The sequence below is a fragment of the Folsomia candida genome, unplaced genomic scaffold, assembly GCF_002217175.1.
Source record: "Folsomia candida strain VU population unplaced genomic scaffold, ASM221717v1 Fcan01_Sc005, whole genome shotgun sequence".
NCBI lineage: Eukaryota > Metazoa > Arthropoda > Collembola > Entomobryomorpha > Isotomidae > Folsomia > Folsomia candida.
This window is the reverse complement of record NW_019091197.1, coordinates 9797559-9869647: the sequence shown is the minus strand read 5'-3', so window position 1 is coordinate 9869647 and position 72089 is coordinate 9797559. Positions and strand designations below refer to the sequence as shown.

The window sequence follows — 72089 nt, the reverse complement described above, 5'->3', positions numbered from 1 at the left end:
AAAGTTCCAGAAACACGAAGCCCTGATCCCTTTTTCGACGAGGAGGAGGCAATGCGCCGGCGAAACGTTGGCGAGGGACACGCTCTTCCTCTACACGTCCAACATCTGCCAAAGGTTCGAGATCAAGTTTGATCCCAACGATGCCAAAGCTAATCCAGGGTTAAAGCCGTCGGCAGGATTCATCTTGACCCCGCAAGTTTTCAAGGTCGTTTTTAAGGATAGGTTAGACTAAGGACTTGTTGTTAGCTATACAGTTACCTACATAACTATCCAATGTATTTACACGCCTAATTTTTAATAGTACCAATAGTTAATTTTTCTTAGAAAATTGGAACACACCCTTTCTGAGTGAAATCTTGTCAAATTAAATTATGACAAAATCAATATTTCTACTACTTAAAATGGTAAAAATATCACCTACCTACATATAAATTATAAGGCTTAAACCCTAGCAATTTTAAGAAAGATTAAAAATATTTTGAAAATTTGAAAATTTGACTAAAAAAGTAATGCTTTTCGTCCCGCACTGATCTCATTTTAGAGTTCTTACTTCCTGAGCAAATATTGACAATCGGATTCGACCTGTTCTGCTGTCCTAACAATGCGATGGTGTGAAGTGTAACTCTCCGATTTGGTTTAAATATTGGAATTACATATCGTCGCTGTTCGTGCAAAAGTTGTCGGATCAAAAACCAGGTGGAAACAAAAGTTGTCGAATGAAAATGCGGGAAAAGTGTGATACCATGTTATACTTATGAAGTCTCACTTCCCCCAAAAATTGTTTCAAACTTGTTTTGTTGATCCGACAACTTTTGCACGAACAGCGACGATATCCAGACCAAGTGAATACATATAGCATTTGCTCAGGCAGTTTGTGCGATGGTCTAAATATTTGGGCTCAAAGTTGTCATACTAAAGTATAATATGTAATATTCACCGTAATGACGATATCCAACTACATTACCGTGTAGATTCTTTTACCTATTTGCAACCCTTCCTTTATATTTTATCATAGCTCTTTGTCTTTCACTGTATTATGCAACATAAAAGTACGGTACTTGAAGTACCAATTGTAAAAAATTACACTTAATAAACATATTCGTACAATTTCGGTTGGATTTAATTGTACACATTACACGGAACAGTTTGAACCTTTAGTCCGCATTGGAATGGCTTAAGTTTCCTGCAGTAACAACAGGCGAACCGTGTTCTTTGCGACGAAACCCAAGATAACCAGTGGAGTCGAAATTGCCATGAAATTATTCCCGAATCTGATCTTCATCATTGTACAAGACCTGATAACCCTTCTCAATTCGTGCCTTTCCATTTTGTCACACCTCCCACATTTTTTCTGAAATTTCGATATACATTTCGTCGACCAATTATTCACAAAGCCAGCAAACGTGCCAAACACAATCGTAAACACAGTCAAGAAAGTGGTGGCCAAAGGAAAGAATAGATTTCCAATGTGATCAAGTAATCTAGCGCCTGATAAAATAGTTAAACACATTCCCAAAACGTTTGCTACGACAGCTGCCACAACCAACGCGGGTTTACAGAGGTTAATTTGCGCCACCAAAATGTCCAACTGCTTGTAAATCTGTAACGCCAAGGTTAACCATGCCCCACAGAATGGGCCATCGGATCTGAAATACAGATGATTAAATTTTAGGGGCATTGTAGGTTGTAGGGGATTGTTAGATTCCTCTTGATTTGTGTCACGTAAAAAATAATGTATGAAGAACTGATAAATAGGTTGCATACATCCATTATTTACATGAGATGGAGGATTTCAATAATTACTCCCTTTCCTCTGTAGTACCTGTGCTGGTTATTGACAGTGGCAGCCATAATTGTACCTTCTCTTATAGTTATTGATCTAAGGAGGACAACCCATCACCGACAAAGTTACCGATCTTGCTGCCCTTTGGATATGTCGTAGTACTAGGTGAGTCTAGCACAAGTGTGGAAGGATTTCATTCCATGGCCCCATTTGCGCCCGCCACACCCCCTTGAAGGAGCGCCCCATGCTAAACTAGCCGCACTAAAACCTTCGCCAAAAATCCAATTTTGATAGGATTTTCAAAAAAATTACAGATTCGTGATCTCAGATAGTTACTTTATCATATCCAATATCAAACTCAACTTTTTTAATTTTTTCAATATTTTTAAAAATTTCATGGCAGAGGTATGATTTGGAAAAAATCAAAATTTCAAAAAAGTTGAGTTTGATATTGGATATGATAAAGCAACTATCTGGGATCAAGAATATGTTTTTTTTTGAAAATCCGAGCAAAATTGGATTTTTGTTGAATTTTTGAATGAACCAAAAAGGGTATTTTTCGTGTTTTCCGCACTTTTGAGTGGGTGTGGCGGGCGCAAATGGGGCCATGGAATGAAATCCTTCCACACTTGTGCTAGACTCACCTAGTACTACGACATATCCAAAGGGCATCAAGATCGGTGGCTTTGTCGTCAGATCATTTTATGCACGTAACAATTTTTTTTACTTTGATATAATCCCGTTGGCATTGACCCCTTTGCTCCCACAAAAAGGACTTCAAAATTCCTTAGCTACCATCTTAATTCAGATGCCAAATCAAAAAAATTTGAAAAAGTCAATGGAAACTCGAAAAATCCAAAATTCCACTTTTTTACATGGCGTTGGTATAGGAAAAGTTCAAATTTTTTGCAGAAAAAGTGTACAAAAATTCCACTTTTCACAATGAAGATTTCCACTTTTTGCAATGAAGATTTTCAATTATTTCCTTAGTTTCTGGTTGTTATCGAAAAATTTAAAAATACAAAAATATGTGTACTTGGTTCTTAACGGAAGCAAAAAAGTACACAAATGTGTGCCCTTGGTCCTCAACGGGTTAATTACAAAGTTACATATATACAAGTAAAACCTTTACCTCCTTAGATAACAAAGATGTTCAACAACACAATGCAGCGAGTCACAAAGGACCACGAATATGAAGTAGGCCATCGACTCTGCCAAGCAAAATATTTCCCACGTTTGCACCACAAGTATAAGCACGAGGCCAACTTTGCTTAATAAAAATGATGAATCCTTCCATCCAGATCCCAAAAACGGCTTCAGTCCCATTTCGAAGCACATGAGTAGTACTAACGCACTTGGGGCTCCTACCCGTAGAACCTGGGATAATATGTTGGACAATTTGGATATTAATTTCCACTTTGCAACTAGATTTGCCGGAGGATCTGTAAATATTTAGAAAGTATTTATCAGGTTCGAAAATTTTGGTGGTTCTTCTACCAAAATTATTAATTTATTCAGAAAGTTTCCATGGATATTTTCCAACATAAATTTTTGTCTTCCGTTCAGTAAAGATACAAAAGGATCAGGGTGGATAAGTATTGGGGAAAATATTACGAGGGATAGGGGGAAACTAAGTAAGACAAATAAAATGAAAGACGTTTAAAATATTCCCGGCTTGGTGAATAATATCGAGTAGAAACCATTTAAGCAAATTGCTCCAAGGATGGCAAAACATGTAGTGTTTTTTATCCTCCTGCAATTAGTATTGGTCTTTTTTATAAATTTATTTTGCTTGAAGTCGAAATAGATTAAGTGTAATTGTAGGTGAAAAAGGGGTTTCACTTTTTCTAGAAACTTAGACAACCTCGGACACGTTGTTAGCAGCCCGTGGTAACAAAACAGTTTGTAAAATCTATAAAAATAATAATTGACAGCTTCTTATGTCAGTCTCGGCTCAGATAAGGTGTCCAGGGGGGCCTGACTTGATGTGGGGGCGCTGGGAAGTTAATTAAAGGTGGATAGAGTCGAAATAATGGGGGGACATGGGGCCTTGTGGCGAAGGGGGCACATTGAGATCCATCGCCCAACTATTTCGACTCCTGCGACATTGAATTAATTCCCAGCACCTCCACAGCAAGTCAGGCCCCCCAGGACACCTTTTGTGAGTCGACACTGGTATTTTTATAGGTTTTATAAACTGTTTTGTTACCACCACCTGCTAACAAAACATGCCTTTGTAGCCATGGTTACGGGAGGAATCTCATTTTTTCAGAGGTTTTGACCTGGGTTGACCTTACTAACCTGAAGAGGAGGTCACCGGTTATGAAAGAGGCGACGTAGAAGTGCAGATTCTGTTCAATTGTCGTTGATTTTGATGAGATTTTGCTAAGGAAACTTTTCTTGAATTGGAATTATTTATTGTACCCACTCTTAAAACTAATATTAAGTATCCTCAGGGTTTGAGGCTCTCAATTCGAACTGGGACAAAGTAATGTCTAGAATTGGACGCTCCCAATTCCCTCGGGACGGGAGGAAGAGTTTGGCTGAGCTGGTCACCGGGAAATCCCGCATCGGAATCCAGGCTGTTGGGACAGTAGAACTCTATTTTGTTATCGATTTTGCTATGCAACAATTGTTCAATGGCGATCCTACAAGAATTATAGAGTATCTGGCACTTTATGTGAAGTCAGTGAGGAATATTTTTGCCACAAATGACGATCCAACACTCCATTCCAGGTGGTGAGTCTCTTGAACACACGTGTAAGTATTTAATTAGTTTTGCCTTCCTGAAGTTATAGATTTTAATGAAATAACATATTCTTGTTCCTAGAACACGGCGTCTCAAGGCTATATAGAACAACGCAAACTGCCCGGTGGATTAGCGATGGCCAGTGTTTCTTTTTGTGCGCACAAAATTATTTTTGTGCATGCATAGTGCATAAAATGCACAAAAATGCATAAAATGCACAAAAATGCACAAAAATGCATAAAAATAAATATCGAGGCAGAATGCCGCTAATTTCACATTTCACTTTTATATACGCTCAACAATAATTGAGCATTGTCATTTTCTAACAATCAAAATTTTATCAAGTCGGAAATTACGAAAAGTATTTTTAAATTCCAAATATTAGAAAATTGTTTTACAGTGCTAATATTGTTGAAAAACATCGTAAAATAGCTTAGCATTCGTCCATTATCTTAAATATTCAGCGTTGCTGCATGGTAATCAGCTAAATTATTTTTGTGCATTTTTGTGCATTTTGTGCACTTTTCCGGATTTTTGGTGGGTGTTATTAAACGCATAAAAACATTTTTATGCACTAATTTTGTGCAGGTGTTTTTTAACAGCAGAAACACTGGCGATGGCCGGCGTCTTGCAGGAGTTTAGTATGTAAAAAAATAAACGAGATTTCTTAAGTAGTCTTTTCTGATTTTAAGCTGTATCGTGTTCGTGCGTCGTTAGATTCAAAAATAGTGGAAACCGTTTATTAATATGCATTGAAATAATTATTGTCTAAACCGTTGTAATAATTAAATTTAGACAGGTACATCAACACCTTTCTTCCCTTTTTTCCTTGTGACGTCGTCGTTTTAATGACCGGAGAAATAACTGGGTCAACGCTTGGAAATGCGTATACTGGTTTGTGGCAATAAGGGAATTGTCAGCCAGGATCTTCACGCTAGTTTTTTCGGAGTCCGCGTTTTAGCTCATAAGCTTGGACACGTGTAAGAAAATTATTTTGTACTTATTAGTCTGACATAATTTGCTCAACATAAGTAGGTGGGCTTGTACCACACAATAAATCATGTATTGGGGTAGAGTGAGAATGCCATTGGGTAAAAGAGTAATTTCTCAGATAAGATACATCTTGTATTTACATCTCATTATTATGTAGCGCAAGCTACTTTATGCGATCGGTTAGTTAGTCTGTCCGTCCGTCCGTCCGTCTGTCTGTCTGTCTGTCTCTGTCTGTCCGTGAGCACTAAAACTCGAGAACGGTTCGTCGCAGCGACCTGAAATTTTTAACACATGTTCTTCACGGCTATAGGGTGACACCCTATTAAGGGGGTGTGGCCACTTTGTCGCCATCATTTCGAAAAACGTCGCCATGGCCTAATTTCGGCATTTTTTGGGCGATTGGCATGAAATTCGGGGAAAACATGTTTTTCGGTGTTGTCGACATGTCGCAATATGGCGATAAAGGTTTCGACTCAGCATTCTCAGCATTTTTGCGCTACTTGTGTATCGTGCTTTACCGCACTTTATTCCATGAATAAATAACTTTTATACTTGGATCCCAAGTCTATGTACATGGTTTTTATTTTCGACCACGTCAAGATGGAATTACTTACTATTGATAACATACGCAAAATAGTAGAATATCTAAAGGTAATTCTGAGATAAATTGATAGACCCTTGTCCCTTGTTCACCCTGCATACCAAGTAGCTTTTTTTAATGAATAAGTAACTATGCCTTTATTATTTGCGATTAAGTGACGTAGCAAAGTGCCTAAAAAATTTGGGACAATACAGAAAACATTTGGCGTACTTGATTCAAACAAGCTCTGAGGATTATTCTATAGCAGAGAGTAGCACAGGCATATATTATTTTCCGACATTCATAACTCAATGTAGTTATCGCTATGCCAATACTTGTTCCCCATAGAATAAAAAACGTCATCAAACTGCCTGCCAGTAAAGACTCTGTAGTCTCATTTTGTTCCAATTTGACTGCCCCTGTTACATTGCAATACATTAATGACCATTCATCTTGCACTAGTTTCCGATGAACTCCAGTTTCCACTATTGTCCTGAAAAGTAGTGGGACTTTCCTTACAGATGGTCCCTGAGCGATAAAAGTGAATCCAAATGGATAAAATTCCATTGTATCTTTTCCTTTCTCAAATTTTAGTCCAGCATAATTCCGTCGGAGAAATAAGGATTTGGCGTTTATTTGCTCAGTCTCTCCAACGTAGACTGATTTGTCGCATTTGACCAGCTGTTTTTCCACCAGCTGACCAAGTTTGGTCAAATTTTCGTGGTCGCTCGTGACATAATCCTTAGGCACATGGGAGTGAACTGGTAGAAGTAGATTAAATTTGGTATGAGTTGCTGCAGAAATATTTATCATTCGTCTATCTTCCTGAAGTTTTAAATGGAAATGTAAGTAATTGTTTATCAGCAATTCTTGAAACGCGAATTCATATTCGGTACGCGGTAGTGACAGTAGACTGAAACAATTGTTTGATGCGTATCGTTCTCCAAATTGCAATTCTTTAACGACCAATATCGAATCCAAGTATTGGTCCAGGAGCTTCAGGTTGTACCCAATCTTGTTACTAAAATTACCCCAATTTGTATGGTCCAAGATATCAGGTATTTTTTTGTCTTGAACATTATCAAGATCACGGTAATGCCCGGGACATTCTAAACTTGCAAACGTTTTTGGTATGACCTTTTTCAGTGGGGCGTTCAAATCCGAGATCATCAACGAATAATAGCAGTTTGTCAAAATTCCCGTCATCAAACACCAAAAACCGAGAACGATTCGGAAAAAGTAGGCTTTTTCAATTCTGCTCGGGGTAAACGCTGGTTCCTCGAAGAGCGTTTGCACAACAAATAACCACAGCGGGAATGATATTTCTTTATAAATACTGAACCTTTTATACAATGAAGTTATCATCGTCACCCCCACGATGAAGGGGATCAGAGAAATCCACAACTCAAGTTGGAACGGCGTAAAGTAAAATTCAAAACTAACCACCTTTTCTGACCAACAAGTCAAAAACTGGTACGACTTAAACTCTGTAAATAAATAGTAGGTTGGGTCCGAATGTAAAAACCTAGTTTCTTTATATTCAATCCGAAATCCATAATATCCAGTCACCTCGAATATCGCAGTGTCATTCAATCTTGATAAAATCTCGCTAGCCAAGTACTCCGGGACATTATATTGTGTTCCTTTAACAAATCCATTATTTATGATCTTTCCATTAGTCCCGCTAGCTTTAAGGCCATGATCTGTGGCTAGAAGCTTAGGGGCCCATTTTTGCCCAAATATCTTTTCTGATTTAAACGTCCATAAAATATTTCCCATCTGCAACCCACACTTAATGTCCCATTCATCGAATATCATCCCATATTATCTCATGCACAATTCAACCCTATCATTTATCACGGTTGCCGCCGCGGCGACAAAGTTTATCGAAAAAGTTGCCGTTAACATGGATCGTTCTAGAAAGAAGGAAAATAAATCTGGCGGGTCTACATTTACTGAGAAGAGGACATGATACAGTGGTGTCCCCCAAGAGTTAAACCTGGTTTCTTCCCTAACTCTAAAGTAGGGCTGAGTGTAGCGGATCCAAATGTCTAATTCGGAGTTTTTTTTTGGAATCCAGGTACATCGAGGTAAGAAGGAGATGAACGTAGCACGGAATGGACGCCCGGGTTTGGAAAGGATTTATTTGAAATTTGTTGTAAATAGGGTCAGCGTCATTGTAGAGTTTTTTATACGATGGCAGTGAAAACAAGGTGGTTGGCAATGGCCACAAATTAGGGATGTTGTCAGCTGTAGAGTACAATTTATCGTGAAAGATCTGAACGTCACAGATATCTGGGTGGGACATAAAATCAGACAAAAGGGCTATAACTGGAGAGACTGCGGTAGAAATTTCATGCTCAGAAGAAAGTGCGAAGAGTATAAAAATTATGATTAAGGTTGGATTGTGCATTTTAGTTTGAATATTGCTTAAATATGAAATTCCAAATAAAAATAGGGATGTGACAAGTTGTAAAAATTAACTATGTAATTTTGTACAAACTTTTCTAAAATAAAATGTTGTAAAGATATGCTGGAACCTGACAATCTAAGTCTTTCTACAATCTAGTATACAAGCATGGGGTGCTTTTTCCTTTATTTTTCTTCAACAAAATGCGTCAAGACCTTTTCACAAAATGGCTTCCTGTTTGTTTGTGTTACAATTTTGTACTCATTATGAACATCAGAACTGAAAGAAAAAGCACTTACAATGCAGGTCTTTCTCATGTAATACTCAGATCTTGGTGGGAGCAATCTTAATTTGTTCGTCACAAAAAAATAAGCGGACCCGTATTTTTGCTTTTTTTCCTAATGCTCGCATTTCGGCGCGTGGCGGGATTCTTAAATATTTTTCCAAGCGAAATCCAGAAATTGTAAATATCTGTAACTTTTTGAATTTTGACACGAATTCAAAAAAACAAAAACATGTATGCTTAGAATTACTTCCTCTACAATATAAAAATTCAATTTCACAAAATTTTGAGATTTCGAATTTTTTCGGGATTTTGTATATTTCGAAATTCAAAAACTGGTTAAAAATTCATATTTTCAAAATTTTTTGAAATTGAATTTTTATATTGTAAATGAAGTAATTCTAAGCATGTACGTTTTTGGTTTTTTGAATTCGCGCCAAAATTCAAAAAGTTAAAGGGATTTTAAATTTCGGTATTTCGGCTGGAAAAACATTTTAAAATCCTGGCACGCGCCGAAATGCGAGTATTAGGAAAAAAGCAAAAATACGGGTCCGCTTATTTTTTATGATGAACAAATTAAAATTGGTCCCATCAAGATCTGAGTATTACATGAGAAAGATCTGCATTGTTAGAATAGTTTGAATACTAGATTTTCAGCTGAATTTGCATGTCGCTATGAATTTGCATGTCGCTTGAATAAATAATACCAATATCTTAATGACTTAAAATATTTGGTGAGTTTATACATATTTAAATACGTAGATGCTTATTCCTTCGGTTAGTATGGCAAACATTATGCATAATCCATATACCTATGCGTTCTTACAAAATCTAGCACGCAATTGGAGTCGATGCCAAAAAATATTTTTCGGATGTACTTGGTAGAGCTGAAATGGATTGATCAGAATGAAAATCCGATCCAATCCGGTCCAACCCAGTAGAAAAAAATCCAATCCAACCCAATCCAATACAGTCTCAGAAATAAAAATCCAATCCAATCCAATAGAAAAAAATCCAATCCAATCCAATAGAAAAAAATCCAATCCAATCCAATAGAAAAAAATTTAATCCAATCCAATCCAATAGAGTCTCCAAAATAAAAATCCAATCCAATCCAATAGAAAAAAATCCAATCCAATAGAAAAAAATCCAATCCAATCCAATAGAAAAAATCCGATCCAATAGGGTCTCAGAAATAAAAATCCAATCCGTTTATTAATTAGTAACTTTATTTTTCCAATTTTAAACTACAAATTATTTACACCAAGTAAATTGTAAGTTTTAAAATAATTAGAAATATTTCAATAAATTGTATAATGAGAAACAGTCATATTTGTAGAATTGTGGATCAAAGAAAAGAAGAAAAATTACTCAATCCATGAAAGTTTAGCAGTAATGCATTTGGTAATTTCATCACATAAAATTTTCCATTTGATATCAAAATCAGCTTGTTTATCAGGATGGTACAAAAGCATTAGTTTTCTGAAATATTTTTTGTCGTCCAAGTCCCGTCTTCCAATTGTCCGGTCCAAGGTAATCCCTTTAGCCGGAATTTTTAGTGGATAATTTTCAAAGATGTGATGCTTAAGCTGGACTGGGTCTTGGCTAAAAACTAATATCAAATTTAAACTTAAAGATTCGGACGAAGTAAAATATAAAATAACATACAGTTTTTGAAGTATTGCTATTTTGGACTTCAGTTCCATGCGGCATCTTTCCTCAATTTCTTTTTCCGAAGTCTTTTCCTCCCTTTTTTGAGGTTTTGATTGAGGCTTAGGTCTAATTTCTAAAAGTTTTTTGCGGATCCGCAAAATCTCGGCTTTAAGGTGGTCATTGTCCGTGGTACATAATTTTGAGAGAAACATCATTTTGTCTTCGACGTCATCAAGATTTCTCTGCATGTCACTCATTATTTCTGGATCCAGAACAAAAGAATCCTGGAAGCTTTTAAAGATAAATTTATCCACGTGTGAAAGTTTGGACAATGCTTCTTGCAAATATTTCTTGAGAAGGGAAACTTCATTTACTAATTTATTTATTTTTTCCCATAAATTAGTTTTCATAATTTGCATTTGCTCCACACGGGCGTTCTCACATACAACAACCTTGTCCAGGAAGCTGTGAGGTGCTCTATTCCTCTGGGATGGGAACCCACGGTTTTCCAGGCAGAGATTATGGGTGTTATCAGGGCTTCTGAAATGTTGACCGACTATTCTCAGAACTATGGCACCGTTGACTTCTTCATTGATAGTCAGGGTGCCATTAAAGCACTCACTAGCCCATGGCCAGTTTCATCACTGACTGCTGAGGCTATTGAGATGCTAAATCATATTGGGGAGACTAAGAAGGTAACACTTCATTGGATCCAGGGTTGCAGAAATCTCATCTCACCTTCACAAATCTCATCTCAGTGAGATATAATGAGAAATAGTGAGACATAAGAAATATGTGATATAGTGAGATTTGTGAGCCATCCACTAGCGCCACCTATCGGACGGGACCATGAACTACAAGTTTAGCTCATTATTTCTCATATTTCTCACTCAGCCCCAACTGAGATGATTGATATAAATCATTAAATCTCACTAAATCTCACTAGGTGATATATACCACTTGCAACCCTGATTGGATCCCTTCTCACCATGGATTTGAAGGGAACGAAGTGGCTGATTTGTTGGCCAAGGAAGGTACTCTTACAGAGTATCTTGGCCCGCAGCCCTCTATTCCTCTATCCAGAAGCACTGTAATCTCCAGCATTGTAAACTGGGCAACAATGCAGCATACCAAATCGTGGAAAAGCAGCAAGGGTTGTTTAAGGGGAGATCCATAAATTATGTCACGCAAAAAACCCATTTTTTAGGACCCACCCTCCCCTATTGTCACGCCGTTGTCACGCTAACCGTACCCCCTCCTTGTCACGTCACGTCAAAATCTCAATTTTATCAAAAGCTAAATAGAATTAGGTAGGAATTAAAAAGAACTGCTAGTAATAGGGCGAGATACATATGGTACCATATTGAAATGATCCGAATGAAAAGCTACAGAAATTTGGAACAACTTTCTCCAAAATTGCAATTTATAGTTGTTTCAAAACTTCAAACAATTTGTGGGAAAGCACATTTAGCAAAGACGAGTACCGTACAAAGAGGTGACCAATTTTGACAAGCTGAAACTACAAGAAGCGAGCATTACGTTTCTTAGCTTTTTTGCCAAAAAAATCAGTAGTATTCTTATCTTTACCTGTACCATTTTTAGCTTGTCAAACCTAAAAATGGTGTGGGGTTTTGAAAATCTTGCAAAATATTTGCGGAAAATTATGAAAACTAGACCACGGAGACGGTCGTGCGGACCCCATGGTCAACAAAGCTTGTCTACTATTTTTCTACTCTTGCCTACTATTTTTAGCCCGAGTCCAAGCTTGTGGAATCGTCCGTTATGTGCATTTTTTAAATTTTTACAAATTTTTCGAATTATGCAATTTTTTTAATTTGTATAAATCTTGACAAAATTGCCATATGAAACGTGATGTCACAAATCAGCCACCCCCACCCCCCTATATGTCACGGTTTGTCACGGATGCTGGGAACCCCTCCCCCCATACTCACCGTGACATAATTTATGGACCACCCCTAACTTCCAAAGCTTTTCTCTTTGCCCCTTCTTCAGGGCTTAGCAGAAAGCTTTTAACCCTAAATCGGAATAATCTGCGATCAGTAATACAAACCTTAACCGGGCATTGCACTTTAAATGGGCATCTTAGAACAATGGGATTAGTTGATGAGGCCACGTGCCTATGCGGCCGTGGCCCTGAGACTGTATTTCATTTTCTTGGATCCTGTGACAAGTACTGTGCCCTTAGGTTAGAACTCTTTAGGAGGCACGATGTGCCACCAGAGCAAATAGTTACTATCCCTCTGCCCGATCTGATTCAATTCATAATCAGATCAGGGCGGTTTGTTGATCAAGTTAGATCGGTAAATTGTGAGAGTCATAACTCAGCACATTAAGCGGTGTATGCAGGGAGACTGCAATAAGCCCTAGTGCTTAAGCAGCTAACGGTCCAGTCTAACTATGGCAGGATCGTCACCCCACCAATACATGCATACATACATGGGTCACGTATACAGTATTACCACTAGTTGCTAAATTCGGATTTATATTTACAGCAGAGTTGAGTCGGGACATGGGTTTTAAAAATCCGACACGATCCGATTCGTTTTTTCGATTAAAAATAAAACCCATTTTGACCCGATTCGTTTTTTGGTTTCTAAAAAAACCGTATTTACCCGGTTTTCGGGTGAAGCCCGGTCCGTTTTGGGTACATAACAAGCCCGATTTTGTTATTATTAATTTTTGAGGGATCAAAATAATTCAAAAGCATGTGATATGATTCAACTAGATGCCAAATCTACAGATTATCACTACTATTCCAACAGCAACCTTTTCTTCTGAATATATTCAATTAAATATTATTTAATCATAGGTTCTGAATCCCTGTATAACTTGGTTTACTTTTTGTAATATGTAAATGTAGTAATTTTGAAGTTTAAAGTAAAAAGGTGTTAGCTAATAATAACTATTGACTAATACTTTTAGGTTGGATTTGTTAGATTGTAAACAATGGTAGAATTATTTATTATTCGTTGACATTTTGGGGTACATTGACGTCTCGAATTGCATACTTCACCCGATTTGGCCCGTTTATCGGGTCTTAAAACACACCCGATTTTCGGATCCAGAAAGCCCGATCCGTTTTTTGCATTATGCAAAAAGCCCGATCCTTTTAAAACGGATCGGATCGGGCCGAGAATAATCCGAAAAAACGAGAACCAGACTCAACTCTGATTTACAGCTTACCAGAGATGATGTATGCACCACGCGCCCCCATGTATAGATGTGACAATCCGGGGTATTGTGTTCGGGGGGTAGGAGGCTACAGAGATTGGGTGGAGGCGGTGTGAAATCACACAACGTGACTTACCCGGCCGCGATTTTCATAATTTTCATCCATGTGCGGAAGTTTCATCCAATTGAATTCTGAAGTTAATTGACACTTGAGCGTGCATTATTAATTAGTTTAAGGTTATTATTAATTAATTAGTTAATTATTGCCTTTGGAAAATTATTACGTTTTACCCTTCCTTCCGGAATTCGTAAATTTCACCTGGTTCGTATTCTGTTTTGGTGATTCGGTAGCAATTAGGGTGAGTAAATTTTATAAATATTTTTTGAAAAAAAATGAAAACTTATTTCCGTATTTACGAAACCTGATATAAAATATTGAGGCAATTCACGCACTCCTTGGTAACTTTTGTAAAATCCGTAAGTTTTCAAAATATTTTACAAAATTAAAAGATGCTCTTGATCTGCGTAAGCTTACAAAAGTTTGTAAGCCAATTTTCCTTGGAAATGTTTGTAAAAGTTTGTAAAATTTGTAAGTTTACGGATTTTACGCCGTTTACAATGTTACCAAGGAGTGCGTGAATTGACTCATTATTCTAATTTATTTACCGTCTATGTATGTATGTTATGTAAAAAAATATTTGAATTCGTCCTCTTAAAAAACCTCCACGCCATTTTTTTTTCAAAAGGTGCATTCATGTATCACGTTTTACATTAATTTTTAACCAACATAGGATGATATGAGAATAATTTTAAATTTTAAATCAATTATAATACATTTTGCTGTGTTTTATGCGATAGCATGTTTGTTGTACACTCTCTATAAAATTTAGTGAAAATCGCACTAACACAACTAGTGGTGTAAATTTTAGTCAACGCTGAGCGAAATTCCTACTCCGTTGACTAAAATTTACTCAACCTTGACTAAATTTTACACCAATAGTTGTGTTGGTGCGATTTTCACTCAAAGTTGAGCAAATTTTAATCAAATTTATTTAGAGTGTATGTTACTTGTCGTTGTAGTTGTTACAAATTCTGTACTAGGGTAGCAACCATGGTGTACATCGTGGAATTAATTTTAAACTTTTTTTTTACATTGACATACATTATGAAAATTTCAAATTAAAAATTGCTTGAGCCACACCCACTAGACCTAAAATAGGTGTGGTGTGGGGAAAATGAGAATATTAGTGGAATTAATGAATCTCGTGTTCAAAAAATTTATCAAGCATCAAATTACGATCGTATGAGATCAAATTAGTTAATGCGCATTATTGGTCAAGAGGTCACGAGGTCATTTTACGTGTCTTAATTATTTGAATGAAACTGCACCATGAGGGTTGTTAATCGATAGTATTTTTGATTAAGGTTGAAATAAAATAAACCGTTGCAACGAATGTAACCAAGGGGTGAAAGTAGTGTGTTATTCCTCAAACTGAACATCATGTGTTTGCGCGTTCAAAATCTTGCAAAATTAACATATCTAACGTGTTTTTAACAATTATGTATCAAATTTAACAGTTGATAACAATTTTGTGACCCTTTAGGTCAAAATGGAGGTCACCATTGAATTCAGGGTTAAATTTCCTAGTAAATGGTCATATATGCACAATTTAACCCTTACGTGACTTTTGGACACTTTTTCGTCACCTATGACGTCGTCATCGCCACAGGTGACGTCTGATCACAAAACGACACCCATTTTCGAATTCCCCGCTCAAAAACAGTTAGAAATGATGTGTCACATGTCAATTTAGGAATGTATGCAAAGTTATGATTTTCCATGAAAAAGTCTCATGCAACCAAAATTCATGAAGCGTAGACGCGCATTTTCATGCAGGAGGCAGGTTTGAGGGCGTGCTTGGGCAGAAAGTGCCCAAAATACCTACCTCCGAGTTTTTGTTACAGAGATAGGAGTGTCACATCTATTATAAAGCGTGTTGGTGCATACATCATCTCTGCAGCTGACACCTCTATTTAAGCCTCCACACCGAATTTCAACTTATTAGAGCAACTTTTAATAATAGATATTTTCCGTAGTTTATTATTATTTTAGTTGGCTAACCTGTGACACATTATGTGACACACTTTTTGTTTTATTGTAGTTGATGTGAACAAAGCTGCTTGGTTACCATTTTATAATGGTTTCATGACGTCACCACTATGGGGTGAGAATTCAATGTATGGCCATGTTACCAAATGTTCACGGCTGGCGGTCGCCACATTCATACTGCATCGTCGACACCTCCCAATTCCACACGCATAAAAATACCAAATTTTTGTAAATTTAAAAAAATCAATAGTAGCTCATCTATCTAGTAGGTATGTGTACCTGATTAGTGAGTTAAAATAAATTAATATGTAGCTAATAACATTTCTACTTCGTGTTAGATTGGAGGGTGTTCAGCGTGCAGTATAGAGGACAAAACTGATCTCGTGAATCGATTCCGTATTTATATATTTTTTTACAAATAATTTTATTTTTATCATGATTATTATTTAAATATATTTGAAAATTTATATGCAGGTTTTTAATTATTTAGACGCTTTTATTTTAATATTTAATTTTTTCACAACATTATTGCACGCCCAAAGATTGTGCACATTTTTATTTACCTATGAGGGGAAAATTACAACAAACTTTTAATCTTTGAACACGAAAATGACTTAAAATTAAAAATAATATTAAAAATAAGCAGAAATTCGGATTTGCCCTAAAAAAATTTGAGCGCGAAAAATTAATTGGATGAGGCGAGGACGCCATTGAATTACGTTGTGCCACACCCCCTCGGCGCCAGGGGATGTGGTCGCAGTGTGATCGGGACAAAATGAGATTTATAGCGCAAATTAATCTATGGATGAAATCCAGTTAAATTATGTGTATCTGAGTTGTGCCACTCCCCCTCGGGGGGTGTGGTCGCGGTGTTGTCGACATGTCACAATATGGCGATTGTCGTCAATTAAACATAATTTTTTCATCTTCAATTAATTCATTTTTGGACATTATTAAAATTTTGATTCCGTGAATTATGTGCTTTATTTTGTGGCATATTCTCAGAATTTTTGCGCTACTTAGGTATCGTGCTTTGCCGCACTTTATTTCCAATGAATTTGGCATATGTACATAATACATATTTTTTGCCACTGAACCCCTCGTAATCATTTATTTTCTCACCACCACCATCATAATGGCTGCCTACAGCCGTGTACATTGCAGTAGCTACATACTTTTCTCTATTGTTATATACAGCTCTATGCGTCACCATGATTATTTCCAAAATGGATGCAGTTTTTCATGACTCCAACATTTATAGTAGTAGAATAAGGAATGTCACAGTCACCAAACTTTCAACCAAAAATGCGGAGATATTTTTTGCACAAGATGCAGAAGTTTGCAAAAAATCATTCGTGGGCTTACAAGGAACACTATTGACATGGGTGGAGCGTCTAGGGTACCCACTATGTTTTTTAGAATCAACTAGGATCCTAGATTAAGGATCCATTCGTATTTCCGTGTAAAACTCATATTTGGCGCCGTGGCGTAGCTCCACATTCGCCAAATTTGAATGTTTTTAGGTTAGGTTAATTTTAAAACCGCCATAACTTTTGAAATCCTGGAGGGATTATCAAAATTTTTGGCCAAGATCATGACATTGAGTCGAACTTTCGAATGCTATGAAATTTTTCAAAAAAATAATTCATCGCAAAATAAAAGAATCGTTGTACATCAAAAAATTCCCTCACACAATGAATATCAAAGATGGCAAAAAAGTGAATCCGATCTGGATCCCCACCATACTTCCACTCATAAAGATTACATAATTTCCAAGGAAAATATTTATTATGATAAATCTATCAAATTATTGTAGAGTCCCCCCCCATCTTTTTGCAAATTTATGTTTTTAACCCTGATGAAGACAATGTTACATTGTTGAAAGCTTGGAACTCAAAATAAAACTGTTAAGTTTTAAAAAATATTGTCCTCAAAACCGTATCAAACATCACTACAAAAAAATAATTGTTCATTTTTTTCGAAAATTTTGAGGCATGGGATTCGTCGACAAAATATTCTAAATATCTCGAAAAAAAATTTTTTTATGTTTTAATTTTTTCTTAAAATTTTTACCCTTGTGATCATTTTAAGCCCAAAAATTTGAAAATCCCACGGAAATTGCAAAAGTTATTGAGGTTTGAAATTGTTTGAAAACGCAAATTTTTAAGTTTGGCGCCACGCCACATCGTCAAATATGAGCTTTACACGGAAATACGAATGGAACCTTCATCTTGGGTCCTAGTAGATTCTAAAAAACATAGCGGGTACCCTGGACTCTCCACCCATGTCAATAGTGTCTCTTGTTAGTGGAATATTGAAGTGTTGCTCCATTTAGAACGTGTTAAAGTTGCACCCGAAAAATATTCATACCTCTGGTTTGCGGTCTGTCACAGTCTTGATTATTTCATAAGTCGTACAAAAAGAGTATTATGATAGCATATACAAAAATCAGCGATATCGGTCCTGGGCTTCGCTATTTTTCAAGCCACCCAAGATCATGGTCTTCTCGAAACATACTAATATTCTTTGTGTGTGAAGAAAGAAAAAAGTTTGTGGAGAAGGTAATGATCGTCGGAGTTATGACCAGTTGTGGGTCAGTTGATTTGATTAAAATTCCATATAATGTAAAGATAAGTGCTATATATTGTGTGTGTAATGTTTTAGAACAAGTTTTGGAGAAAAAAAATTCAAGATGATGTCTCGGCGAGGCCCACAAAGTGTTTCATCGCGATGCGTCCTCTCACATCGCTCGGATCACTGCCCACTGGGCAGTGCCCGGTATACAGCAGCGTTACAAGAAAAACTCGGATTATCATTTATTCCTAAAGGAATATCAGAGAAGTCCATCGATGCATTGCTCGTAATTTTGTCTTACTTGGAACATTTTCAAAACCAATTAAAAAAGGTGTCAAAATTAAATTTGAGGATTTTGCAAAGTTTTTTCTTCGACCGGAAGAAAGTAACCCCTGAAATCTTCTTTATAGTTTTCGATTCTTGGAAACGACGACTACGGTCCTTATCAGAAAACGATGGGGAACACGTAGAAAAGACCAAAAATATTCATCGATGTGTCCTTCTCCCAAAAAATAGGGTAGAATAGGTTTCCACAATTGTGAATAACGCTCAGTAGTCTATGCTCCATTTTAAAGTTCGCAAAGTTATCCTATTTAAATTGTGTCTTGCGTGCTCTTTACAATTGCCGTTAAATTCTCTATTACCACATACAAAGACGCAGGGTAAATTAGTAACTTTTGTATTTTGTCTTACTTTATTATCAATATTTACAGAATATATTCTTTTCATACCTATTTCATAAAAGAATGTTCACAAATTCCCATGACTATCAACCAGTGAGAAATATATTCAAGCAAAATTAATTTTGACTTTGTAATTTTCGCAGTACTAAAATTTTACCTATTCGTATTTGCATTTGTCATTTGTCGCCAACCAATAAACAGCTTTGATTTGATTTGATTTATTCACATCAAGCTTGATTTACAAAAAATCTTGTTACGCTTGACGGCTAACACAAAAAAGTTTTACACAAATGTTTGTCACATGTATAAGAATTCGAGCGATAATAATATAATTTATAATTGTGACTTAGTCATAAAGAGCAGAATTAAAATTATATGTACATATATTTTAGGATAATAAAGTAGAGATAAATTCATAATCATAATTTAAGAACAAGGTTTTAAGATTTGTTTTAACAAGTTTGAAGTTTTGTGTTTCCTTTAATTCAGTAGGTAACCTATTCCATGCAATAGTAGTTGTGAAATGAAGACTTTTAGAACTCATGCTATTTTTTGGACAAAAATTTACTCTTAACAGATTAGATGAGCGTGTTGGATAGTTATGGAAGTCAGAATTTTTTTCGAGAAACGATTCAAAAAATGGTATAGGATTTTGTCTCGTTTGAAAGAAAAAACAGAAGGCTTTGAAATAGTAATTATCTTTAGGGAGGAGCCATCTGAGTTTTTCTTTCATCTTTTTACTGACAGAATCATACTTCTTTACATTTAGAATAAATCTGGCCGTACGACGAATTGACATTTCTAGACATTTTAAATTTACAGCGCAGCTTGATCCCCAAATAATAACCATATAGTTGAACAATGAAATTAAGCATGCTTGAAATATGAGGATCAAACTACTTTGGCTCATGACCTTTTTTAGCGGATACAGTGATGTAGCAACCATAGGAAACCGTCTTGAAATGCTATTTATATGCTTCGACCAGGAAAGCTTTGAATCAATGATGAGTCTGAGACTTTTCAGTTCATTTTGACTTTTGATAACAATACCATTCACTTCAAATTCAACCACACCGACCTTATTTAAATTTGACGTGCTACCTATCAGGATAAATTGTGTTTTGTCCAAGTTTAATGTCATTCCATTTTTGTCCATCCACTCAAGTATTGCAAGTAGGTCGGATTTGAGTTTATGAATAAGATAGGGGAGCATATGTACCGGTCCCGCGATAACTAGCTGAGTATCGTCTGCAAATATAATACACAAGCAGTTTTTTATTACGGACGGCAGGTCGTTAATGTAGATTTTGAAGCAAAAAGGTCCCATTATACTACCTTGGGGGCATCCACGTAGTGTGAATCGCACTTGAGACAGTTTGCCATTATCACCTTTCACTACTTGCATTCTGTAACTCAAGTAAGATCCAAACCACTTGGGGTCAATGCCATACCAGGACAACTTTTCAAGCAAAAACTCCCTAATTATTACATCGAATGCCTTGGACAGGTCCAAGGCAATTAGCATGCAAATATTGTTACAATTGACTTGATTCTAAATATATTCCGTCACCGCTACCATCGCCGTTTCGCAAGAATGTCCAGGTCTGAACCCAAATTGTCCTGGGTAAAGTAAGTTATTTTTAGTCAAGTAATTTACAAGTTGTTCATGGGCACATTTCTCTATAAGGAGGGATAGGATTGGTTGGACAGCAACAGGTCTATAGTGGTTGGGTGCAGAAGGCGATTTAAGTTTTGGTATGGGAGTTATCAGGCCAGTTTTTAGAGTAGTAGGAAATTCATTTTCAAATAGAGATCTGTTTATCAGAGTCGAAACAGCTTCAGCAATGGTGGGACAACCAATTGTATAGTCTAACATTATAGGTGAAATGTATGTACTGTCTGGACTCGTTCGTTTTCGAGTTTTTAGTTTTGTCCAGGATCGGAAAACCATACGCGGTGTGATTTTTTGAAATTTGAAAACTGATTTTACGTCCAGCTTGCTTGGTTTTGTCGGAAGATCTGCATTTACAATTTGGTTAGAAATATTAGCATAATGCTCATTCAACTCATCAATGTCAGTACAAAGCTTCGTTCGTGGTTGTCTAAATAATTCGTCCTTTACTTTCCAAACTCCTCTAGTTTTAATGTCATTTTCTACTTTGTGCCGACAATCCTTTGCAAATGATTTTTTGAAAGTATTGTCAACAATCTTAAGTCTTGTCATTGTCATATGGGATGGGTTTAATTTATGGCATGAGTACAGTGTGTTACGTAGTTTCTTGATATTTTTTGTAAAGTTTGACATGAATGCTGGGACGAGTTTTTGCTGAATAGATCTCATTTGAACAGGTGCATGCTTGTCAAAAAGTTCAAGATGTTTAGTAGTAAGTATTTTACAAGCTTCCGTCACGGTTTTGTTGGTCAAATCGTCGAAGTTAATTTGTTGCACATCGTTTGCTAGTGCTAATTTGTTTATGTTGTTATAGTCCCTAAAACTTATATTTTGTTTAGGTAGTCTCGATGGTCGATTTATTAGCTTACTTATAAAGGTTGCGTCATGATCGGACACCAGCGGTTGACATGTCTTTGCTGTGATGCTTATGTCGTCATTATTGGTCAAAATAAGGTCGAGTCTTGCTCCTTGCCTCGTTGGAGTTTGTACTAGCTCGCGTAGGCTATGTCTGAGAAGTAGTCGATTAAATTTTTTAACATTTGGTGAGCAAGTATTTTTTAAATGTATATTAAAGTCACCACAGATAAAGAAGTTGCATTTAAATAGTTTGAGGTCGGATATAATTGATTCAAAAAAGTCAATATCACTTAAACTCAAATTAAATTTAGGTCGGTATAAAACAGAAACAATGAATGATTTTCTCATGCCGATTTGGAATTTACACGAGCGTAGCTCATTCTTGGATTCATCATTAGTAATAGTACTCGTCTCCAACATCTTACACTTCACATACGATTTGTAGATAATTGCTACACCGCCTCCTGATCCAGTTCTGTCTCTACGGATTATTTCATAACCTGGAATATTCATTATTTTAATATTTGAGTGAACCTTTGTCTCAGTCATGCAAAAAATATCGATTTTATGTTCATGCAGGAAGTCAGAAATTAAGAATATTTTGTTTCGGATAGAATTTACATTTAGGTGTCCTATTATTAATGGTGTTTGGTGATTAAAATGTATAGATGAGTTTCCTAGTCACTGTGTGTCCATGTGACTTCCAGGGTCGGAGTTTCTGGTTCTTCGCTGCTTTTGTGTTGGAAATTGAATTCCGGACGCGTGATCATCTGCCGGTCGCTTATGTGAGCTACGAGATCTTGTTTGTACTGGAGTCCTGGAGTTTTGTTTGAGTTCTTGTTGTTTCCTTGTGAGATCTTTTTTGACAGATATTTTGTCGAATTGGACTAATCCCTTTAGATTCTTGCAATTGTCCAGAGCTAACTGTCTTTCCGTTGCGCTACTAAAGCGTAGCCTGACCGGTCGTAGAGATGATGTGGTGAGCTGTCCTATCCTTTCATCAAGTTTAAGAGAGGTGTAAGAAGTGGGGTAGATGATTTTAAGAAGGTCCGTGAGAAGTTTTTGTCCGTCATTTGTTTCAGGGATCCCCATCACCACCAAATTATTTAGTTTTCGGATTTTTCTAATCTCCTCGTCGTATTTTTCTTCAAAATTCTGGAAATCGCTTTTAACCTCGTTTTGGAACGACGTAAGGCTCTCTTGCATAGCTATCTGGTTTTCAACAAGTTTTTCTTTCTCCGCCTCCATATTATCCAGTCGTTTCATAATGTGCGATTGTGTGTCTTTGACATCCTTGAATTGTTTCAGCATGGTTTTATAGATAAGGTCGAGATCTATCTTTTTAGGCGATGAGTGGGGGGAGGTTTGGCGATCTGGGCTTGTGGTCGGCATGATTACCAGTCGATGTGGGCCTGTTTCACAATATAAATTATGTGCCAGTATCTTTTGACCAATATATTTGGAAGAGACGGGTCCTCTCAAAGGCAGGACATATACTTTAAGTAAGAGAACTTACTTTTGGTGAAGACTGTACTGGTGAGAAATGAAATTTTCCGTCCTCCTCCTTCTTTTTGTCGATTTATGTCGAATTATGATGAGTATGGCTATTAATTTTGTATTACAAATGATCAGGAAGGTTGGGGCTTTAAAACAATGTAAACGGTAATACTGTAGTTGCAGTTTAAAATTCTTAAAAATTATTTAAAACGATTTTAAAACGAGAGCTAAGATTTAATGTGTTGCTCTTTACAACCCAGCTGCTTTTCAGCTTTGTGTTGTAACTCCTACCAACTTTTATTTCTCGTGAAACGTATACCATTGAGAGAAAACAACTTGCATTGGACGAGTTTAATTACGTATAATTTTTAAGAAAACTGTTAGAAATAATTCTTTCAAGCATCCATCGTATCGTCATTACCTGAAATAAAACTATGTTCAACCCTGGAGCACCCTCACACTAGGAAGTGCCAGCAGAAGGTCTATCGTGTTTTCCAAGATTATCACCATGTACGTGCTCATAAGGGATTTCTTGACATCGAAGAAATTGTGGCCATTCAAGCCAACATAGCATTTCAGTGGTTGCATTGCTTCAAGCGTTTTCTTCCACTGTGCAGACTCTCTTGTGAATTTCTTCCACTGAAACAAGGTTTCGACAGAATTTTCGTGTATCCTAATTCCTACGGCTAGCAGAGTCACGATCAAGTTCAACACGACGAACGCACCGAACGGAAACATGATGTATATCCCCAAAGCCATGGAACTATTGACGAACCGAATGGCACAAAAGTTGAGGCAGGTAGAGATAACTAGTCCAATGGCCATCAAGAGGAAAATCCGTGTCGCTAGATTTTTTTCTATTTCTTGGTTGAGGATTTGAATTTGGTGAAAGCGGCGTATTTGTGGAGGGAGTGTTCCCGCCGCTGAACCAACAGACCTGAATTATTGAATGAGAGCTTCAGTTGGGTTAACTTTATGGATTGGTGACTTTTAACAAAATGACAATTAGGAAAGAGGCTAAACACCAATATCCCGCTTCTCGTGAGGTCACTACGTTCCTTACACTGCAAGAATAGCAAAAATGTGCAAGAAACTGTATGACATCTAGATATGCAGCCTTTATATTGTGGCGAAAGTAAGTGTAGTGAACCCAGAACAAGTTTCGTCATCTTGTAAAAAGCAAGACGGTCCCTTACCCTGATTCCATCAGGCTCTCCACAATTTTTGCATACAAACGTGCTGGTATCACCATGACGACTATTAAGAAAGCCATCATCCTGTACACCTCGGCAAATAGAACGTATACCAGCAAAATTCGAAGCAGAATTATGGGAAAACTATCCACAGAGATGGAGAAGGGTAGCATGTCTTCGAAAACAAATTTGTACACGTCCCGTCTTTCAATTCCCGTGGCCATGACAAGGGATGGAAGAGTGGCCGCGAATGGCAGAGGTGTGAGGGCGACGAAGACCGTCAGTCCTGCAACGAAAGGTTTTCACGGAAAGGTGAAGACATTTACTATATTTTATAATTAATAAACAGCACTACCATGCTTATCACTAATTGTAGCTAATCAATTCTTTCAAGTTAATTTTAAGCAGTTATTCTTTTGTAGCTAAAGACTTTCTATGGATGGGATGGGTTACGAGACAACGTAATTCGGGTTGTATATAAAATAAAAGTTGACTTGACTTGCTGAATTTAATGTGATCTAACACCCAACGCTCTAGGTCGAATAGGATTTATGAAATGTAGAAATAATTTCAACCTTACCAAACTTATCCAACCGGCCATCCTCCATAACCAAACTAGGCATCTCAATTCCAAACATGTTTTTGATTCTCGATCTCCCACCTTGTTAAGAATTGAGTTTAGGTTATACAAAGATAAGTTCTTCGACCAGGGACAGGTTAGGTAATTCACGTTTTTTCTGTCTCCACCCAATATTTGCGGTTTGTTGGTAGATGTCGTCATACAACTGGAGTATCCTGTTGAGAAATAATGCATTATATTCCGCATGACCCATTCCCACTATGATCCCCATGACCAGAGTAAATCCACACACGGGAAGTAATGTTCCAAACTGCAACGCGGTAACCAGGCTAATGTATGGTTTCGGGTGATACATTTGACCATAGATGACGTACACGACTGAACCCATGGAAATCACACCAACAACGATCCACATAACGAGGTAATACCAGAAGAAGGTTCGAATTCCGCCTGGCTTGAAGACGAAGCGGTTTCGGGTGGGGTCCCATTGGAGGGGTATCTTCCACAAGAAACTGTTCAACCGGAAGTTGAGACTTACCGCAAACCATGTGAGATCTGTCGCCATTACGAAATTTTTAGTTGTCGTTAGAAGTTTCCAGTTTTCTTGAAGCAATGAATTTTAGCCAGGCTGTAAATCCTACTGCTTAGTTTTTCTTACACAACTTCTTCTACTAAAGGCGACCCAAATTTTTTCTACGATATTACATATTACAATTCATTATCCATATCTAACTGGAACAGTTACGTTATCAAATTTCAAATCATCTTAAATTAAATAGTTTTGAACCGAAGTTAATGAGTTTTAGTCTGGATAATAATTAGCGTCTGGTTTCTGTAATTTTATTTATGACCAGAAAATAAGAATGAAGTATTTATGATCCGATTCCTCCTAACAGACCATGGATCCTATTCTTACATCAAACAATTTAATTACATATTTGACTTCAATTGAAGGAATTCAATTAAGGTTTGAAAACCAAAAATTAATCAGTACCTTGAGAATATTTTCATTTCTAACAAATTTTTGTAATTTGGTGAAATAATTTTTTTTAGATTGAATGTTGGTAAAATGGCGACGTACTTTAATTTTCTGAATTAGGAGCAAACATTCTGATTTTGACGGAGGTATTACTCAGAATTCTAGATCCTATTTATTATCAGTTCATAGGAAAATATTATCCTTATTTTACTTTTCCTAGTTCCTGATATTTTCACCAAATTTGCGACTTAAGAATTTTGAAGACTGGATTGGTAGAAGTAAAATGGTAGCTAGATTTGTACCAGTTATTAAAGAAGAATCGATAACATTAGCTCAAATTTTTTATGCAATACGTTGATTTAGATTTATATATTATGAACAAGGCACGGATATGGTCACTGTTAATAGAGGCAGGATGCCATAAATAAGTTCTGTAGATTGTTATGTATGCATTTAGAGGAGAGATGAGAGAGGAGAGATGTGTAGTTTAGGAAGGCTTTATTAATAATAATTGTGGTTGCATTATTACATTGCATTTTGCATACTATGTATGTACCTAACACTACGTATATACCTAACACTACCCTCTTGCAGGAGACTTTTTCTCCTGAAAAAGAGTAGTGACGCTAACTTAACAACGAGTGATTACGACGAATTTACTAAACTGAACAAAGCATACGAGTGACGAGTACGATCACTCGGGACAAAGGAGAGGCGGAATAACGTCCGCCATTATTCTACACAACTACACAACGAGGCAAAGGCGAGGAAAAATTCACTAAATTTTTAAATTTTGAAGAATTAACTAACAAAATTGTGTTCTAAAGTACAATCAAATTGATAAAATAAAGTGCTACATATCTGCCTCATCAAAAATTATGTCAGGAAGCGGATTCACAGCAAAGGTAAGTACTAAATACATATATATTTTTTTTGAAATTTTTGGACATTTTGGGAATTATGTCAGAAATAAATTGTGAAAATCATGAAATTGGTTAAAAATAAATGTATATCTAGTATCGACAAGCAGTAAAATGACTATAAAACTAATTTTTATGTTGATAAATTGCAGATTCCGGGTTTGATAACATCTAAGGGTACCCCTTGGGGGGAGAGCCCTTAAGGCTGGGGGGAAGGGGGGATTTAAGGGCCCTCCTTAGAGGTCAAAGGTCACCGGGGGTGTGGCTGTGGGTGGGGTGGGTGGTCTCGGGAACTTGGAAAAATTACTGGAAACTTGGAAATTGCTGGGTGACGTCATCCACCGACTGCCTCACTCCCGGTAAGCAGAACTACAAATATTGAAGCAAAATTATTACTCAAATGAATAAATCGTGATACAGAAATATTGTTTGATATTAATAATAAGAAATCGATGGTTTTTTGTGAATTAATAATAATGAATGAACTTAGTTATAATTTCCGAAGGCATCGAACTGGTGGACCGTAGTTTGGGGCGGAGCACTGGGCAAGGTTGACATCTCGTGGGCGTCGTGACGTGTCGGCAGTTTCTCGGTAGGTGGAGTAGCGTAGATAAGTCGGGGATTTGAATTGGTGCGATTAGCTAATTTAGAAAGATGGCGTAAAATGGTTAGGCCAATCAGGATTAAAATGAGGAGGAAAAGGACAGTAAGGACATCCGACGTGACTTCGATGGTTTCAAGGACAGGGTAGGCGTGGACTCCAGGAATTAGGGGGACTGGAACACAGAACAATTTATAAGTGATCCAAATTACAATAATTACAATCAAAAATAAAATAATTGAAGAACTGTATGACACATAGGCGGCTGCATGAATTTCCAAGGGCACGTGATGGGTGGCAGGAAGTGGTGGCGCGGAATAGTTTGTGTGAGGAATTGATTCATGCCATTCTTGGTTGATAATCTCGTCCAGGGCAGCAAAGTGAGTAGCATTGGTGATGATGGGGGTGCGTAATTTGGTGAAGGGGGCGGGAACAAGATGATGGTAAGACGGATCCCACTGGGTTCGGAGACAAGGGAAGTCGGGCGTCACCAGAATAGAGTCCACGTAGAGTCGGCTGGAGCAAGAGAGTTGTACTTCCAAAAGTCCAATTGTCGGGGCGGTAATATTCTTGTGGGTACTTCGTGAAGTTGGATATAATTTGATGGTGGAATTAGGGGCAATGATTCCGAAGCTGGCTGGTCCCAACTGCAGAATTAGTGGGTGGTACAGCTTAGTGCATGAGAGGTGGCAGTTTTGGTTGATTTCTGAGATGGGGGCACTTTTTAGGAGGGCTCGAATGCAATTATGTTCAGGAATAACAGGAGGATCGAAACGTGGCAGCAAGCAGAGAGCATTTGTTGTCGGGTCACAGTTGAGTGATATGGTCGGCGTGATGGGGATAATACGATGTTTGGACAGGGCAACGTAATTCACATCGATTTTCACTTGACAGACGTCATCGTTGAATAAAAAGGACAGGGGTTGGATTCGTTTCATTTCGTACGTCGTATTCAGGCTCACTAGGGGGATGCGAACAGTCGCAACCACTTTGTTCGGACTAAACAAACAAGTCGCTAAGGGATAGCGAAAAACGTCCTCCAAGTCGCTGGAGGGGATGCTGAGCTCTCTGTTATGTTGAAGTATCTTCCGTTGCAGGACTCGTAGGTCGCGTCGCAGCATCTTCGGGCTAACAATAAAGGGTGGGAGTAGTGACTGCCTGCAGTCGCTAAGGGTCTGGATCCAGTTTTGGTTCAGTACTGTCTGAAATTGGGCGACGGCCAGGGCAAAAAGGGAATGGTGGTCATCCTGGGCTTTGGATTCTAGTCTCTCTTCTTCATTGGCGATATCGCGTAACTCATTGTGAACTACTCGGTCGGTTTCGCTAAGGGCTTTCTCGAGGGCCTGAAAATCTTTGTTAAAAATTTTAGTGGACTCAACTGTGAAGGAATGCTCTGCTGTAAGGGCCGATTGAAGTTGTAGGGTGAAATTATCAAGGTGGTACTCGTTAAGCTGCATGCGGTCGACAGTTTTTTGTTGGGCCACGCCACAGCACCAATTATAAAAGTCGCCAATGATTTCTATGGAACGGCGGTGACGCGTTGAACTGGGGGACGGGAAAATTGGGAGGAGTCGAAGTGCAAGAGAGTGGGTGGCATTCAAAATTTGGCCGATGTCTGTGTCGTTAAGCGGTGTCAAGAGGCGGGTCCACTGGTCGAGGTCAGGGAGATCCATTTCGTAAATCAGAGGAACGGTAGATTCATAGGGAATAATTTTAACATTCGTTGTCAAAATTCCAGTTGAAAGTCGCGTAATTGTTGTTGAAAGTTGGTCTTTCGCACTAGTCAGGCGAGCACCAGAAACAAGTGCAACACAAAGTAGGCACAAAGGATTCATGATCCCTCTTGAAATGTAACTTTCTTTCGTGAACGAAGATTGTATTGGTGTGCAGGTGTTGGTTGTTTGTTATGTGGGAAAACTGGTGAAAGAACCGGTGGCGTAGATTGCGACAGCGTAGATTCGTATGTATGTGCTTGTGGAGAGAGTTGAGGGAAATCAGAGTCGAAGAGAAAATTATTTGTGGGCAACTGAGCTTGTTGCGAGGTCAGTGTGTCACTGGGGGTTTGAGTCGGAGAGCCAGGTGAGGATCGGGAGGAATGTGGTGGGTCTAGAGAAGATAAAACTTCCTCGTCAGCATAGTCAGCATTATCTTGGTGGTCTGCACTCTGAGGAGGGTCTGTACTTGCATCGTGGGAAATGTCCAGAGCAGAAGGGGAGAATGTGCTGACGGTGGTCTCATCAGTCGACCTAGAGTTGTATAGTTTCAGTTTCTCAACATGGGCGGTCTCCGTGATAACACGACCATTAGACATCGTAGCGGAAATTATGTAATTAACGTCAGAAAGTTTTCGCTTAATCATGTACGGGCCGAACCAATACTGCATTAATTTAGCAGCGAGACCCTTCTTTTGGATGTACTTACGGCAGAGAACTTGACTGCCTATAGGAAATTCAATATGCTTGCGTTTTTTGTCATAATAAAATTTTGCAACCTCTTGAGAGTGTTGGATTCGGTCCCACGCAAGTGTCCGAGCAGATCTTACGTGAGAAAGGAATTTCTCCAAACTAATGTATTCCTCAGCAATAAATGCGGATTCCGTGGGAAGGACCACCTCACGGCCGTAGAGGAATTCGAACGGGCTAAAACCAATCGTGGTGTGCTTGGAGGAATTAATGGCAAATGTAATATGAGGCAGCCATGTGTCCCAATCAGAGTGTGATTTGAGAGAATCGGTTAGATAAATTTGAATACAGTCATTTAGAACTGCATGGCTTCGTTCTACTTGACCTTGACTTTGCGGATGGTAGGCGGTGGAGAGCAAGTGCTTAATGCCCAAGGCGGAAGAAAGTTGCGATAATAAATCAGAGGTAAAAATTGTACCTTTATCAGATTGGAGGATAGCAGGCACACCATGGCGGCATATTAGTTTCACCAAAAAGTTGATAATGTCCTCAGTTTCGAGCCATTTGGTCAGGTAACATGATGCGGTAATGATGTATTTTTTGTTGGATTTACTGGCAGGAAATGGGCCAGCCACGTCTATTTGAACACGTTGAAAAGCATTTTTTGGCACTTTTATGCATTGGAAAAGTCCATTGGGTTTAGATCTGGGTGATTTCCGAAACTGGCATTTGGAACAGGTGGCTACATATCGCATTATTTGACGACGCATACCAGGAAACCAATATCGCTGCTTGATTCTGTCGTACGTTTTTGTAAACCCCATGTGTCCGGAAAATGGGCTGTCGTGACACTCATCTAGGACGGAAGGAATGAGTTTTGACGGAATAACCAGGGTTAGACGGTTATATTGGTTATCACGTTTAAATAGTACGTCATCTTTTAGTGTGAAATGCTCATTGATTTTTGTCCTAATTTCAGTTTGTTGATAATTATGGCTAGTTCAGGGTCGTCACCTTGACTGGACATCAAATTAAGAGAGCCAATTGTCAGAATAGGGAGGTCATCAAGCTCATCACGATTTGGTTGAAAATCTTCAGTCGGATAGCGACTGAGGAAATCGGCACATTCATGTTTCTTGCCACTCACATGGCGAATTTCAACTATTGTATAATCCATTAGACAAACAACCATACTTGACAGTCGAGAGTTGAGCTCTTTTTTTGACCCTTGGAGAAGCCAGCAAATCCCGTGGCAGTCTGTGGCGATGGAAAGGGGGACACCATAAATGAGGGGTCGCAGGCGTTTCAGGGCCCAACAGATGGCTGTGAGTTCCAACATGACTGAGGGATAGCGTTTCTCAGCCACGGAAAGAGTTCGTGAGATAAATGCTACCGGATGTTTCTCGCCCTCATAGAATTGGAAAAGTCCGGCTCCTAGTCCATAAGAAGAGGCATCGGTTTCTAACAGGGTAGGAAGGGCAGGGTCAAATAATCTTAGTACTGGTCGTGACAACAGTCGTGCAATGACCGTGTCGAAGGCAGCTTGGTGCTCTTCAGTCCACGTAATTTTCCCTCGGATGGTTGATAAACATTGTAACGGGTGGACAATGCGGGAAAAATTTGGTATATATTTGCGAAAATAACTGAAGAATGCTACTAGTTTCTTCACTTTGTGTCCGGTGGTGGGGGGTTTTAGCTGGGACACACCACGTAATTTCTTCTCATCGGGTTTTGTCCCCATGGCGGAGAGAGAAAAACCGAGTAAATTTATTTCGTCTTGGAGAAAGTCACATTTATATGGCTTAAGAGTGAGCCCTTCGGCGGCAATTCGTTCAAAAATTAATCGTAATTTTTCCAATGCTTCTTCTTCGGTTGCTCCAGCGGAAACTATGTCGTCAAAAAAAATTCTGGCAAACTTCACCCTTAAGGCCGGAAAGTACTTCATCGAGGAGCTCGGCGAATCGGGCGGGGCCATTTGAGACCCCAAATGGAAGAACGGTGGGGGCAAAGGTACCCTCACGGGTCACAAAAGTTGCTTTCTCCTGGGCTTCAGGAGTCATAGGTACCTGGTAGTAGCCTGAGGTAAAGTCGAGACTGGTGAAATATTTCTTGCCACGCAGGGACTGAAAAATATCATCAATGCGAGTTTGTGGCCACTGGATCTTTTTGGTAATACGGTTAAGGGACCTGTAGTCTACCGTAAATCTTTGAGAGGTCAGGTTGCCGTCGTCATCCTTTTTCGGGACGAAAAAGCAAGGAGAGGACCATGACCCACGGATGGGACGTACAATTCCTTGGGCTAAAAGTTTGTCGACGTGACTTTTGATGTCTCTGTGAATCTTTTCTGGGTGATTAAATTGTTGCATTCTAATGGGAGGATGATCTCCGGTGTCAATATCGAATTCTACACGGTCGGTTCGCCCTAATTTGGTTGGGTCCCATGAAAAAATATGCTTAAATTCCGTGATCAGAGAAAGCAACTTGGCTCTCGTAGGAGGCGAAATGTTGGGATTGATTTTGAGTTTGGTCAGATCCATAAGAAAAGGTGGCGGTGAAAGTTCAGCTGCAGCTGCCGGTGGGGGAGAAAGTGCGGCTGGTGGTGGAGAAAGTAGGGCTGATGGTAATGGCGGTGGTGGTGGAGGTAAGGGCCCCGAGGCTGCTGGTGAACTTGTTAGGGATGGCAGAAGTGGTTGGGGTTTGAGGGGTTGTTCTGGTTGTGTCGCGGGAGTCCGCTGAGACGCATCAAGTAATTTCATGTCCATATTTCTGTTTAGTGATTGCATAATTTCTTTGTTATCGCAGGAATGGAATAATCGTTGCGGGGCGCTTGTATACGGGACGGAACCAAGGATAGGAGACATCAAACAGCGAAAGGATTCGTTGCTGGACAGAAGGAAATGTTCTTGAAAATCATGCCCAAGGAGAAGAGGACATGGTGATGAGGGAACGACGAAAAACGGGTATGTCACTTGTTGGGTGCCAATTTTGAGAGGTAGAATGACCAGACCGCAATCTCTAATTGTATGATTGCCAAAATCCGACAGTCGATAAGGTAAATTTGGGTTAATCCGGGGTAAACCAACAGCAAGGGCTTCTGTGATGATTGAGGCTTTAGCACCATTATCGACTGTTGCAGTGATTCGTTGATTATTGATAAAAGTGTCGATTGTTACGGGGCCATGATTAGCAGAGAAATCCTGTAGGTTGATGCGTAAGTCAATCGTATTTTGGTTAAAGGTGACATGTCGGGGTCCAGCAGGATCAAGGGAGGGGGACGATGGACGTAGAATAGATTTTAAAGGCTTGAGGGATGGTGGGCAGATCAATCTGCCCAAAGCCGGGCGTTTCCCGACGGGGGCGGTGAACCGGGAGGGGTACGCGTTGAACGCTCATCCCACTGATGGTTTTCACGTCGCGTGTCGTCACGATCCGTAGTATTATGATGGAAGTTGTCACGGCGACGGGGAGATTCATCATGGCGGCGTTCCTGAAAGTCTGAATTGCGACGCTGATCGCGGGGGGAGTCATCTCGGCGACGGTAGCCACGGTTGTCATTGCGACGGCGGTGGTCACGAGGAGAGTCGTCGCGGCGGCGGTTATCGCGGCGGTAGCCAGCACCGGAGGTATCGTTATTACGATACCCACCATTGCGACCACGCCCTTGGCCGTTAAGTTGAAGGCCATCATTTTCTTGCGACACTCTATAATTCTATGTCCGCGGATGCCGCAGTAGTAACATTCAAATGAGGGGCGTTGTCCGTTAGGACGAGGCGCACGATTATCCTGGGACTGATCTGGGCGAGATCTTGAGCCGTGATTTTGGGAGGGCGACACATTAAGTCGCATGATAGCAGCTTGTAGATCGCTAAGGTGATTAAGCAGACCTTGCATATTCTTAACATTGGTCAAATTCACTCCGAGTGACAGGCCTCCGTCAGTTGCATTATTCACGGGCTTAGGCTGAGCCGTGGGCGGAGCTAGTGGGGTTACTGGGGCCTGGTGGAGGCCAGCGAATGCGTCGAGTCCAACAGATTGAGGGGGAACGGTTGGGGAGATAATCGTTACGGGCGGTTGGAGTTGAGGGGTCAGTGTTTTCTGCAGGCCACGGTCTTCATAATGCTTCACAAGTGACACTAAGTCACCATAAGTCAGAGGAGGTCCTTTGCACTCGAGGAATTGACGTAGGGAAGGGTCCAAATTGTCCATAAGGAGTCGAATGATATCTGGTTCTGCATGGCGTGTGTATTCCTCAGACATTGCAGCGCGAAGTCGTTGCAAGTAGACCGATGCTTTCTCGAGCTCTGGTTTTGGGGACTTTAAGAGGTCCAGGACGGACGTATGATCATCAACCTCCATTGGGCATTTGGTCAGAAAATTGTTAATAAAGGTAGCCCAGTCAATAAGAAAAAAATGATAAAACATGAATTTACGAACACACTTAGCATCAATTGCAAAATCAGAGACGGTCCGAGAAGAGAAACAAAGAACGTAACCAAGAAAATTTCGAAAATTTAACCAAAAATTTAACCCACGCCATAATCATTAAAACTGCTCATAAAGAAGTCATACTTACAGTTAAAATCTTTCATGGTGAAAAACATATCAGAGCATTGATTTCGAAAAGGACTTAATAATTTCGTTAATTTGCGTAACAATTTTGCAGATATAGATTCAAATTTGACGCAAACATTAACAAACTTGTTCCGAATACTTTCAAAGATAGGGACACAGCAAGGACAGGACCAATTTTTTGTGTATAATACACTAAAGTACGATGAATCAGACATAGTAAGACAACATCGTTTCCTATGAAAAAAATTAAAACAATAACAACATTGTAAATATCCTGCATTCCAATCACGGTCCACAAAATCACCCTTCCACAAGACAGTATAAATGATTCCATTGTGTATTGCTTGTGAGGTAAAATCGCGAATGACCTGTCCACACAGATGACATTCCGGACCGAGAGAGTGGTCGAAATCCCAATCCGTATAATCAAGCTTATAGTTTTTTCCATTCATCCATTTTTCCATCCAAAACAATTATTCTTGTTGAGTTGTTAGCCAAAGGGACGATGTCCTCAACAGTTCGGTCAGCAAATCCACCATTCACGACGAACACGTTGGTTGTAGGATGAGCGAGTCGAATGATTTCCTTCTCCTTCCCTGGGGTCAGGGAGGCAGGTTCGGCCTTGAACAGAGTCCCAAGCAGCGACAAGAAAAATGCTTTCACCAGGGGTGAGGAAGTTTAAGTAGAGGAAGGAGCGTAACAAAGTGAGGGGAGGATTGCACTAAACAAATACTGTTACTAAAACTGGAAATCGCAAGTTTTCCGAACTTGATTTCCTTACAAAATTCGAACCCGAGCACTATTGCTCGGGAATGCAAATGTAGTGCAATCTGACCGGGAGGAGTGGGGGCGCAATTTAATATTCGTCTCCACATTGCACTCACAAATTAAAGTTAAATATTTAGAATTTTCAATTTATTATTTTGTTCGTGTGAGGAGAGCGAGTTGTGTGCAGTTGTGACACAACTGTACAACGCCATTCAAAATATATATATGTATCACAAAAGTGTACATCGCAAAACTAGGTGCCTTAGAGCCCATCCAGTTGCGCAAACAATTTATTGGTAGTGTTTAACTAGCAATCTAACTCGACAAAGTAATTTAACACCGCCATGACGACCAATAAAACGATGAATTCTATATACTTCAATCGCGAAATAGTAATCAAGATCCTCATTACATTTTAGATTCTCATGTATTCGAAGGTATTATTTGCTAGAAAAGCTCTTATAAATAACTCTTGACTATTCTGTCAGGATACCTTGTCGCGAAATTTTTACCTTTAAAACTCCCATCAGAATTTCTTAGAAATAAAAACTGCAAAAATTTGCAAAATAATTTGGCAAATTGGGATTGTTAAGACAGAAAAAGTTCTGTATTATTAAATTCTTACATATCTTGTGGGTGGGGAATTTAAGGAAACTTAGAAGGATAATTAAAGCAAATATTATTGGCAATATGTTATTGCAATATGTTAATAACGTACAGCCACGTCTCCCAATTTCAAAAGATATTTCGCAATTTTTTACTGGATTTGATCAATGTCACATCCATGTAATTGTGCGTTTAAGGCAAGATTTCCTCGCAACGGCGGCTTACACGGTTGCCAGCATTGAAGAATTTTCAGTCACCGAGGATTATCTTGATATCAACTTGAAGTTTCCAATTTCCAGGCTACGTTTCCCAACATGCATGCTCTAGATTCACGCAGGTCTTCAAATTCATCAAAGGGTGAATTTACGTTCGGCCGCTGTTTCCGTTGAACATCAGCTTTATGACACGAATGACAAAGAAACTGATACGCGGCCTGTTTTGGAAAATTCAGAAATATTTGTTCTAGTTTAATTCACCCAGCAGAAATTTGTAGTCGACATATTCAAGATTTTCTTGGTTCTGCAAGCACATCGTTTAGTGCAGAACGGTTTGTGGTAAGGTTTATTGACCAAGTTGATAAACATGTTTTAAATTCAAGGTACTTTTTTTGTGTCACTTACAATGCGATTGTGTGAAGTGCAACTTAGCGATTTGGCGAAATTGGAAAATTGGGTGGTCCAAGTCAATACAGCAAATGTTTCTTCAGGCAGTTTGTGCGATGGTTCGAATTTGTCAAAATATTTGGGGTCAAAGTGAAAAAACGGTCGATTTTTTATAATTAAAATTTTACCCAGCGGAGGAAGCAAACGGGCCTTTCGATCCTTTCAACTGGAAAAATCGTCATTTTTTCAACTTTGACCTCAAATATTTTGACAAATTCGAACCATCGCACAAACTGTCTGAAGAAACGTTGGTTGTATTGACGTAGACCACTCAATTTTAAAATTTCACCGAATCGGAAAGTTGCACTTCACATCATCGCGTTGTTAGAATGAGCCTAACCTTGTAACTCGAAAAATTAGAATTCCAACCGAATTACTAGGTAAATATCTCGTTTGATTTTACAGTACCGGAGTTGTCTATTTTTCCAAGAAAACAGCTTCAAAACGATGGCAAATTAATAACGATTTGGAACGTGGGGAGAAATTGATGTCTCGCTTTGCCCCACTCCTTTCTGTAAACCCGCTTAGTATAGTTCCCTCACCAGACGAGACGGAGTGGCGTAACATTTTCTTTGCCGTTGTGTTGTCTATGTTGCTAAAAATTACAAATTCAATCCTTATGTGGCATGGCTTGCCAGTAGTAATTATTAGGAGAAAAGATGGTTCAATATTATGCGATCAAGACCTAGCCACATTGCCTAATATTGAAGACCTGATTTTTGTCCCCCTGAGATATGAGGAATTTACCATGAAGGATCGTAACCATGGATATCATGGTATTAATGGACATTAATGAGTGAAATAGTTAACATACATACAATTCCAGGCTGTGTAAATTGGACTGTCCGAACTTTTAATGGCCCACAATTTGCACACATTTCCTGTCTTTTGAGCAATTTAACTTGTTTGGCACTTAACCAACCGTGATGGCAAATGTATATTGTAAACCCACTTATATATGCATGTATATGTAAATACGTGCTTACTTACGAAGGGAAATACGCAAACAATAGGTTAAATGTAAGCCAAGTTACCATGTTCCAAGTAGAGAAAACTTCGGCAAATTTTGAGCCCTGTCTGGTTCCATCGATTTAACTTAAAGGTTTCAACATAACCTCTAAAACCGGGGCCATCATCGCTTCATTTAAAAAAGTAAAGGCACTTTCCTGCCCGTGTAGGAAAATAGAAAACACGAAACATTCGGCACCAATTCTTCTCGGTTATGACTAGATCTGAATTTATTTGCTCTTTTAAAGTGTAGGTAATCAACTTTAAACTCATTAACCTTATTACTGCGCAGTCTGGAGGTAGATTTAAACCCACCAGGTAGAACATCTTAGCATATGCAAAGGTCTCCTATATTTCGATTGCCTTAAGTCTTATCATTTGTATGAGCAGAATCTGGTATCTACGCATCGCAAGAAAAATGCTTGTGCTTCAGTTAACTTTACTCCTGGTCCATCTTCATCTCTTTGTGGCAGCATTTGGTTGGTCAATAGAAACAAGGATGGAGCACGACAATCAAGACGAAGATGGACATCTCCTTAAGATCGCTCAGCACTTGGCACCATTTGAAAACTGCACCACGATGTTATTCTCCGGAGCAAATTTCACTTGGGGAAGTGAATCCACTAGCTTTGGACCAATTATCTCACTTGTCTATGATACGAGGATCACTTCAGAGACTGGAGATAGAATTAAGGACAAATTTTCTGTCATAAGGAGACGTAACGCAGAGGCTCATTGTTGGGTAACATTTACTATTCTGCTAGAAAAACATGGTTTGCTTGAGAAGCATGGATATCTCAATTTTATGCTGCTGCCTTCCTTCATCGATGTAAATTCGCGGCTACATTATTTTGTTTTGATGACAGAGGTCCCTGGTGAGGTCCAGAAGTACTTGCAGTTTGAGATTATTGATAGCCTATATCAAATAGAGGTGATTGTAGTGGATGCCGCAAATGTTAAGGATGATTCCCCTTTAGTACGATTAAATTACTTTAACAATTTCCGCATTGATCGACCCGCTGTTGGAATGGAACGCTCTGAAGCTTGGTACACTTTGCATTGTGAGCCGTCTGACTGTCTACGACGTTTGGTCATATTGGGCAAAAATGTGTCTAGTTTAAACAAATATTTTTGGTTTACGAGAGGCATGCTTGGTCCAAACGTAATTACTATGCGTGACTTATTTGGACTGATTGATGTCCGAAGAGTAAGTCATTCTCGTCATGAGTACCAGCAGTTAGCAGAGTTAACCTCATTTCACGGGTTCTTCGTATTTCAAATATTGGAGGAAGTGCTTTTAAAAAATTATATAAGCTTGAATCTGTCGCCGCTGTATAGCATTGAGCCACTTCAACGACTTGCCACATCGTCTGGACAAGGAATGATTTCCTTCTTCATGCATGATACACAGAAGTATAGTTTTGTATCCTGTCATGAAACAAGATCGAATTACCAGGTGCTGACAGCTCTAGTAAGTCCATTTGACGGGACAAGTTGGACCATTGTAATCACATGTTTTGTCCTTGTTGCTTTAGTTTTTACCGCACTGAACACCGGAAATATTTCCTGTGCGATATTCTTTCTGGTCGGAATATGTTTAGAAAACTCAATACTGTTGTCTCAATCTATTTACACGGGTAAAGTTAAGGGGAAGAAATACCACTTTATCGGGCTTTCTATCCTTATTGCTAACTGGATTCTTCTGGTGGGAACGATTTTGACGAATTGGTACAAAACTTGGTTCACGATGGAAATGACTGTCCCAATAATTTACGAGTCACCATGGACGAGTGTCATGGATGTCAAAGGAATTCAAATCCTTGTGCCTTTTACCCTTCTGAACAGACAGTCGATAGAAAATCTCCCACCTGCTGACTTTTTTCGCTATAGATCCTTCTATTTTGAGATTTGGTTTCGATGTAGAGAAATAGCTGCAGGTCCTGGAGAATATAAAATCTCTGTGGCTCATAGTAACACTGCGAAAAATTTGGAGGAAATGCTAAAACCTCATTTCGGAGTGGTAGGCTCTAGTTTAATGCCCCTCAATAATGGGACGTTTACAACTTTTGGAAGCCTAAACGATCCTCCTACATATGATCGCAATGCATTACGGAATTTCCCAATACAGCCTGTCGAATATGATGAGCAGGACAGTTACAGAGTCGTTAAAACCTTAAGAACTTGTGAAAAAGTTGCCTTAATGGATACAAAAGATAACATCGTAGCAATTACGAATTACCTGAACAATATTCAGAAGATTGCAATATTTGTATATGGGGAAGGGGACTCCTTTTTTACGACGTTTCAAGGCTGGACTACTTCTCCAGTTAGGGGAAGTTATTTCGAGAAACGTTTGAAAGTATTCATATGTTCCGGAATTTTTACCCATTGGGAAGCTCGGTATAAATTGTGGAAACCTTCCAAGTTGCTGGGGCACTATGGGAATTGGAAAGGTGTAAAGATCGAGGCTGAATCACGATTGGATTTTAGTTCTAAAGTTACAACTGGGTTTTATGTTTGTGGGATCAGTTTGGGCATTTCTTTGGTAATTTTGATTGCAGAAATTTGGAGATACTATTATCAATTTAAATATAAATACTGGATACATGGGGCAATTTGTAGTGCCGGCATTCAAATGTGTCGATATTTAAGGTGTTGGTTAAGAAAGTTAAGGGTTTTTAAATGCGCCACTATCATTTACTACACAGTATGGAGTCAGTTTGTTGTTGATTTTTTTTATTGTTAGCTAACTGTTTAAGTACTGTGAATCATAAGCGAATCATACGAAAAATTCGCTGATCATTGTTTGTAATTTTGTGGCGACGCCAATCTTGAAATCTCTCCGGCGCCCAATTGTCGATCGAATACGAAATCGGCTTTATCGGCGGCGACGTGCAGTCGGCATCATCGAAATCTGCTGCGTTTTCACAAATGTACTAATTATAAATTAATAAAAACAATTAGTAAAATGTAATCAATGTACGTAGATTGATTCATATGATACGTGGGGTGTTGTAATTTCAACTAAATTTGCGCGAATTGAGCATTAATGTTTTTTTAAATGACCGAAGCCGAGGTTCCATATCTCGTTTTGACTATTACCCGAACATTGCTCCTCAGTTTACCCATACATACATAATGCTACATGAGTAGCGTATACCTACAGTAATGCTCTTAAGAGGATACAATAATTACACAGCAAAATTAAGTTTACCATTCATATGGAAATAAAGTTTTTTTTTATGTCAGAACTAATAAATAAATAACTACATTTTCCTTATTTGCAAAATATAGTAATTCTAGGCGGAAATAGGATTTGATGTTTTATTGCGTTTTTATATCTAAACGTATTGAGAATCGATTTAGAGAACTGTTGAGGCTCAACTCAATTTTCTTTCGGGATAATGCTGTGTACCCAGCTTACTTGAATATAAGGTGTGGCAATTGTAAGGGAAACGTCAACAACTTTCATCCGTAGAGAAATTGGTACCTGCATCGGAAATTGAAGTAAGCATTTATCAGGCACTCTCAGGATCTTGTGAATGGAGATATGGAAATGGAAATTAGGTTCAGTCCACAACGAATAAATTGCTGGTTATCCCGCCTTGATATGTTCGTGTTTTTATAAACCTCAAAAAAGTGTCATCCTGACGATCGGTTTTATTTTCTCGCTTGACGTACAGCACGTCAGAACTTGTGCTGACGTTTATATACTACTAGGCTTTAGTGCCCGGTTAGCGGGCACCGACAAATTATATGGGATACGTCTTCAGCAACAATTCAGGCGGAGTGACCATATGCAAAAACATCGTACATTTTAATATTTTTGTCACATTCTTCTCTAGTCTCCACATTTCCCGTTATCCTCTACTTCCCCTTCCCCTGAACCACTAACTTTCTCTACTTTCTCTACTTTCCCCGTTGACCTTCACATTCCCCGTTGACCTTCACATTCCCCGTTGACCTTTATATTCCGCGTTGACCTTTATATTCCGCGTTGACCTTTATATTCTGCACTGACCTTTATATTCCACATTGACCTCTACTTTCCCCGTTGACCCTTATATTCCGCGTTGGCCTATACTTGCCCGTTGACCTCTATTTTCCCCGTTGACCTCTACGTTCCCCGTTGACCCTTATATTCCGCGTTGGCCTATACTTGCCCCGTTGTCCTTTATATTCCGCGTTGATCTCTACTTTCCCAGTTGACGATTTATATTCCGCGTTGGCCTCTATGTACTCAGTTGACTTTTATACTCCCCGTTTACCTCATCACGGTGAAGCCGTCAAACATATTGACGGCGCTGAACTCTCAGCGTTAAAAATACATGCGAATTAATATATCACACAGTGTGGGTGGAGTTGGACAACCTATAGCAGTGTTCATTGGGGGGTTATCATAAACACTTATCATGATAACCAATATGATCAGTGATTTGTAACTGCTCAAGTGCTCACTATACATAAATGCACCATGTGTATTTACTTATTTTAACTTGGACAATTTGAGTTTGATGGGAAATGTACACGCAATTCACGTAGGGGCACAGTGAGACGGTGTGTGGCAAGCTCAAAAAAGCAGACACACAGACAGAAAACATGAGCCGATTCTATTAGGGACTAGCCATTAACAACAACATCAATTAATAAATCACTCAATTATCCGTAAAATTTAGAAAATATTGAGACTAAATACTGGTCTTACTGCCCAGCATTTTTGTGTTAAATTTTAACTGGTGCCGTTCTGAAATTATAATTAACCTGGGCAGCATGTTTTATTCACTCTTGATTTTCTCTTTGTTTCCGAAGCTTGATGTGACGACGGGGTCAAAGATTTTAGATCTTGGAACTCCACTTTCACCAAAACTTCACAATTTCCTTTCTCTAAGAACCTTCTGCCGACAGAAAATTCTAACGAATGGGATAAACTCCGAAAACTTGCCTCACACGAAAGGTATCCCAATCGAACTAGGGCTCCTTAAGGGATTTGATAAAAATATTATAAATCGAACAATGTCCAAAATATTTCAAGGCCGGAGATGGACTTGCGTCAACGTCATTATTTATTGCAATTATAATGACACGAATCAGCACAATTATTTCTGGGACGCGTACTCTTATCGGATTTACAAAGTCCTGCAAAATATTCATCTTGGCTACAAGTACCAATTAAAAAGTGAAAAAAGTTTATCCAGTACGCTAGCCGTCTACGATTATTTTTCAATTCTCGTAATCATGGATGTAAAAGATGCAACAGAACTCTGGCAACCAATGGAAGAACCCGCGAACGTCAAGCCAATGCCGGCAGTTTTTCCAAACTTCAAAATCCTGCTGCTAACAAGTAATAACACGAAATTGTGCACTCATTCAAAAGTTTTTTCGTTGCCAAGGAAGACAAACTTTGTTTGCAAAAAGGTGGAAATTGGCCCAGAATTTATGTTCAAACCCAATCTTAACTTATTAAGCTTCGAACCATGCTGGAATTTGTATTGCGGGCGCTGCGACAGTACTGCAATTATGAAAACATTATTGCGGCAAGTTCTAAATATGCGGGAAAATTTAACATCGAGATTCAGTCAGGGGTCATGTAATTATCATGAATATGACAAAAGGCCGGTTTTGGAAATCGGAGAATTAAAATTCATCGCAAATTACGTGCGAGATACGGCACCAACAACAGCAATCCACTACTCTTATAAATCCTTCAACTACATCTCATGCTATAAGGAAGATGCCATGGTTTATTCGATGTACGTGGAGACAATGGATTTTTCGTCCTGGATCCTTGTGCTCGTCTTTTTGTTGAGCATCTCAGTCTTGAGCGATTTGTTCGTAAGATTCCATTTGAACAGTAAATTAGCTCCGAGCTCGTTCCTTTTCTTTCTTGGATCAATCATTGACGAACCTTCAAACCCTCCGAATTCTGAGGTTGGGCGTAACCCGCACTTTCGTCTTGCCTCCATCTGGTGGCTCCTCGCCTCCATAGTTTTTACCAATGGGTATATCTCCTTTCTCGTGACAAATCTGAATGCCCCATTTCCCCCTAAGGTGTTTGATACCGTAGAAGCTCTCCATTGTACAGATAAAAAACAAAATTTGACCACAAGCGATTACAGAAGGTCGGTAAATAAGTTTCGAACCCGTTCCAAAGGTAATCACGTTTTTCATCCTAATTCAACACTTGATAGTTAGATTTTGGACAGATTTAATTTTAATAATGTCACTTTCTTCCAAGACTGGCACAAAAGTTCAAAGTGTTTCAGTATATTGTCAAATAAAACGTACCGCAATTTAGCTTTTGATCCTTATTCGTATGAGCTACACTATTCCCTTGGATTCAAAATGAGTGAAGCTGAGGTACAGTTTGCCCATCAGATTTACACTCAACCAATGAGGTGGTATCCGAAAAGGCTTTGGACAAAGTCCAAAGTCCCATTATTGGAATCCAATCGCCTTGTGGACCGTAAATCGTATATGAAGTATTACCAAACGCACTATTTACAAACCTTGCCAACTTCTAGGATTAACGAGTGGATTGAGGAGGAAGTCGTGACATGTGGGAAATCCGTATTTTTTGCAGACTCGGAAAGAATTATGATACAGTGGCAAAATTTTGAGTGGTATTACCCCAAGATAAAATTTTACACGGGGAAGAAACCTTTAAGAAAGGAGCCGCTCCAATTGTCATTTTATACTTCGATCTATTCACAAATTCCAAGACTTTTTCAAACAATGACGGAATCAGGATTGCTCCAAGTATTGTACAATAATTCGATTAAGGCGGAACTCAAAATTGTGATGAATACTACGAAAAGGATCATAGCGAAGGATTCGGGAAAAGTTGGAGAAGATGCGGGTAAATTTAAGCCGCAGAAGCTGAAGACCAGTTTTATGACCGTGTTCGTACTTACGGGGGTGTTGATTGGTTCAGGAAGTGTTTTTTTTGTATCTGAACATATAAAAAGGACTTGGAAACAGTTGGTTGACGGGTCGTTTTACTGGATAAAAACTATCGAAGACAAAGCTATACAGTTTGCGAGGTGGACGATTAACAAGGATTGGCTATTGGAATAGTGAATATCTAATTTATAATTTCGAAAAGTCCGTCCCGTTAAATTTTCCGTGACATTCCAGCATTCTGATTGGCTGTTGGGATTCTAGGTCCACCAATTAGAGCACGGATTATGGTTATGGTTATGGTTATAGTTATGGTTATGGTTATGACTATGGTTAAAAAAATTCCTTAGGAACCTTAAAAAAATTCCTTAGCAACCTTAAAAAAATTCCTTAGCAACATTAAAAAAATTCCGTAGCAACCTTAAAAAAATTCCTTAGCAGCAATAAAAAAATTCCTTAGCAACGTTAGAAAAATTCCTTAGCAACCTTAAAAAAATTCCTTAGCAACCTTAAAAAAATTCCTTAGCAACGTTAGAAAAATTCCTTAGCAACATTTAAAAAATTCCTTAGCAACCTTAAAAAAATTCCTTAGCAACATTAAAAACAAATAACCTCCAGTGCAGCCTTCATATAGCCCGAGTCAGGGATAGGATCCGTTCGTTACCGTGTCCGACTTCTCCGAGCAACTATTACCACCCCCGTGGTGGGGCTGGTGCAATGTTGTATTACTTAGCACTAAATGTGTAAAGTTATTTGCAAATCCTTCACCTTGCCTACAAGGACCAGTTGGGGTCGCTTCGTCCAAATTTACAAGTTACAAATTTGTAGTTGCTCCATAGAAGTCATTTTTAGCCGCTGTGCCAAATTTCAGCTGCAACTAATATCTTTCAAAAACCCTTATGGGTCACCCGGAAGGGTCTCTCTGGAGACACCATGCTCGCTTTTAACCTTATATTCGTTCGCAAGAAGCCCTTGAGTATCAATGTACCGAATTTCATCTTTTTAAGACAACTTCTGAAAATCAGTAAGGGTCATGCGATAGGGTCCCTATGCATAACAACTTTCCCAATTTCACTTCACATTTTTGCATTAGAGGCCATTAGCAACATCTATGCCAAATTTCGGCTCGATTGTACGATTTTGAAAAATCGGTATGGGTCACCCGCTAGGGTGACTCCGGTTAAAACTTTTTTCAAATTTGACTTCATATTCTTTCATTAGGAGCCATTAACAACCTCTGTACCAAATTTCAGCTTTCTGCGACAATTTTGAAATTTTGGTGCATAATACCCCACCCACCCAGACGACCCCCACTGGTCCAAATATTTTTTGATCGAACCCATGTTCGAACTAGGTCGTTGCATTGCCGAGATACATGTTTCTGCCAAATTTCATCCAAATCGGTCAACTCGTTCTTGAGTAATCGTTAGTCGGACAGACAGACAGACAGACAGACAGACAGACATGATGATTACATAAGCCCTGTCTCGGGCTAAAAAATTCCTTAGCAACGTGAAAAAAAGTCGCTAGCAACACTAAAAAATTTATTTAGCAACGTAAACAAAATTGCCTGGCAACATTTAAAAATTTCCTGAGCAACGTGAAAAATAGCCTGGCAACGTTAAAAAATTCCCTTACCAATGTGGAAAAAAATCCCTAGTAACGTTAAAAATTTCCTTAGCAACATGAAAAAAATTGCCTGGCAACATAAAAAATTTCTGTAGCAACGCCTCAGTATGCCTTAAATGCCTTAGTATCCTTTTAAAAAACTCCTTAACAACAGTTAAAAAATTTATCAAACAAAGCTACTACTGTTTTAGCTACATTATTCTTGCACTTATTTACTTAATAAGCCAATCCAAAATGCGGCCCGTCTGTAAGACGGGCTTCTAGGGTAGTTTAGATATAATTCAGTAATAGTAAAATACTAGGTATACCTGTAAAAAAATCATTTTATTGAAAATTTTCTATTGTCATTTTATATTAAAATTAAAATTTATATAAATTTATTTCAATTTATTTAAATTTATATTGTCATTTTCTTTCATATTCATTTAATTTAATTTCACTTCATTTGGCTTCATTTCATACTTCACCCCATGTTTTGGCAAAAAATATCGTCACCATATTTACATCGGATTGTGTTCATATGTGGCTAGAACAGGCCCCGATTTTGGGGAGGGCAAGCAGGGCAATTGCCCGGGGCGCCAGATCCCAGGGGGCGCCGGCAGGCGCCCACGTTTACACTAGATATAATCGAATTTTCCAGTGCTAAATAAAGTTAAATATTAATGACAAACAATCAATATTAAATAAAGTAAAAGTAAAGTTATTTATGGCTGATTTAATTTAATTTGACTTTTCCAGTTTATGTATAGTAACGATAATTTAAACCGGAATCTGTTAAGACGGGAACAAATTTGATTTGTATAATGCTCTCGGTGTTCAATGAGATAATTTTTCTGAGACCGATGGCAGCATTTTCTCGTTCATACTTTGCCCCTTTTGCGGGGTTGGAGGAGCTCATAATTTAAAAAAATAACCCAATCTGCGATTTCTGGCACACAGAGCGGTTTTCAAAATTTCATATTTTTTCCTACAACCGTTTCCGAGCGTTTCTTGAAACTCTCAACACGAATTTCACGACCTGAGACTAAAGTAGGGACAGGTCAAGGCTTGCATAACCCCACAGGTGGGTTACCGTTAGCAAGGTCAGGGGATTCAGAAAATATATACTTTATCTTTTGTGTGACGTCTTTCTGAAATTCCAAAAACAGAAGAATCTTTGAGTTCTGCCCGATCTAACGATGTCTTGTGTTTAACAACACAGCTTTGTTGTGTATCGAAGTGTTGAAAATTGGCGAAATCTTGAAATTTTTTTAGAATAAAATAAAACTCGGATCAAAATTTAGTAAAGCAGTTTTCGCCCAAAGGTGTCTCTGAAATTCTTAAACGAATTTCAAAAGTTTACACTTTTGATGTGTGAGTTTATCAAATTTTTTAAAATTCCACGAAATTTTTGCAGAAATCATCAAAACATTATACGAAACATTGCTGATAACGGAACTTTATGGTGGGGGGCCGTGCAGCTCCTTTGAAAGTGCCTTTTCCTCACTTTTCCCAGCGCCCTGGTCAATTTGGTTTTTACAAATCGAAACCCTGATTACAATTATTAATTTGTAACTTGTAATTAACCTAAATTTGTCCAGAAAAAAGAATTCATAATTTGTAATTGTAATTTGTCACTTGAAAGAAGCACCCAAAGGATATCTTACTGAGGTCTTTATCTGGTCCTAGTCGTCTTGACTAAGATGTCCTAATTTATAGTTATCATAAAGACATCATATAGATTACCGTATTAAGACGTCATATTAAGTTCATCCGAAAGACATCTGCATTACGATGTACATAAGATATTCTTAATTATGGTGTTCACAATTCACCCCGAGAAATGTCGCAAAATTTAACAGCACTAAATTTGTATGGAAGGAAAATTTTCTTGGCAATGAAATGCCGAAAGAAGCATGTAATTTGTCAAAGCGACAATTACGTCGCCGATTTAAAATAGCTGTCAACAATAATTTAGAACAAGTACAGAAAAAAGTTCCAGAAAAATCTGTTGTTACATCAATTGTGTTATTGACTACTCAGCCCAACAATTTAATTCCTGAGTCTGACGAAGAGCATAATAATTGCGACCCGTCTCCTTTGCCAATCGAAAGTGACAATGCAGTGAATAATAACTGTGATTCCTTAGAGTTTAGTGATCAGTTAAAACAGTGGTCCCTTCGACATTTGATAACACAATCTGCAGTCACTGGTTTACTTAAAATCTTAAAAACTCATGACTGCTTTAAATTACTGCCTTCAGACTCAAGGACATTATTGTCAACTAGGAGAAGTTTCATCAACCGTGAAGTGAATCCTGGAAAATATGTACATTTTGGATTGACGTCAGGACTTCAGAAATATATAGCAGTTTCAAATTTCATTGGAAATTCCATTAGTGTTTTTGTAAGTGTTGATGGAATTCCTGTATCAAAAAGTAGCAAAAGTGAATTTTGGCCAATTTTGTGCGCAGTCAATAATCTTAATTTCGTCTTCTGTGTTGGAATTTATCACGGATCGTCGAAGCCATTGGATCACAACGAATATTTATTTGACTTTGTCCAAGAGGCAAAATTTCTGTGTGAAAATGGAATTAAATTTGAAAATCGTCATATAAAATTCTCTATTAAAGGCTTCATTTGCGATGCTCCTGCCCGAGCATTGATAACATGCACAAAGTACCACTCTGGGTTTTCATCATGCAACAAATGCCATCAAGTTGGAGAAAGGTATCAAAATCGCCAAGTTTTTGACAACTTTATTAGTGTGAGGAGAGATGATGCAACATTCGGGAACCTGGATGACGATCACCACAGAGGGAACACTATTTTATCGGAATTAAGTGTAGGATTAGTGTCGCAGATTCCGTACGAATATATGCACTTAGTCTGCTTGGGAGTGGTTCGTAAAGTTTTGACTTTATGGATTAGTGGAAAACCCAAATATCTGAAATTAAGTGCTAATGAGACTATTAACATTTCAAAAAATCTGGAAAACCTACGTCCATTTTTTTGTAGTGATTTTAATCGTCGCCCTCGCACACTTGCAGAGTTACCTCGATGGAAGGCGACGGAATTTCGTCAATTTATTTTATACAGTTGCACCGTTGTTCTTAGAAAAATCCCACAACCATATCTAAATCATTTTATGAGTCTTCATTGTGCGATATTTATACTTTGCAGCGAATCACTTCTTCAAGACTTTGGAAAATATGCAGATAGTTTGTTAAAGTATTTTGTTAAACAATTTCCCCGTCTGTATGGAAAGGAGAATTTATCATATAACGTACATGGGCTGCTTCATGTCTATGATGATGTGCAAAATTTTGGAAATTTAGACGCATATAGTGCATTCTCTTTTGAAAATTATTTGGGTCAAATTAAGAAGTTGGTTCGGAGTGGAAATCTTCCATTGTCTCAAGTTTGTCGGAGACTCTCGGAGTACGAACACGCGGCGCGAATTGAGAAAGTCAGACCAGCCAATAAATTGCACACTGCCGGTCCACTCACATTTGGTGTTGAAAATCCATCATACAAAATTTATGTGATAAGTCACAATGTGTTTAAATTAAATAATAGTGATAAATACGCCGGTCTAAAGGATGGATCAATTATCTGTATAGACAATTTTGCGACATGCTGCATAAGTAAAAAAGTTCACGTTGTTGGTCGACCATTCACTAAACTTTGTCCTCTCTACCACGAACCTTGTGATTCAACATTATTAAAAATATTTAAAGTGTCAGTTCCTGGAAGAAGAAGTCATTGGTCATTGGATAATATTGATAAGAAATATTTGTTACTGCCGCAGGGTGTTGGTTTTGCAGCATTTCCACTAATTCATTCGTGAATAAAATGTCGCAGTACAGTGTTGTTCAGACACTTGGAAAAAATCCAGAAGTTTTTGTAATTCCCAGCTCGTGGATATTTACGGAAGACAGGGAGACGAAATGTTGGTGGCCAAAGTATCGAAGCGCTTCAAAAATTCAAGAAGCTGTTGTCAAAAATCAACTTCCAGGACCAGCATTAATTAAGCAATTGCGGATTCGAGCTTTCGCGTCATATAGTAAGGCTTCGTAATTAATTTGTGCTGGTCATTTGTCGTTATTAATGAAATTTAAAAATGTCAACTCTCACCCTGTTATTTAATTTCAGATTCATTTGAAGAGGCGAACAATAACGTTGATAAGGCGTGCGACACATCAAATTTGGAGAGTGACGATCAATCTGAACCATCAAGATCAATTGTTCCCGACGGTGAAATACCTCCGCCCCCAATACCATCTGGTTCGAAAGCTCCCCCTCGCCATGAATTAAGCAGTATCTCTCCGAAATTTACGTTGGCACCTGGATCTGGAGTGACTGTTACTCGAACAAACAATACTGGACCCATCAGAACAATTGATGCTGAAGAACTACCCTGTAATAGTTCGTTTTATGAGGCATATACTAATTTTACGAATCTGTTTATTTTTTGCAATATTTTCAGCCAGGAGTGCATCCCCTGTTCGTCGCCAAACATGTGTGGAAAGTAAAAATAGTATCAAATGCAATGGTAATTATTACTTCCTACTTATTACTAACTAATTTGATTTTTAATGCCATTTATTTATATTTATGAACCATTACTATTTGCAGATCCTTTTCAAGAATATGTTGTCAAATCTTTAACAAAAATTGAGCAAAACATTGAGGTCTTATGCGGTATTGTAACCAAACTAGCCTCAGCAAAGGAAACCGGAAATTTTGAAGAAGAGAATGAAGATCTTCGCCTTCGACTGCCTTGTATTTCAATTGCTGACGTCGACGCATTTGAAAAAGACTTGGACAACAAAGAGTTTCGCAAATATATGGTTGTCTATTTCTAAAATGATTGTTATAACAAATTTAATTAAATATTTGTTTGTGAATAGGTGGGTCGTCTGTCTAATCTGGATGGAGTCGAGTACAGGAAGTGCGTCACCAGCATAATGAGTTACGTTATGATCGACGAAGTTGCAGCATTATTTTGTTGGGAGGGCATACGGAAAGAAAACAGCAAAATTCCTTTCAAAAACTTGAAAACAAAACAATTGGTTTATGGTAATAAAAATTCATAAAACGTTTCACATCATTATAGTGCGCATGATTATGTTACTTATATAATAATTACCTGATTATTTTAGATGCGGTTAGATGCAACAGGTATTGCGCAAACGTTACCAACCTTGAGGTTAAGGTTAAAATGCAAAGCTGGTTGCAACACGCTCCTGATCGAATCAAGACCAAGGTATGCGGTCATGTGTTTTACAATTTAAGTACATTTCAAATTTATGGAATTAATTTAAATTCGCTCGTTTTACAGGCAAATTCTAAGAAAGCTAAAAGCGGGCAAGCTGAAGTGAACATGGAGAACAGAATTTCAGTTGTAGAAAATGATTTGTCCGATTAAATAATGCAACGATTTGATTTTGTTATTTATTTTAAATGAATTGTGAAGTAAATTTATGAATCGGAACAAATATGTATTGTATAATTTTATTTGAATATAAGGAACTAAATCCTGCGCAGCATCCCATCATTATTGCGATATCCAAATGACGTCAGTCAAAGACAACATTAGGTGGTCATTTTTCGGATGACTTTAAGATATCTAAAAAACGGACATTGGATAATCCTATAGACGTCATAAAGTCGTCTCATGTCCAAATCTGGACATCATCTGTGTTTTATAAATTTTGTGGACATCTCTTTGTTGTCATTATGATAACCGTAGGCCGCTTGGGCAACTAAAAAACTTGGATTACTTTCCAAATTATAAATCACACTAATCAAAGTACATAATTGCAATTTTGTAATTTGATTTTTGAGTGATTAGGCCAGGTCTAGTAAATCCATAGGCTTAGAATTTATTTTGGATTTTGAAAAATATTTAAGGAATGTGGGGATTCACGTCAACTTTGAATGTCGTAAACGTCGCTTCCCAATATATCTTCTCAAGTTTTCGATCTTTGCGAAGGGTTGTAATGCAACAACCAATCAGATTATTTTATTTTGTTACGAAATATGCGAAGAAAGGTGCATCTATTATCATCGTAAGCTAGTCTTCGCAAACTCCTCATCAAGTGCGATTTTCATTTCTCCTATCATCTTCAGTTTAAATATTTTCATGCAAAATAAGTCGTTCACGGTACATTTCGCAAACACCGAAAAGTTGCGAAGATGTGGTGAGAACCAATGATTTGAGTGATGTGAATAGCCACACTGTATTTTGTGTTTTGACAAAAAATAAACCGTTGCAAACTAAATGTAGCAAAGGGATGAAGCAACACGGTTACTCGGTCATGGCACGTCAAAATGATGTCAATTTTTGAAATCGCCGACCAAAATACGTGTAAAACGGTCAAGACAAAAAATTCTACATCACATCTTTGACCGTTGGCGTCATCACAGTGGCGTTATGGCCTTATGGCCTACAACGCCCATCATCGACATTCGTACTTAAAAAGTTAGAAACACATTGGCGAAAATCGAATGCCCATATTCGAATTCATTATAAAGTTTTCGTAGATACGGATGGACACACAGACCGAAAGACAAGACATTCCCATAAAGAGATTTCGCTTCGATTCACCCCTTAATAGTGCTAGTATTTATTGATTAATTTATTTTGGACTTTGAAATTCAAAGCCTGAAGTGCATTTCCGTTTTGTATTTTGAACGGTTTGTTTTGGACATCCCTGGAACAACCAACAATCTTGCTACTACCCTGCAAATTATGAAGCTACTAGCGTGTGAAATATGTGGGATAGAACAGTGTCAATGTCGTACAATTTATTCTAGGGCCCAAGGCATAAGAACTGATTATTAATTCACCCTAGCAGAGAGAATTAATTAATTTGTTAAGGTAATCATTGCGGCTGTTTCGCAAACGTGGGAAAGAAGATTTTCCTCATCTATTAGCCTGAGGAAAAGCGTAGCCTGCGAGCGCCGGAGGCGCGAGCGGCTAGGGGCGCTAAATTTCTTTGCCCCGGTAAGATTTTATCCCGTTCTAGCCGCTAGAACGGGATAAAATCCACAGCATGATTGTAAAAAGGTTTGGACACCAGAACATAGACAATTGAACACCGATCGGTAACCATGTTAACGCCGGTTAGGTGATTTGAATATAATTGAAGTTTTATTATCACGAGATGTACAATAATTTGCGCTTAACACTAGATAAGGGACTTAAAATTTTTACAAGTTAAGTAGCTTACTTGCCTAAGTTCGTGAGTCTATAACCCCTCCAAACTAATACTTTTAGAATCAAATTAAAATTTAACAACATCAAAAAAAACAAGCTCGCAGCTCAAAAGAACGGTTGCGTATCTTTATGTGCCTACATTTATGCTATCATAAAGGTGAGTACAATGGTTAGGCGGCAAAGTTAAGTTTATGGTTTATATGCAAATGAATGTTTTTGATTATAAGAGTTAGTTCGTAAATAAGTAAACACATTTGCTTATTTCACAAGATAATTACTAACGAATATTGGCCGGATGTGATACTGTAGTCCATTCAGTTTATGGGCACTTATGGATATATTTTCTATGGATTTTTTTTCAACTTATTGTAATACGAGAGATTAGGCCCGCAAATTGCGGGCTCCGAATCATTCATCTAGTAATTGTTGATGAAACCATCTCCCGTCAACCACCACACCCCCGGTTAATTCATACTTCCCGTCACCCCGCCCCCCGTTAACTCCTACTACCCGTCGACAACCACGCCCCCCGTTAACTCCTAATTCCCGTTGACAACCACGCCCCCCGTTAACTCCTACTACCCGTCGACAACCACGCCCCCCGTTAACTCCTAATTCCCGTTGACAACCACGCCCCCCGCTAACTCCTACTACCCGTCGACAACCACGCCCCCCGTTAACTCCTACTTCCCGTTGACAACCACGCCCCCCGTTAATTCCTACTACCCGTCCACAACCACGCCCCCCGTTAACTCCTACTTCCCGTTGACAACCACGCCCCCCGTTAATTCCTACTACCCGTCCACAACCACGCCCCTCGTTAACTCCTACTACCCGTCGACAACCACGCCCCCAGTTAAATCCTACTTCCCGTTGACAACCACGCCCCCCGTTAACTCCTACTTCCCGTCGACAAACACGCCCCCCCGTTAACTACTACTTCCCGTTGACAACCACGCCCCCCCTTAACTCCTACTTCCGTGGACAACCACGCCCCCAGTTAAATCCTGTTAACCTCGACACTCTCTGTGGCTTAAGCATTAAAAATCCATCCGAATTGATGTGCTGCATGTCGATCAGGAGATATTTGACCAATCGAAGTAGCCTACTTCAAGTAGGCCTCGTGAAGGGATTGGATGAAAATAGTGTAAAATTTACACTGTAAATCGAACAATGTCCAAAATGTTTCTAGATCGGAGATGGACTTGCGTCAATGTCATTATTTAGTGCAATTATAACGACTCAAATCTGCACAAATATTCCTGGGACGCGTACTCTTATCGGATTTACAAAGTCCTGCAAAATATTAATTTTGGATACAAACACAGGCTACTGCTTTTCACTATTCGTTAGCCGTCTACGATTATTTTTCCATCCTCGTAATTATGAAGTTCGAGGATGAACTAGAACTATGGAATTCTTGGGAACCCACACATCCTGGACCAATGCCCACAATTTTTCCAAACTTCAAAATATTACGGCTGAAAAAGACTGATGCGACGAAGTGTGCGCATTCCAAACTCTTTTCGGTTTTAAGAAAAGTAAATTTTATTTGTGGAAGGGTTAAAACAAGTCTGGAAATTATGTCTAAACCCATGCTCAAACTATTATCAAGCTTTGAACCTTGAATTTTAATGTTACAAACAACAAAAATACTGCAATTATGAAAGGAGTATTTTCGAAAATTCTAAATATGCGGGGAAATTTAACGTCAAGATTCCACGTGTCCTGTAAAAAGGATAAATACGATAACAAACAATTCAATTTTATTTCTTCAAACGATGGCCGCAGCCCATATCGCTACACGAATATTTATATACCGGGACATTGTAGGAGTTAATAAGAATATTTACATCATAATGATAGTCATACATTTATAAGAAATCGTCATGTTGGGAACAATATTTTAAAAAATCGTCATGTTAGGAATAATTTTTTAGCCCGAACGTTTGCGACACAGACCGGGAAAACCCGAAGGGAAAACCGCTGCCACCAGGTTTTAAAACCCTGGCCCATTTGGTTCACAACCGAAAGGTTCGAGGGTTTTGAAACATTCATAAAGAAATAAAATATATATTTTTTTTAAATCGGAGGAGTTTCGATAGGTGTTGTAGAGGTCGGTAAAGGATTGGGTAGCCATTGAAACATAATTGTTGAGGTACTTTTATACGATAACAAACCCTTCTTTCTAGAGGGAGATTAAGAATCAATATATTTAAATTATGAACAGTACAAGGTTCCACTGAAAACAATTCATTATACGTACAAATCGTTCAACTATATTTCCTGCTACAAGGATCAGGCCATGGTTTATTCGATGTACCTGGAAACGATGGATCTGTCGTCGTGAATCCTTCTGTTCAGTTTTCTCTAGGGAGTCTCAATTATGAGCGATTTGTTCGTGAGCCATATCATACTAAGTGTACCAGAATACCAATTTCCATATTCAGCGTGAAACTCGGATTCTCGTGTATCCACCACCACCAGAATCTGTGTTTACGACAGCGCCGTATGTGTCGCACTTTGACATGCAGGATTAAATTAATTCTGGGCTTATAAAAACATGATAGCCTTTTACTGTTATCATGATTTTTTCATATAAATCTTTAATTTGGGGCGATTTGAATCTGCATTAGTGACAAAATGTGTGCTACGGCACTTGCTATATAAGATGGCCCCCGCAGCAACTTTGACCCCAAAAAAGTCAATGTCCCCACACTTTCACTCCAGACAAGTAAAGCTGAAAATATAGATCTTTTCAAGGAGAAAAATCTGGCATCAGGTTGTCAGAAGTGAAAGTGTTGGGACATTGACTTTTTTGGCGATTTATGTGTCGATAAAAAAAGCGCGAATTTTCGAATTTTGAAACTCTTGATGCATCAAAATCTTCGTATTCATGGGGGGATTGAAATGTCAAATGCAACCTGTGGTCTAATTCTTCGTGTCTCGAGTGTACATGCAAAAAATATGCAAGAGTGATCTTTGCCCCCTAAAGTTGATTTGCAATTTTTTAAATCAAATTCGGTGATTTCGACGCGACGGAAATTGGTTCAAATGGCATGATTTCCCTCTCGTAAGATTTCACTTGAAGTTTAAGTTAGCTCCTAGCTCGTTTCTTTTCTTTCTTGGATCAATCATTGAAGAACCTCCAAATTCTGAGGTTGGGCGCAACCCGCATTTTAGACTCGCCTCAATCTGGTGGCTCCTCGCCTCCATAGTTTTTACCAATGGGTATATCTCCTTACCTTAATGCCCCATTTCCTCCAAAGATATTTGATACGGTGGAGTCACTATATTGCACAGCTAAAAAATAGAGCATTAGCAGAGATGATTTACGAAAATCAACAAAAATGTTCGGGAAATGGTGCGCAGGTGATCATGTTTTTCATTCTAACGCCACACAGGAAACTTGGCTACTAGAAATGTTTAATTTAAATAATGTAACCTTTTTCAAAAACTGGCACAAGGCACAGTAGGCCAGGACATGTGATTTGATGGCCATTAACTGAGTGTGAGCTACAGGGTAAATTCTATACCAGATGAACAGGGTATGAAGCCAGTAACATTGTTGCAAAATGTCATCAATTGATAAACTCCAGCTTCAAAGTAACAGGGTTCCAAAGTTCTGAGAAAGCATTGGAGTAAGTGGACACAAGTTTCGATAAGCGCCTCCGCTCGGCACCGGCTGCTCCGGCTTATTTTTGCGATGGTTATTTTTGCGATGGTTATTTTCTTTTGGTCTTGTTGTTTGCGAAACAGACACGACATCGTCCACCTTTTTGAAATTTCAAAATTTACGGCGGCATAAAACGAACCAGATTTTAATTACTTTTTTTGGTTCAAAAAGCTTTATAAACCGTGAAAGCTTGAGTTGATAATAAAAAAAGAAGAAATCTCAAGTCACCCCACCCATGGACTTTATTTTGTTTCATTTTGCCCCAGTCTCACTTATGACAGAGCGATAGCACTTAAGAGGACGGGTGACTATGGAAGATCCAAACTCAACTCATTTTTCACCTTTTTTTAAAATAGCTGGCATTTCAACAATATTGGATGGATTTTCTTCATTATTGATGAAAAATGATCTGAATGAGTTGTATTTACAGATTCGTTACGAATTTTAATTTTTCCACATTTACAAATATTTACGCTCTAACGGCAAAAGTCATAAGGCCAAATCTCACATAGCCCCATAAATGGGGTATCGTTGGAAAGGTCTTGGCGGGGGGACTAAGAATATATATACTTTGTGGGATCTGGGGCCACCCCTGAGTATTTAGAGACCGATCAATATTTTTGAATTTTAGTTTTCCAGGTATGTGCAGGTTAACACAGGAGGAGATAGAGAGCTAACACAGCAGTAGACCAATGAAAACTCAATAAAATTCATCGGCCTCTACCTAATCTGGGGGTGGTCCCAGACCCCACAAAGTATATATATTCTGAATCCTCCCGCCGAGACCTTTTCAACGGTACACCATTTATGGGGCTACTTGAGACATTCAGGCTTAATTGTATTTTTGGCCAAAATTTATGATACCTGGCCCACTGTGGACCGGTTTGTGAAGTCTTCATCAGGTCGTGTTCAGAGTTAAGATTAAGTGCAAACTGCGTCATGAATCTCCGTATTAATCATGACTATCGATGTGTCCTTCGCCCAAAAAATTAGGGTAGAATAGGTTTCCATAATTGTGAATAACGCTCAGTAGTCTATGCTCAATTTTAAATTTCGCAAAAATTATCCTATTTAACTTGTGTCTTGCGTGCTCTTTACAATTGCCGTTAAATTCTCTATTACCACATACAAAGACGCAGTGTAATTTAATAACTTTTGTATTTTGTCTTACTTTATTATCAATATTTACAGAATATATTCTTTTCATACCTATTTCATAAAAGAATGTTCACAAATTCCCATAACTATCAACCAGTGAGAAATATATTCAGACAAAATTAATTTTGACTTTTTAATTTTCGCAGTTCTAAAATTTTACCAATTCGTATTTGCATTTGTCATTTGTCGCCAACCAATAAACAGCTTTGTGTTGTAACTCCTACCGACTTTTATTTCTCGTGAAACGTATACCATTGAAAGAAAAAAATTGCATTGGACGAATTTAATTATGTATAATTTTTACGAAAACTGTTAGAAATAATTCTTTCAAGCATCCATCATATCGTCATTACCTGAAATAAAACTATGTTCAACCCTGGAGCACCCTCACACTAGGAAGTGCCAGCAGAAGGTCTATCGTTTGTTCCAGGATTATCACCATGTACGTGCTCATAAGGGATTTCTTGACATCGAAGAAATTGTGTCCATTCAAGCCAACATAGTATTTCAGTGGTTGCATTGCTCCAAGCGTTTTCTTCCACTGTGCAGACTCCCTTGTGAATGAGTTAATCCCCTTCTTCCACTGAAACAAGGTTTCGACAGAATTTTCGTGTATCCTGATTCCCACGGCTAGCAGAGTCACGATCAAGTTCAACACGACGAACGCACCGAACGGAAACATGATGTATATCCCCAAAGCCATGGAACTATGGACGAACCGAATTGCACAAAAGTTGAGGCAGGTAGAGATAACTAGTCCAATGGCCATCAAGAGGAAAATCCGTGTCGCTAGATTTTTTTCTATTTCTTGGTTGAGGATTCGAATTTGGTGAAAGCGGCGTATTTGTGGAGGGAGTGTTCCCGCCGCTGAACCAACAGACCTGAATTATTGAATGAGAGCTTCACTGTTGGGTTAACTTGATGGATTGGTGACTTTTAACAAAATGACAATTAGGAAAGAGGCTAAACACCAATATCCCGCTTCTCGTGAGGTCACTACGTTTCTTACACTGCAAGAATAGCAAAAATGTGCAAGAAACTGTATGACATCTAAATATGCAGCCTCTATATTGTGGCGAAAATAAGTGTAGTGAACCCAGAACAAGTTTAATCATCTTGTAAAAAGCAAGACGGTCCCTTACCCTGATTCCATCAGGTTCTCCACAATTTTTGCATACAAACGTGCTGGTATCACCATGACGACTATCAAGAAAGCTATCATCCTGTACACCTCGGCAAATAGAACGTATACCAGCAAAATTCGAAGCAGAATTATGGGAAAACTATCCACAGAGATGGAGAAGGGTAGAATGTCTTCTAAAACAAATTTGTAGACGTCCCGTCTTTCAATTCCCGTGGCCATGACAAGGCTTGGAAGAGTGGCCGCGAATGGCAGCGGTGTGAGGGCGACGAAGAGCGTCAGTCCTGCAACGAAAGGTTTTCACGGATAGGTGAAGACATTTATTATGTTTTATAATTAATTAACGTCACTACCATGATTATCACTAATTGTAGCTAATTTATTCTTTCAAGTAAATTATAAATGCGTATCCATGGAATATTGACAACATCAGAAGAAAACGGTTTGTAAAGAAAAATCAGCATAAATAATCAACATGTTCCTGCAACACATAATTTCTTAATTGAATCAAAGTATGACCCAACAGGACAAGTGCTTCCGTACAAGCGCATAACTCCAGCAATGATTATGCAGCGATTGTATTTTCTGCAGTTTGTCGGTTCGGAAAATAGGCCCTCCGAACTTCCGCATTGGAAGGGTGCTGTCGTGGCGGGGGGCATAGTCGTACTTTCTGGCGCTGTGGGGTCAGTAGTTGTCACCATTATCGTGGTTGCCTCTGTGGTGGGGGCAGTTGTGGGCGTGGTAATTGTTTGACAGGTTCCAGCCACACATAGTTTAGACGCCTGGTTGTAGTGGCTGTTTGCTGGGCAGGTCATGACGAAGGTGAGCATTTGGCCGGAAATGGTGATACACCGATAGTACATGGCACAATTTGGATGAGGGAAAGAGCCATTACCGGGACAGGTGAAAGGCACTGGGGTCGTAGCTGGGGCCAAAGTTGTCGAGGCGGTAGTTGGTGGTCCAACTGTGCCTGGTGTGGTTGAGGCTTCTGTAGTTGATGACGCGGTAGTTGAGGCCTCTGTAGTTGCAGATTCTGTCGTTGGAGACTCTGTAATCGAAGAATCTGTGGTTGAAGCCTGTGTGGTTGAAGCCTCTGTAGTTGCAGGCTCGGTAGTTGAAGACTTTGTAGTTGAGGCCTCTGTGGTTGAAGACACTGTAGTTAGTGCATCTGTAGTTGGACCTTCTGTAGTTGAAGCCTCTGTGGTAGAGGCCTCTGTACTCGGGCCTTCTGTACTTGTAGGTTGGGTAGTTGAAAGCTCTGTAGTTGAGGACTCTGTAGTTGAAGACTCTGTAGTTGATGCCTCTGTAGTCGGACCTTCTGTGGTTGAAGCCTCTGTAGTTGGCGCCTCTGTAGTTGAAGCCTCTGTAGTTGAAGCCTCTGTAGTTGGCGCCTCTGTAGTTGACGACTCTGTAGTTGAAGCCTCTGTAGTTGGCGCCTCTGTAGTTGAAGCCTCTGTAGTTGAAGCCTCTGTAGTTGGCGCCTCTGTAGTTGGTGCCTCTGTAGTTGAAGCTTCTGTAGTTGTAGGCTGGGTATTTGAAAGCTCTGTAGTTCAAGCTTCCGTAGTTAAAGACTCGGTAGTTGAAGCCTCTGTGGTTGACTCAGTGGTTACTAAAATTTGAAAACCTTATTTTCCTTGTATTAAAACCCCACGTATTGGAGAATTACCTGGAAATAGCAGACATTGGCCTTCTGGTACATCGAAATAGTCTCCATCAGGACACTGAGAATGAGCAAGCTCCCAATAACCACATCCGCAATTCGGATCAGTAACCCAGTAGCACTGATAGAACCACGTGCTGCGTACAAACAGTGAAGCTATTATTTTATTTGTGATTTAAGGAAATTATAGAAATTACGTGTCGTCAGGATCTTCAAACGGAGGGAGCACATCGGGAACTCCATTCCCAGTGCCAGACTCGTTCGTAGGAGCGACCAAAAACTTGTTCAAAAACATGGAATCATCCCTTTGAGCAACACTCCTGGTCAAAGTGTCATCCACGAAAATTATGGTCACCATCAGTACCTACATTTATACAGGTGCGGTATAAATATCGGTAATAAATTCATAAATCGATGTTAAAATGAAAAATAAAATATAGCAGCCTACGAAAAACGCTGCTTTGCACATTAATATTGACCCCATTTCCGCATCTGTGTTTCGTTCCGCTTCCGACCAACTACTAAAATGGATGATCGATATTTTTTATAATACTAATAAAACATTTGATCCCTCATTAATTGGAAGAATCAGTGTGATATCCTCTATTCAGATTGGAGTATGAAAGAGCCCCGACCTATATAGTTATGGCTAACTAAATGTATCAATATTCCTAAAAATATTGATCCTTGTTCTCATGATATTATGTAGTACATGGCTTGACTTTGAATTGGTCCTCGGTATTATTGCATAGCTAGTAATTAACGTAATCTAAACACAGGTAGATTAAAGTAGTTTCTAAGTAAGTACACTACGGAGGTGTTGAGCAAATACAGATTTCATGCGTTTCCATAAATTCCGTAATTTTACAGTCATAACAGCAGTTTGCTTACGTTCAGTTTATGCTTAAAAGCATAAAAACTGGTTTTCAAGAAGAAAAAATGTCAATTAGATTAAAATCTAATTGACATTGTGGCCTTTTTATATTTTATTTTTTCAACAATGTTGTTTATTTATGGACCAATTTCTCTTACATTACTTCAGCTTTTTTATTTGCTGCTTTTTTAGTTTATTCTAACTTGTAAAATGGGAGCAATGTTGTAAGCCGCTAGGTAGCAGCAGGATATTAATAAGCTGAAAAATATTACAGAACTTCATTACTCCATTGTTTTTTATCGAACACCGCAAAAATTTGAATAATTTCTTTACTCGCAAAATTATTGATGTAAAAGTATTTTACTTCATTATGCGATAATACTTGACTATTCGAGAAAGCGCCGTTGGTATAAATTTCCCACTCACTTTTAGTAAACTATGTGCAAAAAATGAGTATAATAGAATTATCGATTCTGATTGCAATCATACAAACAACGGCAACACCTAAATTTACACCGAGTCAGAATTAATTTTATTAATAAATTTATTTAAACGTATTTAGGTGCAAATGTGGGAATAGGAAAATTTACGAAAAATACAGCTTTGCAAATCAATTGGCATCCCATTTTTGCTTTCTGTGTTTCGTTTAACTTCTGGCAATCGTATGGAAATCGAGCCTGGAACTTTTTATACTGTGAGTAAAACATATCCATCCTTTATATACGGGCAGAAGCAACGTGACGCTCTTGTCAGATAAGACCATGAAAGAGCTCCGACCTTATTACTATGCGATTGCACAGCTGTGGCGGAATTTTGAAATGAATTTCTGCCAAAACCTGGATTTTTTAAATGTAACTTTTCGAATTTGGCATAATTTCAAAAATAAGAAAACATCTTTGCTCAAAATTACATTCAGTAATTTTCAAAAATCATAAATTTTAAAAACTTTTAATTTTAAAAACTGTAGCTTTATTTATTTATCACTTAAAATTTACTAAATTTGCAATTTTCACCATACAGCCTGATGAAGTTATTTGAAACCGGTCGCAATGGTGAATACTTAACTTGATTTTCATTAAACAGTTAAAAGTGTTTCTTATACCAATTTGATATTATCAAATGAGAAAGTTGCACCAACTACTGCAAAACTTTCCTTCTTTTGCAAACGTGGTGCAGAGTACCGTGTTGTTCTAACTCCTCAAATCTTGCGAAATTATTTTTTTGTCATTACACTTAATTAACTAATTATTTAATTAACAGATTTAATTTGAAGAATATAATGGCAGAAGTACGGAAACCCTAATATTTAGGTGGATTTGCATAAAATAATTTTGCATAGGGGTCAAACTGTATAATCTTTATTGAACAAATTACCATTCCACATAAAGGAACTTTTACATAATTGGATATAGTATAATTTTAGCATTGGCTATACTCATGTATGCAAGAGCTAACGGAGCGCAGGTAATCTAATGTTTCAAGTGTGCAACTATAAGTCACGATATTACGTCGTTTTCCACATCTGAGTTTTTATTAATTTCTACTTGCAATCTGTATGGATGAGATCCGTTACATAATGGGAAGATGCGAACCTTCAACACGCTTACATACATATTTGTACGTGGAATCGTCTGCGGTTTTTTGGCGCAGAGACGGGTCAATATTTTTGAAAACGGTCTTCACCAAAGGTTTCCTAAACCCTACAACTTTTTGAAACAAAATCATGAAATGCTGCTGGGCATAACTAAAGTTGGTGCGAAACGGATGAAAAGGTTGTGCTAATACTAATTGTGCGAAATGGTTTTATAAGACCTTGATATTAGGCAAATTCTCTTAACGCGATATGGGTGTTCTGCAAAATAAATTATGCAAATTAACCGGACACCTATTTGCAGTTACCAACTTACATGGCTTACTACAAAATACGTTGTATCGAGCTATGTGGATATGCTACTGCGACGGTTAAATCGACAATTTTTAGTGGTCACTGAATTTGACCCAGAGTTCAATTCCCTTCCCCTACAATTTGTTAGGGTTGTATTATTATGATTCTAATTGATCATGATAGTAATATCATGATCAATTAGAATTAGTTCCCCGCAGTCAACATTGGTTAAACTTATATTTTCCGCATCCTCACCAACCCAAACAGGTCCACATTGGGAATTTCTAATAGTGGAATCGTGATGGGAAAAAAATATATACCCCAATCTTTATTTGCTTTCAAATACCCTGAACAAGTTAAACGCTCAACAGTGTTGTTACCACCAGGAGATGAAAGATGCACTCCCCAAAAGCACTTCCTATCATCACTATTCCCCCTGACCATGTCAATGGTTGAGAGGTTGTTGTGCGAACCCTGCACCCAGATTCCCACTCCCACATTCAGGGCCCGATCTTGCCAAAAATCTTACCGGGGCAAAGAAATCTGGCGCCCCTAGCCGCTCGCGCCTTCGGCGCTCGCAGACTACGTTTTTCCTTGGCCTAATATATGGGGAAAGTGTTCTTCCCCACGTTTGTAAAACAACCGTAATTATTATCTTAACAAATAAATAAATTAGGCCTACAAAGGGTAATTATTAATCACTTCTTATGCCTTCGGTCGTAGGATAAATTGTACGAAATAAAAACTGTTCTTTGCCACATAGTAGACACGGTAGCAGCTTGATAATTTGCAGGGTAGTACCAGAGAAAGATTTTAGTGACGGGGATCTAGAAAACACATGCTTTCAAACTACAGAACAGAAATACACATCAGGCTTTGAAGTTCCAAGTCCAAAATACATTTGAATGTATCTTCAAAAGATTTAGATTATTTTTTTCAAAACACAAAATATAGTGTGGATATTCACTTCAATTAAAAGCGTTGGTTCGCAACACATCTTCGCAACTTTGCGGTGTTTGCGAAATGGGTGTCGTGAACGACTAATTTTGAATGCAAATATATAAATTGAAAATGAAAGGAGAAATTAAAATTTCACTTGACGACGAGTTTGCGAAAAATAGTTTACCAAGATTAGGAATGCCCATTTACTTCGCATATTTCGTAACAAAATAAAGGAATCTGATTGGTCGACCCATGGCAACTGTTTGCAAATTTTGCAAACCTGCCAATGTTATGCCAATGATATGTTGCGAAGCGACGTTTATGATGTTGACAAAGTTGACGTAAATGTCCGAATTATTTTAGTATTTTTAAAACCCAAAAAACATTTTAGGCTTATGGATGTACCAGACCTGGCCAAATTTTCCATGACAAATGTCCACATCAATTAAAGACCAAAGAGAAAATAAAATGTTCGTCAAAATTTCCGAAGAAATCTCAAGTTTACCAGCCGCTGCATCAGTTTGGCTATATTTCGGACCCTAGCGTGTATGATGGAAGTGTACACGAAAAAATTTATTTCATCGAATGTGTGATATCTCATTCTCCACATTATAATGTGGAGAATGAGATAACATTCATAATGCATTATGAACCATCAAAAAACACGGAATATCATTTTTTGACCCGACCATGCTAAAATTCACATCTATCAAAATGGAAATCGTAAAAGATTTCATTTTGAAGCTGACAAACGGAAACCTACCAAACATCCATTATCCAAACAAAATAAAAAGATTTTGGACTTTATGTAAGAAGAAATACTCATAAGTTCGTGAAACAGTCTATCCTTTATGAAAATTTCGATTCCGGTTGGAAAAAATTCTTTCGGAAAAGCAATTGTGGCGGACGTGAAGAAAAAACTAAATTATGAAATGGATAATATGAAACGGAAGATAGTAACATTTACCACACTCATGACAAAATTGAGATTTTAGAACCTTTGTTGATCATTTTTAAAGAATAGGTTCAAGTTCCAAGTGTCTCAATGTTTCCTAAGGGTGCTCTACATATTTAGCAACGGACAATTCAATTATAGTATTATTATTATTATTATTATTATTATTATTATTATTATCTAGTGTAAACCCGGGCGCCCCGCTGGGATCTAGCGCCCCGGGCAATTGCCCCGCTTGCCCTCCCCAAAATCGGGGCCTGCCCACATTTGACATCGTGAGATTGGAGATTTTGTTTTTGTCAGACATCACATCAATCCGAATCCCGTAATTTACAATGTTTTCCATAGCAACCTTGTTAATCTTGTTGTTGGATCCTTTAATTAGTATCCCATGGCCTGCATTGGAAAGGGTAAATTCCTCCAGGGTGTTGTTCTTCACACTAGAGACGGAAATACAGGTCCACCCACCCATGACATTAACATTTTTTACCACATTTCTGGACCCATTTAATTTAATTCCAAAGCCTTTGCGGATACTATTTGCAATAACTTTAAATTTGGAGATGTTGCAGTCATTCCCATCAATTATTAAAAAAGTCCATTCGTCTTTGCTCGTAATTATTGTTTGCTGGGCCCTTCCCATTAATAGTTACACCATTCTGCCTCAAAGGGTCCCTCATAAGTACCCTCAACTAAATAAATCGTCCCCCCGGTCTTTACAGTTTTCAAATAAAGTTGAAATTCCATAGTGCTCCTTGCAGTCATTTCTCCCTCTGATTGACCCACATCCCATGCCACATTGAGACTAATTCTTTCTACTGGGTTCCTTTTGGTCAACCCTGCCACTAGTCTCCTAACCCCAGTCAGTTTTAAATGTTCTACTACCAAACTCTGTTCCTGACCAATAACTAATCTTTCAAATAATCGTAACCTGTCGTGGGGTTTTATTAGTTGAACCGCCTCCCAAATTATTAGTCCCAAAGAGTACAAATCTGCTTGTTGGCTGTAGGATGATCCGTTTCGTACCTCGGGAGCCATGTAGGTTGGCGATCCAACCCCAGTTGTAAGACCCCCTGTGACTGATTCTTCAGAATGGATTTTTCTGGACAAACCGAAATCACCTATATTTTCTTTGATTTATTACATCAGTGCCGGAGGATATTATAATTGATAAAATTATGTTACCGGTATTTACCTATTTTTATGGGTATCTTATACCCTGGTTTAGAAAACATAACATTCTCCGGTTTCAAATCCCGATGGATTACGTTATTATCGTGCTGATACTTTAATCCGGATATCAAATTTTTGGTGATTGTGCTTTGGTAGAAAAGGATGTCTTTCTTATCATCATTATTCAACCATTTGCGCAGATTTTCTCCGCAAATCTGCATTTGAATGCAGATGGGTTCAATTTGTGGCATCATTTGCAATCGCATTTCCAAAGCTAGAAGATTATCCGGACGTTCGGATGCAGGGATTTTATGGAGAAGAGCTTGAGCTTCGGTGAAAGTGTAGGATTAAGTGTAAGTGTAGTGTAGAATAATGGAGGAAACGAAAGCCACCCGAATAACCGGAAGTACTTGGTTTCTTGTCCAAAAAAGTAGAACGTATTGAGCCAGAGAATTAAAGATCGGGTCGTACAACCACTCGCAGCAGGTCGCATTATTTTCAAGTATAACTACATTAAAAGGAAATTCAGTTTTTTGAAGATGTGTATGAAAATTTATGTAAAAACACGTAATTCCAAAGATAATGACAGTGATGTAAAAGTACATGAAATTTCTCAACCCTGGTTTCTCCAAATTTAGCCTTATTTCCTTGAGTAATTCTTTTTCTTTGTTTTTTGTCCCTGAGTAATTTGTGGAGGTGGTGAACATGGACGTATTCCTGCAGTGGGATCAAGTCCAGGTCCAATTTTGTGGATACTTCCAACTCCAATTTTTCTTGGAATTTGCGGCACGTTATGTAAAATGCGGCATCCTGGTAAGAATAAAAAAATTCGGGCGTAATTTTCAGAAAAGTAGTAACTAACTTAATATGATACGAAATAGTGTTTCGTTTTTTTATGGAATTGCCATAAAAATGCCATAGAAAATTCGGGGTGCAAGAAATTGCGAAAACGGAGCGCCAAATAGCGATACCGGCGGGCAGGGTTCCCGCGGGTCCCTGGACAGCCTACATATGCTTCATAATACAGGCTAAAGCCACTTTTGAAATTAGCCTCGTGGTGATTTTTTATTATAGAAAGTCGAAAAATAAGACATTTTTGTTCTGTCACATTTTTCGAAAAAGTGACCACGTGACCTGTTAAACAACATTGAAATTTGGCCATTTTACGTGTACATGCATGTTACAAAGCAAAAGTTCCATGTTTCTTGACAGGTCCCACGGCCAATTTTTCGAAGAATAGTAAAGAACAAAAATGTCCTATGTTTCGATTTTGGATAAGAAAAAATTCACCACGAGGCTAATTTCAAAAGTGGCTTTAGCTTGTATTGTGAAGCATATGTAGGCTGTCCAGGGACCCGGGAAAACCCTGCCGGCGGGTCATAGCTGCATTTCTTTCAGGTCAAAATATTCTTGCAAAATAGTTATCTGCGAGAAACCACTTTCTTCCCGTTATTTCGCGTGCAAGTTGGAGCTTGTACCCGAAACCCGGATAAAATATCATTATTTCCAGCTTATTAATTTACTCTTACTTATGTATCACAAATATTGCATACAAATATTGAAAAATATTACATTAAATATTTACCTCTATTTTAATCATTCGTAGTCGCTTATCAATAACTTTGAGGGGCACTCTGTTGACAGATACCGTCTTCCATAATAAGTGAAACATTTTTGGGTTTAAATTAAGTAGTTTCAATATTTTTATTATCTAGATGTATGTATAAAACCTTGGGCAGGATTTAGTAAAGATTTGTGCCCTTTCTTTCGAAATCAGATGTTGCATTTACAGAGTTGTGGGTGCAGTATTCAGAGAAAGTGTGAGTATATATGCACGTAGTAACGGTAACATAGAGTAAATCTGTTTATACATACATGCCTTAAACTCGGAGAGGAAAGAGGGGAAGTTTGTGTGGGTTGTGCATTGGGAAAGCGAAACAAGGGTGGAAACTGCACCAGTTAAGGGAAAGATCACAATCTGAAGAGCTATGACAGATTCACCTTGAATAAGAACATTAGAGTATTGATTATTTCTTCGTGCTGCAAAAAAAATTGGGACGGTTACTAGATTTTGTGAGCGTCGTAAGATTTCTGTCATCCAAAATCACGTTAGTAAGCTTGCGATGTTTACTAAACTTGACCCCCTTTTGTTTCCTTGGTAAACTAATTAACGATGCGAAGAAGTAACGAATACCCCAGATGGATGGATGTATGGTACGTTATCTTACTAATGGTTCAAAAAATAGAGACAAAATTGTTTTAAAAGAAATTATTTATGGTATCATGACGTAACCAAACACCGCCAGATTATCTGTATGAACCTTTCAGAGATTTTGTGTCTCTTTCTAATGCGCACTGTAAATAAAGTTGAGTAAAATTGCCACTGAAAAGAAGTGTCTACACGGCCAGGTTTTGCACTTTCGGTGGGATGTTCAAAGTTTTGGGCTTAAAATGATTACAAAGGTCAAACTTTTAAGAAATAATAATTAAAAAATGAAATATTTTTATTTTGGAGAATCTTTTCCCAAAATGAAAGAAAGAAAATGCCAAAATGTCGATCAAATTGAAACAATCAATATTTTGAAAAACTTCATTGCATACGAAACTATTTTTCATGATTTTTTGATTTTTTTAAATCCACCCAGGATTTCAAAAGTTATGGCTGTTTTAAAAATAAAATCATGCAAATTTGACCAATTTGGCACCGCGCCACAGCGCCAAATATGAGTTTTACACGGAACTATGAATGGATCCTTCATCTAAGGCCCTAGTAGATTCTAAGCAACATAGTGAGTACCATGAACACGACAAGCAGTTGGGAACCATCCCTTGTAAGAGTGTAATGTATGCAATCAAGTTACATAAACATGTGTAGGTATGGGGTGCAATTGAAAGATTCTTTTGAAAATGACTAAAAAATGCAGTCAAATGATTGTATATGTGTCTAACTTTGACAGTGCTTTTAGCACAATTTCAAGCCTAATCCAAATCTGCAATCAATTTTTGCATAGCTAATTTGGTTCAAAAATGAGAATAAAAATCACCGAGCACTCGCGAAATGAGTTGTCCACTTACCCAAAAACGTGTTTATGAGGGACCGGAAAAAGGCTGCCCACCTCTTCCACACTAAGATAATCGAACGGGGAAAAAATTTCTGAAAACTTCGCAAATATGAGGAACATGACGCAAGCAGTTTCAAAAATATAAGTTGCAGACCTGTTGTCCTGAGGACGGAGAAAGCATTTTTGACCAAACTAAATGTTTAAAATTGTGCTGTGGGAACAAGTCTGAGGTTATGAATGTATCAATGGGAACTATTTTTAAAAAGCAGCTTTCAATTGTACTCACCCTATATGTACACTATTAGCAACTTGGTAATAAAAAAACAAGCGAAGTAGATATATGACTCTACCGTAACGGAATTTAAGATTTACACCATCTTGGTATAGATTTAGTAATAAAATAACACTTTTTGGTAATAATTTTAACACTAATGTCTGTTACTTTTTTTACCATATAGTATTGTTTTAATACCAAATCATTACTATCGCGGTAGAGTCATATATGCACTCCGCGCAGTAATGATTCATTAAAATTTTGTTTAGTTAGAGGGTACCCATTAAAGTTTGTGGTAAATTGCATGATATGCACCGTGCATAAAGCATGTGATGGATGATTACTTTGATGTAGTTACCGATATTAGGGTCACAATAATCCCAAAATTGATCACGTGACACATGCACGGCCTCTTAATGTGTTTGAATTTTCGCTTATGTGTGTGAGTCAAATTAACGGATGTAAATAAGTTTTTACTCAAGGTTATAATCCAATCTTGTTTATTTTAAGTTTTATAAATCATTAATTTTTATTCACTTTTCGAATCAATTTACAGAATAATTGGTTTAACAATATTTTCTATTGCAATCAATCTGATAAACAGCATTCTAGCCCATTATCGCAGTTCCCCCAAGCGAAGGGACCCGGGTAGCATTGTTTTTTGCATACCGTTCCTGGACCACCCAATCGGCATGCTATAAAAACACGTAGATTTTCAAGTTATTTTTTATCTACAATAACTTCTCTCATAAAAATAATGCATTTTTTCAAAAAAGTGTAATGCATTCTATATTCCATATAAATTAGACTTTTAGAGGAGTCTTATTACATAATATATGTTTTTTTAACAGCTCACACTGGCACTGTTTCGAAAAATATGAAAGAACAAAAATGTCTTACATATATTTAGCTTTTTTATAAGAGAAAAATCAGCACGAGGCTAATGTAGAAAGTGGCTCTGGCATGTATTGTGAAGCACAGTCTGTCCAGTGCCCCGGGGAAGCCCTGCCTCTAAATCAGGGTTTCGTTTTTTCCCGTCCAAAACTATTTTTTGCCACGGCAGGTGGGAAAAAGTGGGAATCAGCGGTGGGAAAAATGGTTTTACCGTTCAAAATGGGAAAATATGAGAGCTCGTCATCTCCATGAAGTTCTGAAAAATTTGATACATGATACGAACACTTTTGAAAAGTTTTGGACTTTTCCACGATTTTTCATTAAGAATGCATGTTAATTTTAAAACTTACCCGAATTGAACCGTATTACCCACTTATTTTCTCAGAATTTGAAGGAGAGTACGAATATGAACTCGGATTATGCAAATACCAAGTTTTCAAGAAGTTGATTCAAATTAGCCCAAAATCACAGTTTTTCCCATTTCTTCTATTTTCCCCATCTCACACCTATTTCAGTGCGTGGTAAAAAGTGCCTTTTTCCCACCTTTCCCCACTGCCCTGGTCAACTTGGCTATTACCGATCGAAACCCTACTCTGCTTAGCCCGGTTAAGACATAATTTAGAGTGGATTTACTTTTGTCAGAATATGTGAAACAAAATTTTATTTTATTCTGTAAAGAAATATTTGTAAATTTATGTAATTTTCAAAGCATTAAAATATTTTGTAAAACTTCTTTCTAATTTTTTCATACCGAATACCATCTGTAACTTGGTTTTTGAAATACCATGAAGTTATTTAATTTCTTTACGAACGAAAGCGTATATTTATGAAGCTTGGAATTTTCATAGATGTCGTAAATTTACGATATTTACCCCAGTTATAAGTGTGCGTGAATACCCTTGATGTATTACCTTAGTTATCACTTACCTTTTCCTTCATGACCAAGGTTGCACCGTGCGCGGTCCAAAAGACAGGTCAGCACTAATCGCAAAAATTTATAAAAATTTAAAAGATGTAGGATAATTTTTACATATCGTCGTTGAAGGTGCCAAAGGAGCTAAGTCGATTTTAGCCTCGCGGAATTTTAAATACAGAAGTAATGCATCTAGTCCATGTATAAAAATCTGCGAGGCTAAAATCGACTTAGCTCCTTTGGCACCTTCAACGACGATATTTTCCAATATCTTTACAAAACTTTTACATTTCTATATAGTAGCCTCAATCAACCTCTTACACTCTACACGCTACACTCTTAACAATTTTTACCCGAATCAACACAATCCGGAGTATATATGACTTAACCGGATTGTGATGATTTGACACGGCTTGGTTGTAGCG

The 72089-nt window shown here is 38.2% G+C and overlaps 2 protein-coding genes and 1 long non-coding RNA gene across 3 annotated transcripts in view; all 3 read left to right on the top strand.

The window, feature by feature from the left end:
• LOC110850543 (methyl farnesoate epoxidase) overlaps nt 1–1137 on the top strand; it is a 4836-nt gene extending 3699 nt beyond the window's left edge. Inside the window, exon 6 of the mRNA XM_035852297.1 lies at nt 1–1137. This exon is cut by the window's left edge and continues 222 nt beyond it. Within this exon, the coding sequence (XP_035708190.1) occupies nt 1–232 (232 nt within the window). The 3' untranslated portion in view covers nt 233–1137.
• Nucleotides 1138–26932: 25795 nt separating this feature from the next.
• Nucleotides 26933–32573, top strand: LOC118435962. Its single transcript, XR_004835080.1, has 2 exons — nt 26933–27068; nt 32515–32573. It is a non-coding gene; the product is annotated as an uncharacterized LOC118435962 (long non-coding RNA).
• A 16436-nt stretch (nt 32574–49009) lies between these two features.
• On the top strand, nt 49010–51276 carry LOC118435708. The gene is made up of 7 exons (XM_035852102.1): nt 49010–49898; nt 49988–50254; nt 50322–50387; nt 50471–50685; nt 50746–50914; nt 50998–51101; nt 51177–51276. Exons 1-7 carry the CDS (start codon nt 49688–49690, stop codon nt 51261–51263), a joined length of 1119 nt encoding a protein of 372 aa, XP_035707995.1. The 5' UTR covers nt 49010–49687; the 3' UTR covers nt 51264–51276.
• Nucleotides 51277–72089: the final 20813 nt, after the last annotated feature.

What these genes read in the sequence shown, in the direction of transcription:
- LOC118435708 (XM_035852102.1), top strand. Translation starts at nt 49,688, where the DNA reads ATGTCGCAGTACAGTGTTGTTCAGACACTTGGAAAAAATCCAGAAGTT. An exon ending in TGATGCTGAAGAACTACCCT is followed by an intron (nt 50,255 to 50,321) that starts GTAATAGTTCGT and finishes CAATATTTTCAG; the next exon opens with CCAGGAGTGCATCCCCTGTT. An exon ending in AACAAAACAATTGGTTTATG is followed by an intron (nt 50,915 to 50,997) that starts GTAATAAAAATT and finishes TGATTATTTTAG; the next exon opens with ATGCGGTTAGATGCAACAGG.